Genomic DNA, 71,812 nt, shown 5'->3' on the forward strand with positions numbered 1-71,812 from the left:
CTGTTTCTCCTTGCCCATGTCTGTGGGAGCAAGGAAGGTGTCACCTATGGGATTTCAAGACTAAGTCAATACTGGTAAGAGACAGTTTGTCGGATAAACCGTGCTTTGGAAAGGCAGAATGTTGGGTCAGTTGGGTGCCGGATCAACAGGGATTGCCGGAGAGGCCAAGTTCCTACGAATCCCACCAGAACTAGCATTTGTTCTACTGAGGTTCACGTTTTCTGAGGAAAAAAAAACCCCAAAAACCCAGACTTCCAACCTTCCAGAAACAGATGTTTCTAAACTACTTATACATTAAATATGCACAATATACATTAAATATGCACAAGTCACTTTTCTTTGCCAGCTTTAATTCAATTCAATTAACTCTTGAATTACACGAAGGCCTCGCGCTCTTCGGGAAGGGACAAAGCGACCGCCGGGCACACGAGGTGCCCGCCTGGCGCCTCCGCGGCGGCGGCCCCGGCCCGTGTGAGGCCTGCGCGGACAGCGCGGCCCGCGGGCGGCCCCGCGGAGCCCCGCGCGGCCCCTTAGCAACAGGCCGCCCCCGGCCATGGCGGCGGCGCGCGGGGCGGGCCCTTCCGGTTCATGTCGGAGCGGGGCTCGGCGCGGAAGAAGCCGGGCGGCCATCTTGGCTCGTCCGGGAGCGGCGGGCGGGCGGGTTGCGGCGCCCCGCGGGCCGGCACCCTCCTTCCCCCCCCACGGAGGCACCGCGCAGTCCCTCGGGCCTGGCGGCTGCGGGCCGGGCCGCGCCGCGGCGGGGCGGCCGTTCCGGGAGCGCGCGCGGGCGGAGCAGGATGCGAGCGGCGGCCCCGTAAAGCGGCGCTGCAGGGGCGAGCAGAGGCGCGTCCGCCGCTCCATGCGCAGCGCCGCCGCCCACCGCGCTCCGGCCCTGGCATGAGCCCGGCGGGCGCCGGGGGCGAGACGCCGCTGCCGGCCCGCCGCGGCTTCTAGGCGGCCGCCGCAGGGGCGGCGCGGGGGGGCCCGGCGAGGCGGCRCCGCCGTCCTTCATGGTGGCGCTCTGCGAGCCCCAGCGCCCAGCAGCAGCAGCAGCAGCAGCAGCAGCAGCAGCAGCAGCCGCCCGAGCTCGCGGGGGGGCCGCGGCCGCGCCGGGGCTTTTGTGCGCGGGCGCGGGCAGCGCTGCCGCCCGCCTCGACTAAAATGTCCACTCGGACTCCATTGCCCACGGTGAACGAGCGCGACACGGAGAACGTAAGTGCCGCCGCGGGGGGAAGGAGGGAGCCCCCCCAGGCCCCGGGGACACGGCGGGGTCCGGCCGCAGCGCCCCCGCCCCGCGCGGGTTGACGTGGTGGCCGCGGCGGCCGGGCCCGGCCGGGCGCCCTCACCCGCGGCGGGGCCTCCCCCGGGCCGAAATCCCCTGGGTTGGGCTCGTAACGGCGCGGGGCCGCCCGTCACCTGCGCGGGGGTCGCTAAAAGGGCCTCTCCCAGCAACCGTCTTMACTGCAGCCTCTTCCTTTTCATTTAGCCCTCCCCTCCCTTCGCCTTCCCGGGAAGACAGGGCTTGAGGAACATAAATACCTCCATTAAAAGATAGCGTTTCATTCACAAGCTGAGGTCAGGCACTGGGTTAACAGTCAGACAGGTCGCATAGAGGAGGTAAAAAAACCCCAAAAACCCAAAGTATTGCCACATGAGCAGATAGCCAGAAGTGGAGCTAGTAGGAGACTCCCTTTTTGCAGAGAGRAGCTGCATTTCTTGTAAGTTGAAGCTCACTCGATACTGCTGCATCCTGCCTGCCCATTTTTTCTGTTTATCCTTTGGGCAAAATGCAAGCAGCTCTGCAGAAGGGAGGTGTCGCCCAGGATGCCTCTGAAACGAGTTGATCGGTGAAGTTTGTAGCTTCCTGGAAGGCTACCTGGTGTGCTCTGCTAGCCAGACGCCAGGCTTGCTAGAAGGGGATTTTGTTTTAAATTTATTTTTTTATTTGAAGGGTGCTTATATCTTTTGGCTTGTCACGGAAAGTGGAAGCTTTGGTTAGAGATGGGGAAAAGCTGCTGGATCGCTCGGTCCAAGAAAAGTRATGGGAGCCCCATTGTTTAAAACAAGACCAGACAAAGCGTTAGAAAACAGGCTGCATGGAACAATCGCTGCATTGCTAGGGATTGGGTTTTATTGACATAATAGGCACTTCTGACTTCTGTGATCTTTATTTGTTTTAGCACTTGATGCAACCTGCAGGCTAAGGGCTGTACTGAGCAAAACGCCGGCTAAGCGTATTTGTAAAAATCTCAATGAGCTTCCTGCCTCGTGGAAGAAAATAATTAAAATGCTCTGTGGCCCTTTCTGTGCCATGGGGAGAGGTGAAGTTGTCACAGACTCTACAGAGTCCTTCACAGAGTTTATTCAGATAATTATTTTAGTCTGTAAGTACCAGGCTGGCTGAGGATTTCAAGCTCATGTGTCAAGGCTGCCCATAAATCACTTTAGAAAATGTTCAAGTCAGGTTCCCATCATAATTCCTTCAAACTCTGCTCTAGATAACTTTATGGTGTAAGGGCTTAGTTTGTGCTTGAGGAAATGTTATTCACAGACTGTGTGCTCTAGCACTTAGAGCTGGGTTTTACATGTCTTCCACTTAAGGCACCGTGTTCTCACTTCAGAATATTGGACTAACACTTCTTTTTAGTAATCTTCATAATTTAGCATATGAGGATTGCCTTGCTTGCAGATGAGTTGCCTTGGGTTTTGATTAAGGCAAATCTTTTAACTGTTGCAATTTGGACTCCTGACCACAGAAATACCTGTAGGTATATATTGGTGATTACTCGGATTAATCCCTGCCTGTCAAATCCCTTGAAACAATCCCACAACACAGTGCTGGGCTCCTCAGAGAGGCTCTCTGGGCTTCTGACCATCAGCTATTAAGGCACTTAAATGCATGCTGTTAAGCRTTGCTAAAATGGAAATTTAATCTGAAATTTAGTTTGTCCAAATTACCTCCACTGTTGTAAATGTTGGAGATTTATTTATGGCTACAGAATACAGCGTTTTTGCAACTTAAGCTAACTGTTCTTCCACCCTAGAACCTGGTGTTTATTGGTAGCTGAATTGAGCCCTCGATTCTCTCTCACTTCAATGAGGTTTAATTAGTTAATATTCATAGCATTCTTTGAAGTTCAGGTGGGAAGATGCTTCAGAAGTGCCAAGCATTCAGACAGCCTTTGGGCCATAGCCATAGACCCCCTTAATGTCCTCTCCCTATTTGGAAGATTACCACTGCTGACAAAGGCTTGGCTGGTGTTTAATCTGGTTTAAGTGTGCTGATCATAGTTTATCCTGCCTATACTTGCATCTTTGAAAATGAAGTTAGCCTCCAGAATGATGGTGAACACAAATTATCATTGTCTCTGCTTGCAGCTAACCACCTTAAGCAGTTGGCAATTCCTGTGGAATAGAGGAGGCCTAGTTGTCAGTACTTGCTTTTCTTTTTTTAAGGTAGTGCATACCACTTCTTACGAGACACTTCAATGCACAACCTGCCAAAGTGGAAATACAGTCACAGTGACTTTCCCCCAAACCTACTCGCAGCTTTCAAACCTTTAAAGTCCAAGATTAAAGAATCAGTGGCTACAGGTCACCTGGTTTGGAGAGGGAAGGAATGCCAGATGATCTGTGATCACAGGAACTTCACACTCAGGCAGTTGGGAGCTGGCTATTTGCCCGCAGATCTGCTCCTCACTGCAAAGGTAGAGCAGTTCCTCACTGGTGGTGCCTTTTACAGCAGTTGTTGTCAGCTGCTTAGGGGACAGGAATGAAGGAGAAGGTCAGATCTTTTCTATTTCCCACAGAATTTTATGTCCTGCGTATGGGAGAAGAAGCAACAGAGGCAGAAGAGACCTCCTTCCCCCAAAACTGAGAGAGAAGGTAGACACGGGACCTTTAGATGACAGAAGATTGAGCAAACCTGTTTTGCTAGTGATGGAGAGGAAGAAACAAACTCCTTGGAGGAGAAAAGAGTGTGGACACACAGTGGAAAAGGAAAATAGGTGGTGGAAAAGAAGCTATAAAGAGGCACAGAGGAATGTGCATATGGCAGGATGGAGGACAGCCAGTGACAAAGAAACAGCAGCAGAAAGAACAGATTCTGGAGAGTAGAACAAATATTCAGGAAAAAAAAATCCCCAAAGAATGGCAAGGTGGTAGAGAATTGTGGATAGAAACAAGGAAATACAGGTGGTATAGATTTTTCTTTTTTTTTTTAAGAACATAAAATAGCAAGCAAAATAAACATTTTTGAATGTTTAATTTCAACCTCATTCTTCATTGCGCAGTTGTGTTTCTGTAAAAATAAAAAAGGTAACTGTTTTGAATGTGTTAGTATTGCAGACCATTCTGAATTTAAAATGCAAGTAATTTGAGGAAAAGCAAGACTAAAATATACTCTTATCTCCATGACTGTGGCTAATGTGAAAAATTTGTTGTTGAAAAATGCCAACATGATGGCAATTGTGCTGGCTCAAGCCTATATAAAAGGATTTTGTGCAGCAAAATGGTCTCATTTCCTTTATTTAAAAAGAGTTAGTAAGTTTAGGGTTAGACCCAAGAAATTATTCTCCACATACTGTGAGGGTGTGTGTGGTCGTTCATGATTTATTGCTGATTAGATCTGAAATGCATTAAAGCATTTGCAGACAGTATGCAAGCTCGCATTTTTCTATATATTATTTATCACACTTCTCCTCTTACAAGTGCTTCCCTAATCAGAATGCTTTCTTCTGTAGTGTGAAACCTTTTTTCTTTTTTAAGGGGCAGGCTGGGGAAGTGTGCCCATGGCCAAGAATTCTGTGTGATTTTCTTCTAGAAAAAATCGAGGTTCTCTTACATTTTTCACCAATTATAAGCATTTTGTTTTGAATTAGATTAAGTGAAGGTGGCGAAATAGCTAGGAGCAAAATATGTTTTRGAAATTAATCTGGGAGGTATATTTAATGCATTTTTTTTTTTTTTTTTTGCTGAGCAGGAATGCTTTTTAATGCATTTCAGTGTCCAGGATACGCAATAGGTATGGTACTGTGTTGCTTATACTCGAACAAAACCCCATATTGTATGCTCTTATGTTCCACTGGGTGTTAGTATTTTAACATTTCCAAGTGAAATGTCTTCAGCTCTGCTAAACAACTATCAGTTGCTCTATCAGTTAACAGTTGGTTTCACCGCAGGCCTGAACTGATGTCAGGCTGCTGCAGGAATCAGTCCTGACTGCCTCTTCCCACCTGTCATTTTTATTAGCACTAATTATCGTGTAGTTGTTTTACAAGTCTGGTCAGCTCTGTGATTCTGGCTGAAATGAATTCTTAGGACTTTTTTCTTCTTTTCTTTCTTTTTTTTTTTCTTCCTCCATTCTATGTAGCTGTTAATACTGATGAGGAGGAGAGGGTGGGAATACCCAGTTCAGGTGGGAAAAGGCTAGAAACTCTCCTTACTAATTTATTTTAGAATGGCTAATGCCAACCACAATATAGCACTGTAAGGCTAGGCTAGCTCGTGCCACAACCAAAACCAGAGGTACGTAACTGCAGTTACACACTTATTTTTGCTATTTTTGTGTTCCTGTGCTTCTGGTAACGATCTCTCTTCCTCTTCTTTACGTCATTTCAGTAACTCAGGAAAACTAAGCCACCGTGACCTTAGTCAGAGGTTGTTGACAAAGCAGGTGTTTGTGTGTTTTCTTTTGGCCATTGAATGTGCCTTAAATTGTGGTCTCAAAAGTAGCCCACTGCATAATGGAAGCCGGCTACAGAAATTGCTGAAAGACAGACAAGTAGAAATAGAGTTTTTGGTACCTGTAGACGACTTCCACAGSTTTCTTACCAGTTCACTCCATACACTTACCTGCCGGATTCTCTCTCTCAATTCTAGCTGAAAGGCACTGTCATGTTGATGTAAGCAGATGATTCCTGTTGACTAAACATCTCAGGTGACTCAAGTGTAAGGAATTCTAATAGTGGAGGCATTTGTCTCCCTGGATCTCCATTTCCTATGGTATATAAGTAGCCTGTGTCTGCAAGTTCCTCTGCAGTCCAATAATGCTGTCGTGTGGAGGTCAGCCAGCTCACAACTGGAGGTCACTTCTTCTAGGCTCATGGCCATTAATTTGGCCCTGCTTGGTTTGGAGAACATCTGCCCCTAAAAGTCTTAGAATATATATGGTGAATAGGTGCTTACTGCTCAGACTGCTCTTAAAATAAACTGGAGGTGCTGAGTAGGCCTGTGGTGACGCTCAAGACCGTCTCCCGGATGAAACCCTTGGGTTAATAATTCTTGGCCCGTAGAAGAGCAGCTTTTTGAGCACCGTGTGTGTGTGTATATACATATAAACAAAAATTAACTTTCAAATCAGATTTGTTCCTGCAGGGTTAAAGCCTAAACAAAGTATTCTATCTGCAAGCTCAATGTGGTCTTTGAAAACCAACTGCAGAGTTTTTTTGTTTAGCATGTAATTACTAACAATGATGATTCTGGAAACAACTTAGTTGGCAGTATTGTTGATGAAGAATAGAATATGGTTGGCTCTTCAGCTATTATTCCCCAGGCTAATGTCAATAAATATCAATTTTAATCAGCAGTAAAGAAACTTTGGCTTGAAAGATATGAATAGTGTCAGATCTTGATATGTAAAGTAACAAAAGACCTTTTAAAAGGCTTTTCTAAACAGCACCAGACTTATCTTTTTGATTATGTAAGCAGAATTTCTTCACTGTTCAGCGCTAATCACGGAATTACAAATTGCATCTCTTTCATACGCTGCTCTATAGGAAATGAGCCGCGCTGTAGCAGGCGCCCGTGCTGCCCTGGGCAAGGGGCTCTGGCGGCAGCGGCTGCCCGCGGAGCCCCTGTGCTCTGCCCTCCCCGGCGCCGCTGCCTCGCTGCTTCCCGCGGCTCCCTGCGAGCCTGCAGGTGCTAAACGCAGCCCCGTTGYGAGTTAGCCGTGTTCCCCGTGTCGAGGGGAAATCTCCTGGATGTCAGTCCGTGCTGTCAGCCTCCATGAGGCTGCGCCGTGCAGCGACTTGAGTTCTTTTGTATTGGCGCAGCCTTGTCCTGGCTGCTCTGTTTTTTCCTTTTTTCCTTTTCCTCCCCTTGTTGCTGAGGGCATGAGGGCAGGGAGAATGGGGAGGGGGCTTCGGCAGGTATAGCCTGTGTGTGCTGGAGATGGGATTTGCTCTTAAGATTCTCTTTTTAAACTGGTTGTTTGACAAATATGACCTAATTAAACCAGCCAGTCATTTTCATGGAGTGTCATACCAGTTAAATAAGCGGGTAGAATAATAGGTCAAGACTGTACAGTGAATTTTTCACCTTTTGAGACTGGAAACATCCAAATTAGTCTTTTCCCTCCTTTCCTGACTATAACGTGCTTTTCCCAATGTGTTTCCGTTTATTTCTTTTGCTGGATTCTAACCTAGCTGTTCCAGTTGATTGCAGCAACTGTAATGGTGGGGCTGCACAAAGCTTAAGTCAATAAATCTGCTTTCACGCATTGATTACTTTAATGCAACGTCGGAGAGAATTTGCCTTCATAAGGCAGCATTTGGAATTTCATGAGATGGAAGGGATGACTGTTCATCCTTCAGATGGGTTGTGTAGGAAGCTAGTTTAAGAACTACTTTTAATTAAATGTACCCAGACCAAAGCATTGGTTATTCGAATGGAAGCACAGTCATACCAGGCCTGATAAAATCTGTCTTGCCTAGTGTCCTGCTTCACGCACTGACCTCCAGTAGAAGGGAGATAAAAATGAGGACAAGGGAAGAAAATCCTCCCATGATCTTCCTGTTTTATAATAATTGCTGCTTCAGAGACTCCCTGAGCAGTATCTTGCATGTGGGCAACTGTGGTTAAATGTTTGCTTTGAAACCCTTTAGCGGTTATGGAAGATCCAAGTCAGTGTTTTGACTTTGCACTGGAATTCCTTCATAAGCAGCTGCAGGATGCTCTGCTGGCCTCATCCGTGCTGTTTTATGGGCATGTCTGTGCARTAAGACACGACCTCGGAGAATATCCTTAGGTCTGAGCTTTTCTTCCTGTTACGCTGAGTAGTACTCAGCACTCTGTGTGTTCTTAAATGTGTTGTGATAAATGTGAAGTAAAATGCAGCACATTGTTAGGAAGGGCTGCAGTCAAGTTGGTCTGAAAATGTTTAGTTTTAAATATTCTGGTATTTTTAAAATATGTCAAATTATTGATATGTTTTTCTATAAATAAGAGTGCTATGAAATAATRGGGGAGGGAAATGACTGTATTTCTATTTTGTGTCTGCAAATTAGGGTAATGAAAAGAATTGGATGTGCTTTTTTTTTCCCCAAATGCTCGTTATACACCCAGAATGTTTAGATTATTAGCATTATGAAGGATAGACTTGGAAACACATTTTTTTCTTATTTTAATAAAAAAAATGCTAAATGTAATGAAACTATCATTTTTTTACTGGTCTGACAGCTTTGCAAGACATCCTATAATATCACATTGTAATATTTTGCCTAAGGATATGGTAATAGCTCAGGTAATAGATATTCCGTAGAGATATTGGTGAGATGAAATTTTAATAGCTCATGTGATTGATCAGCAGGTTATTTTCACTATTGTGCAAAATAGAAGCTTTTTAAAAAATATTAATGCAGTTTATCCTGAAGCTTCCTCCTTAACATGCATAAACATGGATTTTCCTGTTCCTGACCATGCTAATTTCCTAACATTTTTCAGCTTTTGAATGGATTTCAAACTCTGTCTCTTTCAGGTTTCCAGCTGTTGGCCCCTTCTTAGGTATTATAAGAACTTTTGATACCAGTCACCCTCTGTCCCGTGTGTTTCTAATGCTGTGAATGTGAAGATATCTCTAATCCTACAGCTGTTGGATGGTGCTCATATTTACCAAAGAGATATCGGTTGTCGGCACCTTCATACTTCATTTGCTTTTTACTTTTTATCTTTTCTTTCTCTTCATGCTAATCATTATCTGGCTATGAAAGGATGTCGGCTCATCATTGGGGGAAGGCTTTGGCGAAAAGGTGGGTTTTGCCTTCTGCTCCAGATATAGTTGGTCTTGGCTTCAGTCCCTCCCTTGCCATAAGGGCTCTTGCCTCTGAAGATGTGCTGCATTGCCAGATTTTTCCATGTTCAGCAACATCAGTGGGATTTTTTTAGGGGGTGGGAGGAGTGGGTTTGGGGTGAGGGGTGGGCAAATTGAGTTATGTTATTGGGTTGAAAAAGGGTAGTTTTTTTTGGAAACCGCTTCCACCGTGTACAGAAAAAAATCCCTTCAAAGCTAAGCTTTTGAAATGGACCCTGGGGCATGCCAGGATCTGGAGGAAGGTGCTGCCTGGTCCTGACTGGAATGCGGGAGACCTTTCTGTCGAGAGGGAAGTGCCCTGGGCAGCCACAGGGCACGTGCAGCCTGYGGTTTCTCTGCCTCACTCCTTCCCTGCAGTGTAACAGTCTTGACCTGACCGTGGTGTGTCCTGGGGCTCGCTCAGGCCCCTGGGGAGCGTCACAAACGTTGTGCGTGTTCAGAGAGTGCTCACCCACCACGCTGTGTGAAGCAGCACTACAAATGCTTGTTTAAACATTGCATTTCTAAGGGAAAAAAATATGGAAGGCTTTMGCCTTATAAATGCGGGCTTGGAAGAAAAACCCTGAAGCTGAACACAGTCTTTGGGGACAGAAGGGGAGTATCTGCCAAGTGGGAGCTCTGTTGAGGGAACAGACAAATGACTTGCATCCCAGCACAGGGAGTGGAGGATCTTACTGATGTGTTGGCTGCATCCAAGTAGCTGCTGAGGAAGTTCCCCTGGGAAGTGGTGAGGCTCGGCCAGGTCCTGCCCCTGGTGCAAGCCCCTGCCTGACTGAAACCTTTTCTGGACCATCTATATTTGTCCTTTTTGCCTACAGCATTCAGTTTTCCTTCCCATCTACACCATCCCCCTTCCAGCTCCTTGAAAATGATTTGTTACACTTGATTTTTGAGTTTACAACTTTTGATGCTCTATGCTATCTAGCCCTCTTCTTTCATTTCCATAAGCAAAAGAAAATCCATGCTGAAGCTGGGAAATGGTTCTCTGCAGTTTGGGAAAGTTTCTGTTCTGCTCAACCTGAGGTTGTGTATTTGGCAGAGCAGGGAATTGCTGATTGATCTGCTTATTATGTGCAGTGACAGAAAGTCCAGTCTAGATGTGCCTGTAAATGAGCTGATTTATACGGAACTGAATGCAGCTCTGAGCAAGTCAGCTGGAGATAAGTGAACTGCCTGACTTCAAACACTGTGGCTGAAAAAGGTCATGATCCTACCAAAAAAAATATCTAGGTTACAGTGGAAAGGGGAACCTTCATGCCAGGAGTTTGTGCTTTTGAACACTAAGTACTAATAAAGTCACAACTGTTAGTTCCTACTTTAAGCGCGAATGTAATGTATGCAGAAATGATAGGACGTAAGAAGTCATCCCATAGTAGAAGTAAGGACAGGGGAGCTCTCCAGCTGTGTTACTACCTGAAGTAGAACTTGTTAATTCAGGAAAAGCTCCTTTTTTTTTTTCTTCCTTTTTTTTTTTTTTTTTAACCTTTTACTGCTTATGTAGAGTATAAAAATCAAAGCTCTGAATAACCTATACATGGATTTTTTTCTGGCAAGTTGTACCTGACATCCATGTCAGAGTTAGCTCAGTAGAGGCTAACTCCATTCTTAGGCAACTTATCGGTTCAAGCACCAGGCAGCACAAATGTAAATGGAGTTTCCAGAGACAACTTTGTGATTCAGAAACCTGCCTGCTTGGTGAATCCGCATGCAGGGGAGCCTGAGCTAATAAAACCTGCCTTGGGATGGGGTAAAGCCACCTTTTGGGCCTGTACCACGTGCTTGGGTCTGGAAGGGCTGTCTTCTAAATAGTTYTGCAATGAGCTGTAGTTTCCAAGGTAGATTATCGGCTCAGTGCAGTGCCATGTAAGTAGTATATACATATTTATATATGTGTGTGTGTATGTACATAAATATATATGTGCATAATTATGTACAAATGTACAAATATTTATGTACATAAATATATATATACGCGCATCTGTATCCTGGGATACTATCCTGGGATACTCCAAGTGAGTTCTGTTGGGCGGGGAGGGCCAGGGGAGCACAGAGCCTGGCTGTTGCTGGGCCAGGGCTGCGGAGGTAAATAAGGTGACCTGGATAAGCACTGTCAGCCTGGCGGTAGTGGCAGGCAAAACAGGGAAGTGACTAATAAAAGATTTCAGTTTCTTCAGGATATAGTGAAGGGTGCAGCTCCTTCAGCTGAGCTTTTAGGGGTAAATGGGTTCCTGTGCTCTTTATTAGCGCTTCAGAAGAAATATGTGGCATTGCTCCTGAAAGCCTTCGCGGAGGATAAAGATTCCTAGAAAACATAAGCAGGATGGGCCAATCATTCAGAGTGCATAATAAGCTGGATGGAAGGAGACTACAGCCATATGTGAGATCCTACATCTAAGGAACACGGATGAAGGTCACTGTGTATGTTAAGGGAGGTGGAAAGCAACAGTTCTTAAAACAGAGATGGGGTTGGTGTTGGGGGATCGGGTATATATGGTCTTCTGCCAAGAAGGGTTAGTTCTGTCCGTGTGTCATCAGCGGAGTGTCCAACAGAAGGCAGGATCTGTGTTTGGCCCTATTGCAAGTGGATTGGGGATGGCAYGTCCAGCTGTATAGCGTGAGTGCAACAAAAAGGTGTTGGGGGCGTGGGACAGGGTCCGAAAAGAGCTGCATAGGGTATTTTCTAATCTTTAAGCTTTCTTACAGCAATCTGCTCAGGGAGTTCAATATATATATAGTCTGTTAAACTGAAGGGATAATTTAACCATACTAATACCTGGGAAATAAAAATTTGGTAACGTTGCAGCCAGGCAATAGCAAAGCACTAAAGCAAAGCTGATACCAAAATATTATRTACACACCACAAAGGTGGTTTTTTTTATCGTAATTTTTGAAACAACTTCCCAAGAGTTACCATAGACTCATTTTCTCTAGTATTTCTCAAATGAAACAATTATCTTTTTTAAAAAATCATTTAAAGTAGTGTTGGACTCCGATTAACAAAACAAGCAACTTACAATGTCAGAATATATGTGGCAACAAGGCTACCTGAGGTTATGAAAGACAGTACAAGAGTTGCCAAGTGTTAGGCAGGATGTGTGTGCGCATTTGTGCCTATTCCGTGATGTAACCATCATGGTCTTCATCCTCATGTTGATGAGATTTCCAGACTCAGTTACTCTATGCCTTGCTTTCCTCCATTTCCTTCAGCAAGAGGAGGAGAAGAGCTGAAGCAAGTGTGTACACACACACAAAGAAAAGGAGTTGGAGGAACAGATAACTGAATAGGAAGCATCAGTGGCTGGAGAAAGGAACATGGAAAGTTAAGTAATGAAAGGAACAGAGGGAGTGTGGAGTGCAGGATGGATGCAGGTGAAATTTTGCTGCCGTGTATTATACAGACCTAGTGGAATGAAAGAAAGTGTTGGGGTAATCAGAGGAACTTTTGAAGCTCTCTTGCTAAACTTAGTTAGGATTTGAAGTGGAGTTCTTTGACATTTGARATAAACAAAGATTTAATTGAGGCARATACTTCTAGAAGAGTGCARTTGCTTCAGAGATGTATACAATCAGCAATGCAAAAAGTCAGCAGGGATAGCTGGAAAATTTAGTGCTCTAAGAAGGGTGAGGAGTTAAATAGAAATATAGTCCGTTTTCTCTCTTAAGTCTGCTCTAGATGTCTTTAGGCAGACAACAAGATCTTGGAACTCTGGGATGTCAGTAAATTTAGCCTGTAATCTTCTGTGTAGCCATACGTTTGCTCCAGCTGATTACTGAGCATTTCTAACTAATACTTTAATTAGTGAAGGTAGTGTATTGACCTCAGGCATGAGTTGAGACCTAAGGGAGATGAGGGAGACCTGCTGTTTGAGAAACTGCTGCTCTTATCAGTACATGAAAAAGAGTTTTGCTGTTATCTTAGTCATATAGTCTAACGAGTCAATAATAACGTAGCTGTAATATGTACCTGTTCGTTTGTACAATTAATATATATATTTAGAGAAACTAAATGAAAGGAAATCATCATGCACCTTGGAGCTCACTAACAGGTGGTCAGCAATTAGTATCTGGGGTTTTAATATGATCAAGATCTTTCTTTTCTAGAGCAGCTTGGCTATTTTCAGACAATAACTTATTTAGGAGCAAGAGTCCAATACAAGAGGAAAATTCTCTCTAAGATAAATTCTTATTATTTTACTGGTAATACTAAATTGCATAAGGGTGAATATTTTATTGTCTTTTGGAAAAATCTTTGTTCATGTCTCTYTTCAAAAGTCTTTTCCATTCTGGTTAGGAAAAGGTAATGCAACCAGCAAGTAGCATCAAACACCTCCTTATTTTATAATTATAATTTTGCAGTTGGTGCAAGTTATTGAAAATGCTTAATTGTTCTTGTGCTTGAGCTGTAGTTCTGAGTGGTCTGTACCAGATGATGTGTTATGAAACAGATACTGACTTATAATCCAGGAACCTCTTTAGAGCCTGTTTAAGTTCAACGAGAATATGAAATTTGAATTGGATCCTTTGAAGGTTTCTTCAAAGGAGCTGTTAATGTTTTTGAATGTTGTATTCTTCTTATCATTGATGTGTTTTGTCTTCATTGCTCAATCTTATCTGTGTGTGTTTTTGTTGTAGCACACGTCCCATGGAGACGGACGCCAGGAAGTTTCCTCTCGAACTGGGCGCTCTGGAGCTCGTTGCAGGAATTCTATAGCTTCCTGTGCAGATGAACAGCCACATATTGGAAATTATAGACTTCTTAAAACGATTGGAAAGGGAAATTTTGCAAAAGTGAAACTGGCAAGACACATCCTTACTGGCAGAGAGGTAAAGTGATATAGATGTAAACAAGAGAGAATTGCAGTAGGTCTGAATGTTCTCTTGGACTAGTATCATCAAAGTCTGTGAATATTGTGCTCTTTTTTTTAACTGGACAGCACTGCCACTGCTGTAGAAAAAAAAGAAAAAACTGAATGTTCKTTTTAGCACTTATTACAAAACAATTTTTCTTTTGATGGTCTCTTAATGTTGCATTTTTCTTAAGTCTCTACCTGAACTGTGTTTAAGTTTGCTCCTAGAACTTCCTCCTAAATTCTCCATTTCCCCCAGAGGGCAAAGAGTGCAGCAGTTAAATAGATACACGAAGAAACAGCCTTTCCAGAAGGCCTATGTTCCACATTTCGAGTCTGTACCAGTGGTGAAATCAGGAATGGGAATTAATACACTTTCTTGAYTGTGGTGCTCTGCTTATTTTTGTGAAGAAAATACCGTGCTTGGGCTAGTCAAAATATCATCCCAGGGTGGCCCAGCTCCTATCTGTGCTGCTGGGCTGCCTTGGGACATTTCAGTCTGTCGAGCCCTGGTTTTCRTGTCTGTCACTCTCTGGAGCTTGGTGCAGACAAGCCTGCTCATTTATCTCTTCATAGTGTCTAACACAGCTCCATAATTAGCTTCTGCATGCCACCGCAGTGTAATTAATAACATTCATCTAACGATGGTTCTGATTTGGTGAGCTTTRCTTGTTACAAAAGGTGTTTTTTGTTGCTATTCTCACTAATAGCAATTCTGCTCCCTGCGAGATTGGAGAAGCAGGGTATAGACCCAGTGCTTGCTAAATCTGTCTAATGAAATAAATGCTTGCTGACATCAGCCAGGGCTTTTAAAGAAAGCTAAGTGGCTGGCTGCAGCATTTACATGAGTTTCTTTTCCTGAGTTAATATGGAATCAGTAGCACTAGGAGCAGCTGAGGGATCATAATTCTGGCAGTCGTTAGAAAAGATTTAGAGTAGTTTTGGTGATGACTTGTCTTCAATATTAAAATTACTGCTTTCTAATTAAAAAGAAAAAGTGATTTCTAGACCAAGTTTCTCTTTATTTGCTTTCCACTTTGGTTCCCTACTTTTTTTTTAACTGATATCTAACACAGGAAGTGCAAGCACTTGGGTAGTACTTACTTGCTGCTATTATAGGCATGGGTGGTGAAGATAAGTATCATGTGGCCTATTTGGGGCTTTTGTCATCGTGCATTTGCTTTGCAAAAGTTGAAGCACAGTTTTCCTTTTTCCTTTAATGCACATAATTGTGTTTAACCTTAGATTCAGTACTTTTGATTGAAACTTCAGGAAATAATGCCAGAGAAGAAAATTTTTGGCCAAAGTYATAAGGATTTAAGTATTAACTTGCTATAACTCTCATGGAATAAATTTCATGTAATCAAGTTAGAGCATAAATACTTTCCAGGATCTAGTCATTTGTCCTGGCTATCTGGAATGAAGGCATCTCTTTGAAGGGAGCACTTAAGTAGATTCCTGTAAAACCAGCTCAAGGTCATTTAAACTTGTTTCCCTTTTGTGCGAGATTTCTGAAATATTCTCTTCCTGCTAGGTGAACTGTACTGCATTGATGATGATAATTGCATATTATGGATAGGTATGACCAGAAATGTTCACAGCATGCTGGGTAAAAGTTTCCAGTACCACTGATTTTTTCCTTAAAGAAGTACTTATCTATCTTAAGACTCTCTCTCTTTCATGGTAGTCACATTATTTTTTTTTCGTTTTTTTTTTTCTTCCCCTTGTGATCTGTGGCTGTACTTTGCAGTGTTAATTCTCACTTCCTTTGTGAACTGTAGTCTCCAAGGTTGTTTGTATCAATTTTCTATTACATTTCATGATGCCTCTTACAGACTTATTATTGACTTCCTATGCCTTGGTCCTTGACATAGATATTATTAAAATTGGTCCCAAGTCTGATCCTTGAGAAGCTCCATTACATGTTTACTTCTAACCTGAAATATCTTTATTCAGTTTCCTTAAATTAAAAATCTTTATCTACATTTCACCTTGCTGACTTTAGTAGTTTCCCTGCATCTTCACAGATGAGGCTTTACTCCGGTCAGAACAGTTGTAGCTGTGGTGTTCTCAACTTTATTCCGAGACTGGACACAGTTAACAGCAAGAAAATGTGTTGCATTTTATCCATTCTCTCCATTTCTCTAATTTTCCCCTTCAAATCCTAAGCTGAAGAATTCTATGGTAGTTGGTGAGTTACTTAGTTACTTGCAAAAGTTAGTTAGTTACTTGGAAAACTTTGTTAGTTAGTTACTTGCAAAGTAAGTTAACTAAGTTAACTTAGTTGCTTGCAAAAAGTTACTTAGTCTTAGTTACTTGCAAAACCCTTCTTCACATCCCCCTTTTAAGAAATAAGTGTGCAATCACTGTTCAGAAGTCTGGGATATATATATATATATTTCTTTTTTTTTTTTCCCTTGGTCTTACTTGTAAGTACACTCATCCCTGAATTTCTTTTACCCTGCATTATTTTGTTTTTATATACTCATTCCTGCTTACCGCCCTGGTTATGTCCTCCTTTTTTTCCCAACACGTATACTAATAGTCTATTTTAGATTTCTGGTTTTGGGAGTCAGATTAACTTTCATTTTTACCATATCCCTGCTATGTTTTGACCCTGCTTATCTCGTCCTTGTTATCTGTGTGGCTATTCTTAATGTCTTTTCAGAGGTCTAGTTCAGTGTCATGTTATGGGAATTCCCTCCGTATACCTAATTCTGAAGCAGATCTTTGCCGTTCCACGCAGACTTTATGCATTAGGTAAAAGGCTCTTTTGGGTTAGTTCCTACCCCTTCAGTATCAGGAATATTTCTAAGGAAGGGCTTCAGATATAGCTCTCATGCTTCCAACTGGAGTAAGTTCCAGGACACTTTTATGCTTCCATCTCTAGGATGCACCTACAAAGATGCATGGTGAGAGTCTGCCCTCAAATTACAGAAAGGGAGAAATGTGCAATCTGTTAGGGGAGGATAAGAAAACAAGCCTAACTTGGGTATTTTGAGTCACCTAAGGAGACACCCTGCCAAGGAGCCTATGTCCTTCTGTTCCCTGAGGAGTATCGAGGGTCAGCTTCACCATACTTAATCTGGCACTTGGAAATATTCTCCTTTAAGCTTCTCTATCTAGTACACTAATTTCTGCAGTCTGTTCACCCTCGCAGAATCACGAATCTTCTTTGTAAATGTGCTTTTGTTAAAGTTCAAATAATGCATTTTCTGTTGTGACTTATCAGAAGTTATTTCCTATGACAAATTTTGCATATTTGTCAAAATTAATCTAAAAGATGGAACTATATTTTGCTGTTTCTAGTGTGGTTGGAATCCCAGTCAAAAATAAGTATATGAACCCTCCTGTTCGTTAGAGGCATTTGTTAGTCAATATCCAGGAAATTGAGGTTTCCTGCTAAGACAAAATTTGCTCAGAATCCTTTCAGGATCCAAGTCCGACTTGAAGAAATCTATTCTCTTTTTGTCCTCCTTTTTTATWTTCTTTCCTTTCATTGAAGAAGAAGTCAAATTTAAGAGGGAGAAAAGAATCYGAACAGAAGCAATTTGGCCAACTTTCCCACACTGTCTTAACTTTTCTTTCTGTTTTTTTTTTTTTTGGACTGCTTTAATAACTCCTGCATTCCAGCCCAGTAGGAGGAATGGCTCAAGTGTTGTTACTGTGAATGATGAAAGCAAAGTTGATTTTAATTCTATTCTCACATAGAATATCACAGCTGATGTTGCACAGTGCTGGTGTAGGTGGACTTGCATTCTTCCACTGTTGGCCACAGCACTCCATGSTTGAAACTTTTGCAGATTTTTGTACAGAGAGCAGAAGGCAATTTGATGCTTCAGTAATTATGCTTAGTAAATCAGGATTTTCTTTCTCAAGCTTATTAGYAATATTCTCAGGGGCAGGCTCCTGTAGCTTGGGGTTTGGAGACCTTTTCCTGGTGCCTGAATTTGTTCCCTGTTCTCATCACTTCAAGCCCTCAAAGTCAGTGTTAGCACATTGTACTTTCAGTGTTCATACAGATAGGAATTCTCCAAATTCATTCTGCCTTTAATGTTATGTTTAGTGCACTGAACTATCATGCAAGTCTGTCTTTCAGAAAATTGAGGTATGTACCACGGCTTTGTCTCCAGGGCTGAAATTGTTTGCCAGTGTGGGAGCCTTCTCTGTTCTTCTCTGCGCCAGTGCACAGAGGTAACAGGGGACTTGTGTCAAACCCAATGCCTTAAGAACTCATGGGCCAAAGAAATATTTAAATATTTCAAAATTTGTCAGACTTAGTAAAGCTCATGCACAAAAGTAACTTGCTCTCTGAGTAGGATGCATTTGACAGGCAAAAACAGCTGTGTTCTGTGCATAGTTAGTCTTGAGACACTAGATCATTTTGCAATAATATTATTTATTCTTTATTGAAAAGGGCAGAGGTCGCTCTACATCCAGTTTTAAAAGATTACAGAAAGTAAATAACTTTGTTACCTAGGCGAGAACAGTTCAACAGGCATAAAGGTAGAGATAAAATCTTTCGTGGTTTCATACACAGCTGCAAATATAAAAATGCCGATTGCTTAATGTTTTGTTTTGAAGCGATTTCTCAAGATTTTGTAGTGGAATTTCGCCTGAGGAAATGCGGTGATCTTTAATTTCAATAGCATGTATTAGAAGAAAATATTCCCCAAACAAAAAATGTTCTTAGCCTCTTGGTGCCCTCTCTSCATATACTGCATCTCAAATGGCTCAAAATGCACCTTGAATTTCCGTTTCAGAAAGCCCCATACCCATTATAAAATTCCCCCAGGTACCCGAACGTGGAACGCTGCTTTGCTTTCCCCTCTCCATCATGACATTCCCTCCATCTGTGCATTTCTGCACTTGAATGGAGGGCAATAAGTTTAATTTGGTTTTGAGTATCCTTTTTTCCGTCTATTTCCAACCCCGAGTTCGATGAGAAGACAGAGATGGCAGTGAGTGATGCAGGGAGCTGGGACCCAGCGAGGAGCAGTGTTTATGCTCGAGCCAAAAGTCCCAGGGCAGTTGAGAGCCTTTGCCTTGTGCCAGGGAGGTGTTTGAATGAGCTGTGTAGCAGCATCTTGCTGCTGTGGGAGCACTGTTCCCCTGGCTCCTGCCGGATTTCTTCTGGTGAGTTTAGCCCCTAATTTAGGAAGGAAAAATACCAACTGGCACATAATTTTCAGAAGAGTTCTCCTTCCTGTTGTAATCCAACTTGTATTGTATCCAAACTGCATTGCACAGTATTGAGGTTCATCTCTGCTGCCCATTCATCGTTTTAAATCTTCAGGTTCTAACTAGACACTGTGGTACCAAATTTCTGGTTATTTTGTTACGCTTTTATTTTGTTCTTTAGCATTTCTGTGCAGGACTGGCTGAGAACATGAAAATCAGTAAAGGAATATTTTTTTCCAAGTCACTGCAGTACAGTTCACGTGTCTTTGTTAACATGCAAAAGAAGCGATACTTTCTTCTCATATCTAACAAAGCAATGATACAAATGGTGCAAATATTAAGTGAATTTCCAAAGCCAAGCTTAGTTCTTGAAAATTTTGTATGGCACTACTTTCGATTTACCATGAAATTTATGCTTTTAAAAGCATCTTCACAAATTGTCAGTCACAGTCACTGTTGCATATTCTGTGTGTAATTATATTCTGCAAATACATGTTCTGTAGGTGAGGTGCTCTCTATTATTATAGGTTCTCTAATATTATAGGTTCTATTATAATCTGTTATCTACTATCATATAGTGTAGTATGCAACATGTGTGTATATATAATATCTGTTACAGTCTTAGGTCAAAAGAGTAAACGAACTTCTCTTTTTGTAGTCTTAAMATACTATGTTTCYACTTTCCTGTTTAACRTGTTGCTGTAGAACTAAATTATCCTTCAAATGTTAACTSCAAATGTTTGCAGATTAAAACAGAATACAAGTACACAACTTTCCAAAGAAACTTTCTTTGTGCTGTTTCTGTTTTCCACCTCTGCTACTAGATCCGTCCACCTTGTTACGTGGCTACAGTTGTTCATACTGAAAATACTGATTATTAATTTTTCCTCTAGGTTGCCATAAAAATAATTGACAAAACACAGCTGAATCCAACTAGTCTACAAAAGGTAGGTTTTTACACTTAGTCTTTCAACTGTTTTGCAAGTTGTCTGTTTTCTCAACCTCCTTCTGTTAGCCCTGAATGCCTGTGATGGAGAATGTGAAGCACTGCATGCCTTGCACATATCTGACTATTTAATAACTGGGTTTGTAATGCACATTTTTGACAGCCCAGAAGTTGTTCATGATGAATATGTGGTTTTATAGATGAGATCCTACAGAGCTATAGACTGAGGAAAGGACTTCTAGCTCCTCTCATTTTAAGCTAATGAAATACCCTGAGAAGTAAACTGAGCAAGATGTTGTCTGGCTTCCTTTGTCACAGCCTAGCCCTGTAGAAAGGATGTTTGTGGTTTAGTGTTATGCTCCCATGTCTCCCTCATGCTGGGCATTTTGTTAAATTTATAAATACGAAGCTTGTTCTGTGCTTTTTCAGTGGCCCTGAAAATCCTGCCTCTGGACTGAAGGCCAAACACTATCTGTGCCTTTCACACAGTTTCCAGCAGAAAAGGTGCTGCAGTTTTCAGGAACATTTTTGAGCGTGGCTGTTCTGGTTTCTTTTCTCCAGCATCARTTGTTTTGCACGCTGTTACAATTGAACTGCCTTATCTATTTTAGTAAGTGGCGATAAATGCTGCTCTTTGATCAAGCAAGCCAATCTGCTTTGGAGTGCCTGCAGGAAGTACATTTAAATGTCACTTCTACCTAGGACTTTTCTAACTCTGTCGATTCTTTTTAAGTGCGGCAGTCAAAGGCTTTCTATTTACTTTCATATACTTTGATTTAAAAAAAAAAAAAAAAGCTCAAGGATCAGTGTTTCTGTTTGAGAGAATACCCAGAACTTAGCTGCAAACAAAATTAAATCGTCCAGCCAGAGTAAACTGAATAATTTACACATTTGGATTTTATGCAAATACTGAAAAGATCRTGCGGTTAGGTGCTTTTATCAAAATTATGGCTGAAAGGAAATTGGAAAAATACACAAGTTCTTACATTGCATGACTTGATTGAGGGATGAAAAACAACTTATAGAAGAAAGATTGTGTTGTCAAAGCAGGAGTACCTTCAGTACTTCCTAGTGACTGTTTAGGTCATGTAAAAGGAAACAATGTGGTTTCAGTTTTCTCACAAGTTTTTTCAAGTTAATCTGACTGTTTTTTTTTGTAATTTCTGGGAAAACATGAGGAAATAAAATGTAAAGTAGGTGATGCTAAGTTAAAGTTGATTTATGTAGCAAATACGTGTAAATTGAAATGCCTGCTAATTGTGCTAACTGCTTGGTCTACTTTGAAGGGAAACAGAAGCTATGGTAAGGACTAGAGCAATCAGATCATAGGAAAAATGGTCAAGGAAAAAGTAAAGACATGGTGTTTTCAGGAAAAAAATGCTTTTTTTTTTTTTTTTTTTTTTTTGAGGTGGCGCTATGTGAATATTGTGCCTTAATGTTATCTTGAAATGAGAGGCACAAAGCAAACCTCTTACAAGTTAGGGGAGGTCAGTTGGCAAAACCACTAGTTGGAAGTGTGCTTGTGGAGTCAACCTCTGGTTCCTGGTTTTCAGCCTGATCAGTTTGCGGTTGGATCTCTGAGTTGTCCTTTTTAAAAAAAAAAAAATAGAGTTTTGTATTTTTTTATATGTATGTACACATATATATATATATAAAAAATAAATGTATAGCAAGAAAAAGAGACTTAATGTGGTGTGTGGGTTGGGTCTGTCCATCACTAGGTACTGAGCATCACTTTTTTTCCTCCTAAAATGGAAGCACGGTGGCTTGGTACAAAATGGCGAGGTAGAAATCAGATCAACGTTGAGGAGTGAAATTGCTTATTTGCTCATTTCTATAAGATCATTTGACATATGAACACAGATGAAGGTCCAACAAGGTGTAATGTTAGTGTTCTCAATTCAGAAAATGTGATGTTGTTTTTTAGTGCCTGCTTGTTGTGATAGAGAGTAAAAGCAGACTTTAATACACAACACACTGCTGATCAGTTTTGCTTCACCTGAGCTTTTGGAAACCTTTTCCCCCGGTGTTTCCCCCAAGAAGCATCAGCRGTGTCACAGTCTCAATGTGCTGGGAGCAGATTATTCGTTTGTAGGACCAGGGGAGATGAGAATGCAAGTGCTGCTGGCCTTGTCCTTCTCGGGGGGAGCTGTGAAATAGCTGCAGTGTGGTGAGGAGGGCAGTGCTAGAAGGGGTATGGGGTATAGTGACTCAGTGGTGATCGTATGGGGCATAGTGTCTCAGTGGTGCTGGCCTGTGGGGCCTCGGCGGTGCCCGCTGTGGCCTGTGGGGCCTCGGCGGTGCCCGCTGTGGCCTGTGGGGCCTCGGCGGTGCTCTTGCTGCCTATCATGTTCATCCTTGGACGCTGGAATGAACGTGCTCGAGTTAGGCTGCTGAGCCCCGTCCTTGTCTCGCCTGCTCCACGCTCCTGCTCCCAGCAAGGCCCGGCCTGGTGCCGCGGCCGCGGCGCAGGAGGCGCTGCCGGCTGCAGCTCCCGCAGCCGCCGTGTCCCGCACGGCAGCGCCCGGCGCGGGGCGGCCCRTGCCAGCCCCCTGCAGCTCCTCCTAACCGCTGCTCCGCTGCTYGTGCTTAACGAAGAGCAAACTGTAATGGGTATTTTAAGTGGAAAGGGAATTCTTAGAGCTTTCTTTCCCATGGGAGGGCTGTTAGTCATATTTATTATTCTCCCAAAATGTCCTTGTGTACCCAGCCCCACAAATACCAGCCTCACTGGAAGCCRGTGTTGATGCTACAGCAGTGCACTTCCCCCTAGATCCAAACAAAAGATTGTTTTTTATTTCCTTTTGCATAAGTAATTCCATGATATGCAAGGCTCTGTAACAGCACTAAATCACTTCTAGTTTTCCTTTTTAAGACCTTGCCTCCTCACCCAGTTATTTTGATTGTAATGAACAGATGTTTTTGCCACTTGCTTGGCACCTTGCTTTGTATAGAGCTTTGTAGTTCATAAGCCCTCAATTTGAATAGGAAGTGTGTGTTTTCTCACTCTTGGTCAATCAGTATTTTAAAAGATGCAAGGAAAAGATAAGAACATAAAATACATAGACTTTTCTGTTCATAATGTACTTTGTRTGTTTGAGCTGTGATCTATTTGAGGCAGACTTATTCCTGCATTTGGTAAAGGCCTCCTGACTAAGGCTTCGGGTATCTGCAGGGCATATCCAGGGAGAGGTTAGCAGCAGAAGCCTCAGACACAGCTAAAGCTTGAGCTGGCTTAGGACTGTGTCTTGTGACGATCTGACTGGGATATGGTCGAGCGCTGGCATCTGGCTAGTGTACCAGCTTGCCCTTTAGCAAATGTTTATCTCYTTCTGTGTTTTTTTTATAGTCCCTTGTGATGCAGACTCTTGCAATACCTAATGCAGGAGCTCTTCTGTTTTGTCTCTCTGTGTGTACAAAGAGAGCTTAAAAATGGTACCGTCTTCCCACCTCCTTTTACTTTAAGGAGTATATTGACACAGGAAAACTTAGGTAAAATTGATATAGGGTTATTACTCAGCATGCATCTGTGCTTCCACTGCTTATTTTCTATGTGTTCAGTTTGCCCACTAGCAGCATTAATTAAATGCAGCTCTTTCCATACATGTAACGTGACTTACAACAGCAAAACTGGAAGCCGTTTATATTGCAGGCTGAGGATGTTTGTCTTTGCAGAGAACTGTTTGTAGAGCTCCTGGTCACTGCGAATGAGCTGCTCAACAAGTCGGAATAGTTGTCGTTTTTTGTGTTAGAAATTGATCTGTTAAGTATGGGTTTAAGTTGATAGTCTGCCCTTATAGTCTTATTAAGACAATTCTTGCAATTAAGAAAGATATTTTTCAAGCTCAGAATTGAGAACCTATGTGACATGTCTTGCTGCACCTTATTATGTGTCTTTATGCCAAAAGACCTCAGGTTCAGTGGTGCTTTTTGTTTGCTTTCCCTGTGATATCTGATTCTTCACTAAACTGTAATGTGGTCTTTAGAAACTGTGGAAATGGGGAGTACTTCATTTATTGAAAGCCGATTCATATAGTYTTGTGGGGGAATGAAATGTGGATAAACCTTTTTCTGTATACTCTCTGCAAGTGTCATATTCCTCCTTTAGATATAGAATGTAATGTCAGATAGATAATATAATGTCAGATATTTTATATTGTTGCTGTTAAAGTTGTTCTCTTTGTTAAAATACTAAACATAACACACTGTACAAATGCCTTCAGATTGTCCTCCCRTAGTTGGTTTGTATAACTAAAATTATGGTTTCTAACAGCGGGTTTTCTATTGTATTTTGAAGTATTTGTCTTAGGGGAAATTCAAAATATAAATTCCACTTTTGAAAAACGCTTGTGTCTAGTCTCCCACTTCAGCAAAAGGTTGATGTAGAAGCTCCTTATTGATGTACTGCATTAGGGTTTATTGACGTACTTGGGTTAGTATTGCAGAGTAGTGGCTTGGGGGCAAATTAGATATTTAAATTAGCCCAAAATATGGTAGGAGCTTGGTTACATTGTACCATCAAACTATACTGTGTATGATAAAGAAATTGGCTAGCTCCAGGAAAGAAGAAAACATTTTTTATAATAGAGCTTACTGAAGATATGTGAATTCTGCTGCAAATTTTAGCCTGATTCTTAATGTCTAATTTGGTCGATTGGTTGCCTTTTTGATTGATTTTGATTCTGATTGATTTGATTTTATTGATTGCCTTTGGTCGATTCTTCTTGGTTGGTTGTACCTTATTCCAGTTAGGACTTTGTGTCTCAATACTTGTGTTCCCATCATTAAACTTGTATAAAATACTTTTGTAGGTGGGAGAGGTGATGGTGAACAGGCTAATGGCTGAACARCAGCCAGTTTTGCGTCCGTGCAGAAATTTAGTCGTATTTGGTACAAACAGGCTTGATTTGTCTATAAGCGGCTCCTCATCTAGCAAAGGGTCAGCCGTAGAATGGGATAACGACTATAAAATAATTAAAAGTATGAGGGGAACTGTTGTGTTCTTCACTACTCCAGATAGTGTGCCATTCGTAGCTGTAGTTATTGCAGAGGCAGGGATAACCTGTCTCCTGGACAGGTTACAGGTTGCTTACCAACATTAGCCTTGTGGAGACACTGGGAAGGAAGGGAGAATAGGTAGAAATGGTCTCTAAATTATGATTATTCTGCAGGATTTTTTTTTCTTTTTCTTTTTTTTTTTTTTTTGGATTAAGAGATACAGTCAGAAGAAATCTATTTTGTTGGCTCATGGTGGTTGTTTTTGTTTCCTATGTTTCACTTTTTTTTGCACATATATATATATATATGAGAGAGAGAGTAGCTACACCTTCAGATTTTCAGTTCAGCAGTAATAAAAAAAAGACAAATATGATTACATTTATGTGAAATGTGACCTGAGAGGAATCTTACAGYACCATTTTTTGCTTTCTTACTGTTAATAACAACAATTTTTATCTGTTATTTTGCAAAATCCTTTTTTTCTTCTTATCTGCATTCCAGGGAAATTGTTGACCATTGTTTTTGTGCTTCAGTCTTTCTGTAATAAGTTCAGTATTAGCTGTTTACTGCTATTTCTGTAGAAGTTCTTGTTAGATTTATAGTAAAGCCACTTGATTGYTCCTTCTTTTTGAGGCATGCTCTCAGAAAATAATCTAGAGCTGAGAAAGCTGATGTTTTTTTGTATAAACCATGGCGCACTCACCCACAAAATATATTTGTGTGTGTGGGTATAYATGTATATATACACACACATGTGTATTTATGATAGGTATTGGGCAGGAAGAAGATCTGTAGTATCTTAATGAACTTTTGACTTTGAAAGAAGCAAGTGCTTAACTCCTTTCAGTAATTTCTTGAACTTCACTGAAATGCTAATTTACCCTTTACATTTAAAATTAAATAAGTAAATCAAAATGATCAGTCTTTGGGAAGAATGGGTGTTACCTATTACTTTCATTAATTTATTTTATGTTTTATGTTTATTTCAGCTCTTTAGAGAAGTAAGAATAATGAAGATCTTAAATCATCCAAATATAGGTACCTTGTTTCTTTCACATAATTTCCAGCTCTGGAGAAGTGCTAGCTTTTTCTTTGTTAAAACTGCTCTGGTATTAGTGTAATAGAAAATTTTGCACCACAGCTTAACTTATTGTAAAGTAGTAATAAGTATGTTGTCAAGAGTTGTGTGTCCTGGAAAAGAAATTAAAAAAAAAGAAAAGAAACAGGGGAAATTCATATGGACATTTGTACAAAATAGTTTAGATAGCTTTTTAATTGCTACCTAAACATGACATCTTTTGAATGTCATGTTCACTTTGCTCCTGAAGTTCGCATTAAAAATAAGTGTATATGTTAGAAGCAAGGAGTGCTCATGATTTTGTTCAAAAATTTCGGCTGATGTGCTGTGCTAACTGTGAGCAGGCTGTTTGGTGACTTATTGCTGTCTACATCAGTACAGTGCATTAAAARGGCTATAGCTGATGCTTGGAGTGGTGGAAGTTATACTTAATTGATTTTTCCACAAAACTTGAAGTATAATACTGTTTCACAATAAAAACTGTTCTTTGTGAGTTGAGAAAATGTGATACAATATTTTCCATTTTGGAACATCAGATAGAAGAGGCTTCTGCTGAGAAATACTCTAATATTGTCAAGCAGCAATTCTGAAAGAATCCTTCATTGAGTTACCTTAAAATAATACTTCTGTAACTAAACAATTGATTAATAAATGGCTTTCTCTTCTAGTGAAATTATTTGAAGTCATTGAAACTGAAAAAACTCTCTATTTAATAATGGAATATGCAAGTGGGGGTAAGTATTTCTGCAGTGGTTAAAGATGTAAACAAGTTGCCAAGTAATAGAAAATAGCTGTTTTCTTTGAAGTTTGACTTTATTGGAAAAAATGAATGACATGGTGGGGAAACATTTTAGGCAAAATGTTTTATATTCTCTGGGACTTTTTAAGACTATATATAAAATAYAGCTTGTAAAAGTACRCTCAYGAATTGTTGCAGCTTAAAAGCAGTTGCTCTGTAATTCACTTTTTGAGTWGAATCACAATCTATATTGAGCCCAAGGTTGCTTCTGTCTACTGCAAGCGTTAACTTTTAAAATTTATTATGTTTGGCACCCTTCCTGTCTGGATATTTGGTAAAAGCATGCTCAGATGCAACATTTTCTGTGTTTTTTGACTGCTGCTTACTAAAGCACCAGTGCTTCTGTTTTTAAGCAGTTGCTGGCATTAGACCTGTCTTAGTCACAGACTTTCTCCCATCTATTTGTTTGTTTTATGAAGAAAGTTGTACAGGAACATAAAGACCTATTCTTGATTACTGAGGGGGGGGGAAAAAATGTGCATCATGCAAAGTCATGCTCTTTAGCCACAGCTAGAATCAAAGTATAGAGGCTTAAATTACTCCTTGCAGGCTAAAACCTAATAGCTGTCTTTCAAAGTGACCCTTTAGAAGCAGCTGCTGGGAATTTAAAAGCTTGAAGGCTTCAGCTTTGGGAGGGAGATGTAAATATTTCTGAGGGGAGAAAAAAATCAGCACTGAATTTGACCCTGATATATATATATTATGTGAACTTTATCTAATTATCATCTATCAGRTAGTGATTTTTCTGCCTGCATATATCGTTTTCCAATGATGCTGCCTAAGTGCTCAGCAAAGCTTTGCCTGACCACAAACTAGGATGGTAGAATCCTCCTCTAACATTTGCTAGTATTCCCATGTGTTGTTTTTGATGCTGCTTCACTAAAATGAAGTCCTGTTGCCATCTAGTGATTGTTTTCCGCAAGATAGAAGGGCCTACAATCTCTAAGGTAATAAGGATCTTATGTAAAGTAATGGAGAAATATGGGTTGGCCTGTGAGTCTGTGAGCAATAGTACTGCTCGGTAGAGAATATGTAGCTATTTAATCCACTTCTAAATCCTTTATCAGTTTTGCATGTAGCTGATAAGCTCTTAAAGTTATATATTAATCTGTGTTTGCAGGAATTCTCTTGTTATTCTAGCTACTGATTCTTAGTAGAGAAAATCTCCATGCTGACACAAATAAGTCAGTGTTTTATGGACCGGTTGACTAAACCTAAAGCTTGAATGTTGTGATCTCAATTGATGTGCTACAAAACAATTGATTTGATTAAAAAGTACAGATCTYTATCAGTGATAAAGACCATCTTTGGTCACCTTTACGCATCTACAGCCATGCAGCATTGGACTTGTTCAGGAATGTTTCTCCATGTCCAGGAATGTTTCTCCATTCTCCAGGAATGTTTCTACAGGTCTGATGCTGGTGTGTGGATTAGCTCAGTGTATCCTACTACATTCATTAGCATGCACTTTATTCTGGATACCTCTTCTAGGTTTAGGATAAACCTGTATTTCTGCCTTTATTAGGACACTTCTATACATACATAGAAAACTTATAGTACTGGTACTACAGCATTTACAGAAATCATTGGATTTTTTTATGAGGGTTAGTTTGTGGTGCATAAAATACTTCCGAGAAAGTCTGTGAAGGAGTGCAAGTCATCTTAACAAAAAYTATGCAGCTCAGTTTCTGCTATAAATAATTGGAAGCAAATGTTTTTGGCTATATGCATTCTTTCATTAATTCTTAATGTTTTCTCATCTTGGAGAATTTGGTCTAGTAAATTGCTATTGGCATTTGTTGCCTTTGTATCTTGTTTTGTCTTTACAATTGTAATTGTAAACTTAGGTTTAATTAAATCATTCTAGTGAAATTGTGGGTAAYTACTAGAATGGAAAGTTTAGACTCTGAAATTGGCATTAATGTACCTCATTATTTAATTGTAGGGGAGGTGTTTGACTATCTGGTTGCACATGGAAGAATGAAGGAAAAGGAAGCTAGAGCTAAATTTAGACAGGTATGTATAATACTCTTATACACCAGCTCTTTTTCTGTTTTATTGCAAAAATTAGTAAAACTGCTCTCCTTTGTGGGTTTTTTATTATTATTTTTTATTTCTTTGATGCATTAGTTGTAGCACTTGAAAGAATCTTGGGTTCAAGCAGTTAGTAGTATGTTCATAGGTGCTGGTTTTCTTTGAGCCGGKTGCTCAAGAGTGCCAAAATTCAGCAACTGCCTCACTTGGGTGGGTGCTGCACACCAAGATTCAGTTCCTCTGTGTTCATTTCATGTATCCGTAGCCCAGCTGGGCTATAACCTCTTGGAGGTTGTTCAAATGTGACAAACAGCTACAAACTAGGTCAGTTACCAAATGAAGGTGACCCGTGTAGCATCATCCAGTGCTTTACGGGGGGAGGGAGGGCAACACAGTATTTAACAGTCTAAAAAGTCCTGGAAAAAGTAATTTCCAGCTTATTAGTTTATAATTTTCTGTGATGAATAAACTTGCTTTGCARAGATGTGTGGGAATTTCATCCATCTCTGAGAAGTTTTTTCTGGTCTGCAATTAAGCAATTCTAAACACAATATCCTATTAATTAGTTAACATCCAAATTTCTGTGCTCTTCAAGCTTTTCATCTGCAGGTGTGAATGTTTTATCTGATGTATTCCATTTTGTTCTCTGCTCTTGAGAAGAAATTCATAAARGTTTATATTATTTCCATCTCTTTGGTCAGTTTAGTCATCTGGTTAATCCTGTGCAAAGTGATAAATATCAAAATTGTACCCCTGTTTAGCGACACTTTAATGAACAGAGGAAAGAGAAAAATGGACCAATACAAGAAGGCAACAAAAACGTTTTATGTAGAAACCTTTTTTGTCTGTAAATAGTGAATTTATCCTCTTCAGCCTTTTGTAATATATTAAAAAAAAAAAAAAAAACTTTTTTTTGATTGTGTGGTAGTGTTTAACTGCAAATTTCTTATGCCTAGTTGAAGTTATTAGATAATTATGTATGTAATATGCACTTTGATAGTAAGGAAAATGTGTCTTCTTGCATAATAAGCATTTTATACACTTTTTAAGACTGCTTCCCTCCCTTTCATGTTCTTGTAGGTAGAGAACCTTCCCTTTTGATTAAGGTTGTCTTGTCTTGTGCTTCTGTATATTGGATTAGATGTGATGAAATCTATTGAGTTTTGGAACAGATGGTTCCATCTCRGTTGTCTTTTCTAAATTCCAGACTGTTACCCTGCATTTGTAATGACACTTGAAAATCACAGAATAATATGATTTACAGGATTTCCTGTTCTTATTCATATGACTATTGAAAATAATTACTAGAAGTCTCCACTCTTCGTACTTACTATMTATTATCAGGAATTGTGTGAAATGGATCTTGCAGTAACTCCATGAAATATCCCTTGTTCARCAGTTGTCAGGTTCTCCAGCTATTTGACTCTATTTTAAATTAAATTTTGTGCAGACAGGCCTATCCTGTTTTACAGACACACTTAATTTTATGAGCTAATATGGGTGATAACAAAGATATGTCACTTTCCTTTTTCTTAAAAATAAATAAAAGGTGGCGACATCAAAGGTCTTTTTATACAGAAAGTTTCTTTTATACAGCTTTTCTTTTCCTTTCAGAAGGCTGAGGTAGGCAGCTGTGCTCTATTGTCCCTGAATAGCTGACAATCCTTACGAGCTGCAAGTGATTTTAGAGGATCCCAGTCTCTCAGAGGATCTTGATGGGAGGCTCATGAAAGCTTCATGAGGACGAGTGAAACAGAGAAGCACAGTAATGCCTCAGTGAAGGAAACTACAGCATGTGAGCTTAGGCTTTATTAGAGAAGAGAGGATGTGTGCAGGAGAGATATCAGAAACTTTGATCAGAATTTGACAGCTTTTTGGACACTGGGACCTAGACTGTGGGGCATCATCAAAGGAAAGTAGACCTTACTGGGCTTTACAGGTAATAAAACTATTCGTTTTACCTTACAGTAGTCCCAGAATAACTTCACATAGATCTTGGGCATTGTTGGAGAGAGAATGCTCTGTGTGGACCCTTTATCTGATCCAGTGCAGCTGTTCTTGTCTTGGATAGAGACTTATGACATAATAGGGATTTTTGTTTTTAATTCACTAACTGGCTTAACAGATGGTGACCCTCTTTAAACTGGAGAAACAGTTGTGCCATGATACTGAGCTTAGTTCTGACAATAGGTTATTTTATCTCTTATTTTCAGATCCTGTTTCTTTTGATAGCTGTGATTTCTGCATCAAACACTCATGTTTTATCTGAGGAGGCATTTCAGCTTTTCTGTCTAGCAGGCAAAGAGCAGGAATTGAGAAGTCTCCCTGCTTGCTTTTTTTTTTTTTTTTTTTTACAAGAAAGTCCATTTTGTCATACATACTTAGGATTTTATTGGGGAGGGAGGAATTAGAAAAGAGTAATCATCTTGTTCCAGTCATGTATGACAAGGAAAACATGAAGGGATGCAAATAGGGGAAAAAAAAAGTGTGTGTGTATGTGTGTATACACATATATATATATATATATATAGCTATTCTGTGCAGTTTTCCATATTGAGATGCTTTTGTGTAGTTGTGTGTGTGAAATTTAAATCCAGAATGTTCTGCATTCTTAATATCTCCTAGTTTTTCCCATGCTATTGCCTTCTGAGCACTTCTGTTTCAGTGTAACAATTCCGTTCCACTGAAGAATCAGCCTGTCTGGATAAGAATTGACGCAAAATTAGGAAATCCAATCTCGAAGGGGGAGAGAGATTCTTTCAAAAAATAAAATTAGAAACTAGTATGTATCTATTTTTTCCTTTCTTTTACCACAACCAGTTAGAACCGATCTCCTTCAGTCTCACTGCTTCTTCCCTAGGTAGCTGGAAAAGCAGTTTATAGAGTTTCTAGTACTAGCAGATTTTAGGGTAGATCTTGAAAACTAAAAATTCACAGTGTATCATGTTGTATATACCAGTTAAACCCAAATACTTGTTAGTGTGGAAAGAACCTTGGAAGGTCATTTATCCTTTTGTCACTTTTATTCATCAGATTATCTTTACACAGAATGGCTTGGCTATCTCTAACTTATTCTTAAAAATCTCAAATTACGYAGGTTTTAAAAACTGTCTTAAGAAATCTATTCTAATGCTTATTGTTACTTCTAGAAGAACGAGCCTCTTTTCTCCACCTGCCATGGGTCAGCAATTTTGTGGCTTCCAAGTCATTTGAGGCCTGCAGGGCCTGACAATGGAATAAATGATGGAAGGTGGAAGACAAGAGACCCAATGAAGCACACATTGTACTATATCTTATTTGGTTTTTATTGCTGTTCTTCAATTATAAATCTTTCTTGCATGTACTGTATCATTTCCCTTCTAGCTAGGGTTGATACTCTGCAGTCCCTGTGCTGTCCTGTTGCAATGTAGGATAGTTTAAAAGCATCTGCAAAGGGAACTAACTCACTCATTGATAATCCAGTAGATTTTAGCTGTCAGAGAGCAGAAGTAGTGTAGAAATAGACAGAGTAGTGCTGTATGTCATGCTTTGCTCAGGAATGAAGAGGGGTTTGGCACGCTGGCAGCCTTGGATCTGCCTGGAAAAGTGAACCTGTGACTGGTGCTGAAGTAGTGGAAGCAGGGAGGAGCGGAAGGAAAACCAAAGGATGGGAAAAGTGATGGCATAGAAAGAGACTGCAACAGCATCAGCAAACTGAAAAACAAACAAGCAAAACCAGAATGCAGTGTGAAAGAGAAAGAGGAGGAGGAAGCTAGTACAGGAAGGAATAAGTAAAGGCAGAATAAAAATGTAGGGAGTTGAAACAGCTTTTTATACAATACATAGTTTCTAAGGTGGTATTTTGCACATGTACACAATTCATTGTTGTACACAACAATCAAAATGACATGGATTGCTTGAGTTTCAAACAAAATGATAGGTAGGTGAGTTTCTTGACCTACCAAGAACCTTACTTGCACCTATTCTAAATATTGATAATGGKAAACATTGCTTTCTTCCTGTAGAAGTGGATCCTCGTTAGATGGCCAGATGGGCACTCTAATCATGAGTTACTTCCTGCAACAGTAACAATGTCTCATCTTCCTATATTTGAAATCTTGTTAGATTGTGGGACAAAAATTGCAAATGCATTTATTTAAACCTACCTATTAAATATTTCTGTATGCAATTTCACTCATTTTAAGAAGGCATAATATCCACTGCCTTAGTTCTGAGAGTGTTTGTGTTACAATGAAGTGTTGCATATTCAAGGTCAGGCTGTATTTGACAGACTTTGTATCTTTTACATAGGTAAAAATTTGGTATACTTGTGTAATTGAAGATTGAAAAACAAGCTGTTTCCAAGTAGTTCCTCCAGTAGTTGATCCTTTTCTTACACTTTTCTTTCCATCTTGTGGCGTGGAAACAAGCCACATTGGATTGAGATTGGAAAACTTCACGCTAGAGGGAACACTTTTATAGCTGCCTGCTGTACTGGAATAGAAAGACTTCTATAACCTTTCTGAAAGTCATTGCTTCCCCTGGTCTATAATTAGTCACACAGGAAAAAACAAAATCCTCTTTCAAGTGTAGTAGAAACCAGATAGATTGAATAACAAACACCTAAGTAGCTATGTGTTTAGCAGCTTCACCTCAGATATGCTGGTCACTGTAGCAGCTGGTTGTATAGCTCTGAATGCATGAATACATGTCAATTCTATGCAGTAAATGGGATCTTACTGATTAAAAGTCTGTTTCTTTGAGATGTCACTTATATAATTGGGCTTGTTTTTTATCCAGATAGTATCTGCAGTGCAGTATTGCCATCAAAAGCATATTGTTCATAGAGACCTCAAGGTAAGTAGGAAAAACTGCTTAGGAAGAAGTGAATGTGTCGTTTTCTGTCCCTCCAGATGGGAAACTTGTTATGCTTGTATTGCATACTGCGTGTTGGGTTTTCTTACTCTTTGGGTTGTAGCAAATTTTGGGGAATGCTTAAAATAGTGAAGTAAAAGGAGAARCATTCCAAAGACCTCTCAGAGTAGATATTTAATGACTGGTGAAAGAAGGCCTCTCACCTTCTGGCCACCTCAGGCTCGGATCAGTGTTCACTGAGAGGACTTTTAAATAGATTTTGTAGTTTGGTAGTGGAGTGACAGGCTTTGGTCTTATGAAGAATCAATGCTCTGTCTGTTGTGGTGATGAAATTAAACTATGAAAACTGTGAAGCTTGGTGTGAATTAATGTATCACTTCTTTAAAACCTGCTTTTTGTATTAAAGTTGTCACGTAATGTGTACGTAGCCTAGCTTTGTAATTTAAAAACAAAGAGAACAACCTGAAAAGAACTTAAAGGCTCTGTGTGTGATCAAACTTCTGCAGAGATCAGTTTTCAGTTAGCATAACACTTGCCATAGTCTAAGTGATTGTACAGAGATTTTAAAATAAAGGATATATGAATRATAAGCTAAAATACAAAGGTTTTGCAAGGAAGGAGATATTAATAGTTTAATTTTCTGCATCTGAAAAATGAGTAAGCATGGGCCACAGGGTTTTTGTTTGTTTTTCTTTTTAAACAAGTATTTTAAATAGTTTCTACAAAGCATTCTTTCTTTCTCCTCCAGGCTGAAAATCTATTGCTAGATGCAGATATGAACATTAAAATAGCAGACTTTGGTTTTAGCAATGAATTTACAGTTGGAAATAAACTGGACACCTTTTGTGGCAGCCCACCATATGCTGCTCCAGAGCTCTTTCAAGGAAAGAAATACGATGGACCTGAAGTAGATGTTTGGAGTTTAGGTGTTATTCTCTATACCCTTGTGAGTGGATCTCTTCCTTTTGATGGACAGAACTTAAAGGTGAGTTTGTGCAAAACACGTGCTTGGGAGGGCTTGTTTAGGTAGTGGCTTAGTTGAGCTATTTGCTCCTTGCTTACGCTATTTTTGTTGTTGTTTAATCTAGGAACTCAGAGAGAGAGTACTAAGGGGAAAATACAGGATTCCTTTCTACATGTCCACAGACTGTGAAAACCTCCTCAAACGCTTCCTGGTGCTAAACCCAACRAAAAGAGGCACTCTAGAGGTAATAGAACAAATATGCAACCTCATTTTATTTTGCAGACATTTTTGAACKGATTAATGACCTCTTATTGTCATGATATTCCTGAATAGTTTTTTGGAGTGGGTTCTGTCAGGGGATTGAATAAAGGGTGTTACTTTTTCAAGGCTTGTTTGCTAGGATGGCAGGATACCAGACTCCACAGTTGCTTCCAGAATTAATGTGAGATTTTCTTATTGCACTGTGTAATACACTTCATATAATCTTTTCATAACAGTTAGTGAGTAGATTCTTGCATTAATAGGCGGTAGTTTCCGAGACATTATATTTAGTTCCTTGACACTATGATGCTTTCATCATGGTTCTTGTGGATGAAGGTAGAACTGCCCAGAAAGGCTTCAGTAGTCTATTTGGGACCTAGTACCTCTATACTAGACATGTCAAAGTTGTCATGTTGCTCTTGGTCTTTGTTAAGGACTTTTATTTTCAGCTGTGTGCTAAAATATAGCTGATTAGGAAGCASACTGTCTCAACATGTGCAGTGCTCCTCACTGGGACAAAAGAAAAATTAAGTTGCTGCTTGAGACTACTTTAGAAAAGAAAAATGGAAAAAGAGATACTAGTGTTTGTTAGATGCAGAAGTTGTTCTTTCAGTAGCTTCTCTTCTTTTGCTAATGAGTATTTTCTATTAACAAGAAGCCTTTCTTTACAGCAAATTATGAAGGACAGGTGGATCAATGCAGGGCATGAGGAGGATGAACTTAAACCTTTTGTTGAACCAGAACTAGACATCTCGGACCAGAAAAGAATAGGTAAACCAGTGTTTTTCAGAATATGATACAATTTGCATTATGCATATTTCTTCATATTTCTGCATATACTTGCTGTAAATATGTGTTTGAAAAGTGTAACTAGTCTGTTAATGTTGGTATTGCATTAGCCTAATGTTCTTGCACCTAAGTTTTTGCTTCATTCGTTATATGCTCATTTCTTGCTTTTGAGTTTAGCACTCAGCTAGCGTAACCATCAGAATATTTAAATACTTACAGAGTGTTTGTTCATTTGTAGATATTATGGTAGGAATGGGGTATTCTCAAGAAGAAATTCAAGAATCCCTTAGTAAAATGAAGTATGATGAAATCACAGCTACATACTTATTGCTAGGAAGGAAATCATCAGAGGTAAGTATCACTCTTACAAATGCAAAGAAACAAAACAATCAAAAAGTGTCTTTCAGCAAAATTCAAAGCAAAAAATAATGCAGTAAACATAGGAATTCAATTTCTGCACACATGYCCAGTACAAATAAAAGGTTCTCTTATTAGCAACATGCCAACTGAGGAGTCCTCATGTTCAAAAGATGCTGTATCTGTTCTCACCATGGTGTAAGTTGTTACCGGTAAACARCTGTTTTTAGGCTCCCAAGAATTGCCTTGCTTGGCCAGGAATTTTTCATTGTAAGAATTTTATACATCGTTTATTGTCCCATCTATTTACTGTCCTATTCAGAATGAAGTATTTCAAAATATTCATAAATATTTTAAAAGAGCTTAAGTGTAGGATCAAGCAACCTAAAGATGTTTGCATTTTCTCAGTTTTTCATATGATGCCGAGAGGGTTTGCCTTCAGGAAGCTGCTTTTGGTTCCTCTGCTGGTGGAGTTGGTGTTGTGACTCCTCAGGATGTATCCCCTCTTCACATTACTTTAAAAATTCTGCAGAGGGAGAATTGAAAGAAGCAAGTTTTCTTTTTCTGATCTTCCTTTGGGGAGCCGCAGGTTCCTTTCAGCTTCCCTTAGGACAATTCTTAAACAATTAGAGTCTTAGAAAAATCATTCCTGATGTTGTGAGATGTACTGAGGCTTGGACCTCTAAATACCAGAGCCGTTTTCCCTCTACCTCCCAGTTACTGCTCCTCTTCATATAATAGATGTTTAGTTCACTTTGTCTGAACTTCTTGTTTTAATACTCTTTTATTTGTATTGTAGCTGGATGCAAGTGATTCAAGCTCCAGCAGCAATCTTTCACTTGCTAAAGTTAGGCCAAGTAGTGATCTTAATAATAGCACTGGACAATCTCCTCACCACAAAGTTCAGAGAAGCATATCTTCCAGCCAGAAACAGCGGCGGTACAGTGATCATGGTGAGTAATTCTCATTTTCAGTGTTACAGCATCTGTTTTTGTCTCTCAAGGTAAGGAGGAAGATGACAGGGTAGTTCATGCATGTTGATTCACTAATGAAAAAAAAAATCCTTTAAATACCTTTTAGGGGAATTAAATTAATTCAGTTGGTCTACCTCATGTTTTTCCTTGCATTTCTGACAGTTCTAGGGAAATTGAACAGAATCTTGCAACCCACTTTTCAGTGAAAAGCCTAGTCCTTCTGTCTCATAATCCCAGGCTGTCTGTTCAGCGTTTGTTTTCTTCTGACACTAATAGGTCAGCTTGTGTCTAAACTTGAAGTACTGTCAGTTTGCCAATATTTCCTCTTTCCTGAGGGCATTTTCATTTGATTGTCCTGCAAAAATTAGATTTGTAAAGACTAGTGACTCAGTTAAGCTTAGAACTCYTTTTGCTTATTGAGTATGAGAAACAGCTGCTTTTGAGCTTTGTGAATATCTTTAAAATCTTCCTTCCTAGACCCTGCCTCAYAAAAGGAGTCTTTGTTCAGTCTACATGTAAATAACTGTGTGCATTCATACAGAGGTTGTTTGCCTCTGGAAGTCTCCTGTGATGATGATGGTTGTGAAAACTTTGTGATGCTTTCTCATATATGTATTTTTATTCTTTACTAATTCCAAAAAAAAAAAAAAAAGGAACTTTCTTCTGAAGAAAAAATTACAACACAAAAACAGAGTCATAACATCAACACAAGTGTTATGATTTGGTTGGTTGGGTTGGTTTGTTTTTTGTGGGGCTGGTTTTTTCTTGTTTGTTTATTTATTAGTTGTTTTTAAGATGACTCTTCAGATTTTTCATGCCAAGCCAAACCAGTGTTAAGTATTCAAACAGCTAAAGATTTTATTAAATTCATAGTATTTTCATTGAAATCAAACAGTATCATGGAAAAAAAATAAATGTAGTCTTATCCTTAGCAAAGTGAATAGAAGAGAGTTATTTATCTTTGAATCATGATATCAACAGCAGCCTTGAGAGTTGACCTGAATTTCAAATACCTTGCTTTTTTTTTTTTTTTTTCCCTCTCATTATAAAGGAGCAAACATGAAGAAATATTGTGAAAGTTTCTGCTTTTCACGATAGTTTTGCTGGCCTCCAAAATACACTTATTTTGATAGATACAAATAACCTTTTACTTCTGTGATCTCTAATGTTCACTATTTTGACTTTCATATATGTGAATACTTTTCCATTATAGGCAAATGTAACAACAGGACTTTCAGGAAGAAAAAAAATACATATTTTTTTTCATTTATTTGCTTTTCAGCTGGACCATCTATCCCCTCAGTAGTGGCATATCCCAAAAGAAGCCAGACTAGTACTACAGACAGTGACCTCAAAGAAGAAGCAATTCAGACAAGAAAATCTAGCAGTAGTGCTGTTGCAGGAAGAGGAATTCCACCAGCTAGCCCAATGCTTGGAAATGCCAGTAATCCAAATAAGGCTGATATTCCTGAGCRTAAGAAAAGTTCAGCTGTTCCTAGTGTAAGTAGAAATGATTTTTTTTTTATTGAAACCAAAAAACATATGTGGGTGGGGAGGAAGATGCTAAACCTGTGGCTTTTCAGTAGTTTTAGTTTTACTTTTCCTTTTGTTCATGAAGAGTAATCTTCTACTGTTACTGTTTTTTTCCTGTTTTTAGTCAACSACTCCACTTCTCTGCTGTAACTCATGATGTAGTTAATAGGTATTGGTAGGTATTTTAACAGCAATATTAGCTGTTAGTGAACAGACATCATTTGGATATAAAAATGCATTAAAAAACAAATAATGAAACTCAACTCAAAGGCCATCTCCTGAAACTCCATATGTATTATATATTTTCTCTGATACACCAACCCTTCTTCTGAGGCATTTTGTACAAAAGAATGAAATCCCCGTTCATATTATCCTGTCTTATAGATGTCTATGTCTGAGATGGTTCTGAATGTTGTTTAACACAGCTGTAAATGTCAAATAGTTTATTCCATGTTGTGGTTATCTAAAAAGTTTAGTTCTAAAAGCTATTAAAAGATATATCTTGATCTCTACTTAAAAGCACAGTGCTCAGCTTTTCTTGGTATGCCCACATTCCCCCTCCATCCGAGGCAGCGGCGGAGGGGGAAAGATCTATAACTAGTAAATTTACAGGATTAAGCAGTAAGCAATGTACTGAAASGGGGGAGGAAAACAAAAACCTTAAGTCTGGCTCTCACATATATTCTGCAGTCTCTTCCTCTGAGGCAAACATGGAAATCTGTTTTCCATTACAACTCTTTGAGCTCTTGTAACTTAACTTCTAAGACATTGAGATTTTGGACTGAAAGATTTCCTCCTTTTGAGAAGGAATTTCCTTGTCCCTTATTCCACGTCCAGGGGTCTTAGCTGGAGAATTTCATTGAAAGTGGGGAGAATTGAAAGCTGGAGAATTTCAGTCAAAATGGAATGCCTTGAGAACACAGCTCTAGTCAGCTGTCATTCCTGAATGTGAGCAGTAGCTCAACTTTGTAGAGGGTCCTTTTCTGGTTACCTGTTCCTTGCCCTTTCCTTCTTTTTCATCAGTCCTGATTGTTGTATTTTGTTCTTGTTTKGGTTTTCTTGCACATCAGTTTCTAGCTATCAAGTCCCCAAATGGTAGGCTAGTCGAATCRGTTTTGTAGGACAGTTTTGTAGGGTTTCACTCAATAATATCTAAAGCCTTTTCTAAGAACTTTGCATCCGAGGTGCAATGAGCTTTTTTTGTTGGTCTGTCCTACATCAGTGCCTTAAACTTTCTGATTCAGGGTGCTCATCTTTTTACAGAGCAGTGGCACAAGACAGTCAAAATGTAATCGGAAAGAGGCTTGTGATGCCGCTCAATTAATGAGTGATTAAAATAGTCTTCGTAATTATAGCTCTTCACGTCAGATTGCGCAGACTGTTTCCTGCTACAAATTAGCCTTTAACTTGCTGAGTGCTGGGGTGGGGAAGAGCATTGGCTTCTGACAGGATTCCTGGGCTTCTCCTGCCCTGGACTTGATTGGAGAATCTTGTTTCCTGTCTGGCATGCATCTAAAGAGAAAGGGTGTTGAAGTTACTGTGTTGTCCTGAAGCTCGAAAAAGCTCGAGGTGGGGAGATTTTTATCTTCTTTGAGCACTTAAGTCCCAAAATCAACAATAGCATGAGAAAATCACYGAGGAGACAGTGAAATATTATATTTGAACAATATATTAATTTGACAGATGAAGAAACAGTAGTAATTCGGGTCTTCATTGGAGATTGGTGTTTGCTTTTGAATTGTTAGGTCATTTAGCCAATTATATGCTACTTATGTAATTTAAAAAAAAATTACATTTACTGATATGCACATAAGGATAAGAGTTGTGCAGTTAGCCAGTCTGGTGTTGGTGTAGGGCTTACAAGTTGTATTTCTGAAGTTGATAGAGCTTTTAAAATCTTGCAGGCTAAATAGTTCTGTAAGCTGAACAAAATGTACATCAAAAGCCTCAGATTCATTAGGGAAATAGCAAATTAATAATGCAGGCCTGCTAGGGAGGATGCAGCATTAGCAGTAAYGAATAACTCCTCGTTTACTACGCACAGGCTTGGCGTTTTTCTTAATGTTTGTAATAAGGGCACCCCAGGGCCTTTAGTTACAGCTTTCAGAAAACTGGAAGGAGAGAGTAGGTAAGCTTGGAAAACCACTTAGCACCAAAAGGCATGCTATCGTTTTTAACTAAATATTTATTATTATAAAACAGAAGATGATTCCTTGATAGTTGTTCATCAGCCCTGGCCTCGGTGGAGTCTTATAGTGCAAAAACTCGTGTAAAGATTCACTGTTGGGTAGAGGAGGGCTCTGTATGACAGACTTTATACTGCAACTGGACATAGGCTCAAGTCTCAACCTTTGCACGTCCAATGTCAGCACTTCCCAAAAGGAAGAAGGCAGCTGATGCCACAAGGAGCTGCTGCTTGTCATCACCTCAGSGGGTAATTGTACCCTGTGATGCTCTTGACACTGGTCTTGGGCTTTCTGTGCTGTGCACATCTGCAGTCTAGTCCTCTCCAAATACTATTAGTCTGTACATTGGGGGAACAAAAATGTTGTAGCTGGAAAGCCTCCTAGATCAGTCATTAAAGGTTACACTGATACTGTAAAGGCCATAATTCCTCGGRATCTAGGAAGTATTATTGCTGAAGATGCCCTGTGAAAGCTTGAAATGCTTAGATCTCCTCTTGCAACCTCTGAAATCTGAGCCAAGCAAAAATAATGTATGCTGATCTTTCTTTGGATTGTTAAACAAGAGCCCCAAAAGAGCAAACTTTAGAATCCTTTGATTTCATATATGAATAACAAAAGTTAAAATGTCCACCTATGAACCTGAAAATACATTGTATATGAAGTTTGATCCAGGATGGGGAATAGTTTCTATCTTACATTTCCAGATGTGCAGCGTTACAGCACATTTCAATGCTTAGTAATGTAGACTATCACAAGAAGATATGTTCTAAGAGGGCAGGTGAAGAGAAAGAAACCATCCGTTATTGTCCATGTTTTTACCCMAAAAAAAAGAGTTTTCTGATAACTGGAGTGCTTAACTTGATAATCTCTTTGCTGTTGAGGAACATACAAAACAAAAACATACTGCATATAGCAATATGCGATACAAATAACGTACAAGGGAAGGAGCAGTGGTAAAGGAGGACTTCTGCTGATGCTTGGCCCATCCTAGCTCTCTAAGGAAGAACCAGTGAAGAATACTTGGCAACTGTTTGGACAATCACATATGTCTTATGATTTAATAGCTCTGCTAATCTAAAGTACTTTTCTGTACATTTTTTGTACAGAGGTTGCATGGTTTACTTTTTATGTTGTAGAAACAAGGTGGCTCCCTTATTAAACGTGCAGCTGGGGGTTTGCACTACCTGAGACTTGCTCGTGTTGCTTTATAGCCAATATTTTGCCCTAAGGCAGCAAGAGCTGTATGTGTATGAGAAGCAGCAGAGGGTTTTTGCTGGTTATTGAGAATACCCCACTTAACAGTTTTATTTCAGGTTCAGAATCAGAAAAAAAAAAGGTTTGGCTACTCTCTTTTTATGCTTGAACTACTTTTTCCTTGGTATCTTTTTTTATCCTTCTTCCCGTGATGCTCTGCTGTGACCAGTTAATGTGAAACTTCTTAATGCTTTTTTTGGTTAAAAACAAATCCGCTGAATTTCCCTTGTCTATCATAGCAGTAACTCTTCAAAGAGCTCCAAAAGGTTAGTTGAGCATGAAGTCCCCTGCCTGAATTTAGTGGCCATCCTACTCAACATGTGCTTATCCAGGTGCTGACCAATCTTTCCCTTGAGCTGGCCTCCAAGATTTCCCCAGCAGTGATGTTTAAAGTTAACAGCCTTCTTTGCTTCCTGCTTTGCCCCGTGATCCTTTTATTATTTTTTAAAGAAAAATCAAATGATTATTCCACTTTGTAGTCATATGCAATTTATTATGTTGTTTTCTTGGGGTGGGGAAAAGATATATGAAAGGCTTGCCAGCTTTTACTTCCTCTACAACCTGGGGGTGCATGTTTATCTGGACCACCGTGCTTTTTTCCTACAGTAAATTGCATCTAACAYTGTATAACTCTGTTATCTGTGAATTACCCAGCTTCTCAGTCGTTCCTGGAAAATTGACCGCCAACTTGGGCATATCTCCACCCTCTTTCTCTGTAAAGACAGAGGCAAAGTAATTCTATTTCTTTTCTCCCCTCTAAAGTTAAAGTAAGGTCTGTAGTTTAAGATCCCCTGGTTCTCTTGCCCTCAGTGTATTATGCTTGTATTTACATGTATATTTTAAAAAWTGTCTTATTAAGATTTTCTGCAGTTTGTCTTTTTAATTTGACTTATTCTTCCTTGTTTTTTAAAAATGTCTAGTCTTTTATAGYGTTTTAATACTAAGTCTGTTTCACCTCCCTACTGAATTTTACCACCTGTTTCTTAAGTATTTGCTTTTCCTATCTCATTTAAGGATATGATTTTATCTTAAAGGAAAATTCCACAATGTACAAATGGTGAAGTATTTCAGAAATAGGCTATAAAGAAATGTGGATGAATTATATAGATGCTTAGAATTTATAATCCAGAACATCAGTAATGAAAAAGTTTAAATCAGTTAGGGTTTTTAGGGTTTTGGGGGTTTTTTTTGAGCAATTGACAGAAAATATCCAGAGAACTTGTTTAAAGTTTTTTTTTTGTTTGTTTGTTTTGTTTTTTTTGTTTTTTCCTGGTTGCATAATTATTTAAAATACTGGAAGATGTTTATACATTGACTATATAACCTATTTAATTTCTGTAAGCTATAACTATGTAGAGCTAGCATGAAGTAAAACAAATTCTTCACCCTCTGTAGACTTTACCACAGTAAGGCCTTTTTTGTGCGGAGTAACATGCTTATGTCTTTTAATTGTAGAATAATACTGCCCCAGGAGCAATGACACGGCGCAACACATACGTTTGCAGTGAAAGAACCACCGCTGACAGGCATTCAGTGATACAAAATGGCAAGGAGAACAGGTAGATGAAATGTCTTAAGTTTTACGTTGCTTGTCTTCACATTTCCAAAAAGTTGTAACATCTAACTTTAAAAAGTATTATTCTAAAGCAGTTCCTTACGGAAGGTGAGTAAAAATCTCCAGGTCTTGAACACATGTAAGTATGTTTATTTTATATACTTAATTCACATAGTCTTTGTACTTAGATTCTAAAAGAAAGATCCTGATACTTGGTTAAGTATATTTCATACTTACACAGCTTCTATTTTTATCAGTGGCTAATGTCTTTGACCAAACAACATGTGCTTGCAGAAGAGAGGGTTTTTTTCACATCAAACTACAAAGTCCATCTCTCTTTGGCCAGTGTGTGTTTATATTTTAGTCTAAATTGTGCTTGCAGCTGTGATTACTTGGAATAGCTCTTTTCTACAAAATCTCAGAAATTCAGAAGGCYGTTACCTTCAATACTGATATCCTTGTAGTCTCATTGCTTCCCARTATTTGCAGAATTTGTCTTGGAAGGGGAAAGTATTGATACCTATTCCCTCCATATTCTGAGGGGAAAAATGGAGTAAAAGAAATAAACTGTGGGTTTCCTCTTACTTTACTGGAAGGCTGGAGCATGCCGTGGGAAAGGAGGTGTCTAGTTCATATATTGGTACTGCAGCCATGACGCTAATGCCATCCTTTCCTGTGTACTGAGGCTGTAAGAGAGCTGTAGAAAATAAATATATTGGTAAATGTAGTCATTAGCTGTAGAGTGACACTTACRAAGAATGCCATCAAATGTCCTGGCTGGCTGAAGAGATAGAAGTTCTAGACAAGGTACCCTTTACTGTTCTCCACACAATTTTACTAGCCTCCAAAATTATTTGTAGATATTCTTTGGATGCCAGTCAAAAGCCTTTAATAAAAAAAAGTTGTTGCTTATTGCTTGGAGAGAGCCCGGAAACATCGTACTTGCAATAAAAATGCTTAAACTGACAGTAATGTGCAGTTTTRCTTTTATTCTTCCCAGTTTTTCCATATGCCTTCCCAGTTTAGGATTTGCAGTAGAAGTTGGAAAGATGATACTTTATTCGTGTAGTCCCCCCAAAAAAGCTCCTTGTAGCTTTATTTCTTCCTAAAAATCCCTCCTCAGCTCTGAAGCTTATAGAGAGGAGAAATTAAGTCATGATGCCGAATGGAAAACCTGTTCGGCCCTTGTCTGGYCCTTGAAACCTAAGGTAAAGGACATGATTTTGACCCTATCTCTTCCTCCTAGCTTTTTACAAACTGAAAGTGATTAAGGAAACAGTGCAGTGTAAGTTTGGAGAGTGCCCAAAGCCTAGCTAGCCTGGGGGACCTGCAGTCGACTGTCTTGTGAAGTGCAGCACAGCTCCTTGGTACTGTGTCTTGCTGCGTCTGTCTCTGATTAGTCCTCGTTAATGTTACCAGGTTGCTTTGGGTTGAAGTTCGCCGTTGTTTCTTTGTGTTGATGTGTTAATGGCTTTTATTCTGTCCAAACTCACTTTGAATCTTTTTGTCCTAAATAGTTTTGATCACATTTAACTACCTAATTCCTTGTTTTGCTACTAGTRTTCTGTTTTGTCCTTAAACTAATGTCTTTGCAATGTTGTCCGCTGTTTCTATGTTATGTTTTGTGAGTTATTAAATATTAATTATATGAATCTCAAGGTTTCCTAGTATCCTCTTAATTCAGGAGTAACTTCATGCTAAGCAGTTCTCTTTGGAGTTTTTTTTCCCCTCAGCCTTGACTTTCTYAACAAACTGCCATCTTTCCAGTTCATCATGAATCATTTTTACGATTAAAGCTGATGTTCTTTAGTACTTGGTAACTATACTAATTGTACTTTATTTACAAAGGTGGTTATTCCTATGTAATTTATCGTTAATTGTCAGTAATGCTGACCTGTTTTGTGTGTTCCCATTTTCCTCTCCCCTCGTTCAATGCACACCCTCCCCTGCAAAGAAGAGTGGTATCAAAATATCATCCTGCACCAAACTGTTTATCAGGCAAACTTTAGCCCTGCTTGCCCTTTGAAATGTCTGAATATTTATATTTTGCATTTAGAAGAAAATTGTTGTAGCTTTTATCATGTGTTTTTTGCTTACTGCTTTCTTTGCCGTAGAGGATTAAAACAGGGTAAGAGGAGACCCCGTTGCTAATAGTTGGTTTTATAGTAGGAGGCTTCTCATTTTCAAAAATGAATCAACCCTAAACTGCACGTTCATTTTGGTACAGTTTCAGAATTACTGTAGAGGTTAACAGAGCCAAATCTGAATATCCTTTTTTTTTGCTGTAACTGGGCCAAAATCTATTCTTTCTATAAAGGAATCTTCTTGTTTTTGTTTTTATCTTCCACACTTAATTATGGGAAGACCATATTCCTGAAGGTATGGAAACTTTTATAAGTTGAGTATTCTGTCAGTAGAGTTGGTGTTCAAGAAAAGACCCCATGACAGAATGGTAGAAGCAGAGGGATTTTACAGCTATTTTTGCACATTGTGTGACTGACACGGGCGTTGTGCTGGGGATGACTCTGGCTTTCCKCCAAAGCCTTAGCATTAATTAATGCACTTGGGAACTTGTGAAGCACTCTTCATAATGATAGGCAATTGCATTAAATCATTTGCAACATAAGTGATGTACAGCCGCCTCAGATTTTAATAAGCCTCAGCAGTGATTGAATTTTARCTCACTGTGTGTCCCAAGGCTAGTAATCCAAAGCTCGTTTCTAGCTAAAATGGTTCAGTATGTGCTATGGTACCCTGTTGATAACTTTTCATTATCACGTATTTGGAGGTAGATGATTAAGGTACCTGGAATAAGGCTAAATAAAACTTGGGGCTAACAAATTGTTAGCTAGAGCTATAAAGTGCTCGAGTGGCCAGTGACTAGTTACTTTGAGATCACRTTAGAGGTAGTACCTTGAGTCAAATTTGAATTTTCATTTCCTTACAATTTCTTAATACCCTGATATAATTCAAAAACTGGGCCATACTGCGGACTCGGTCTACTAAAACAGCAGCAACAGTAGTTGGCTTTCTACTAGATTCACCAGTGCTGAAGAGATGACTGCATGACTCCGATGAAGCATTTTTCCATTTAAAGTTYTCAGAATCTACAGCAGTTAGATTTTCTTCGCTCTTCTAGCTGGAAGTTTTGGTGTCTGAGCTCCGAAGTGTTTTCCATTAGTGCTTAAAAAACTGAGCCCAAGGCCCCAGCAGGCTGGTACTTGTAGCTGGACTGTCAGTCTCCACTTTTTGAGGTCTTCCCGGAATGAAATGAGGCTTGAGGTCCAGTTTGAGCAGCCCCAGACAGAGTAACTTGGAAATGAACACGCAGTGTCATGATGCTGTCGCTGACCACCTAACCTTGAGCAATATTTCTGAATTACTACTGACTTACTTTTACAGTAGGCATAAGAGATATGGATGTATGGCCCTAAGGGCCAGGTGTATCTGATCACTAGATAATGTGATAATGTGGCAAAGTGTATTTTGATTCTTAGAAGAAATGCTTTTCATGCTCCTGTTTTAGTGTGTTACAGAGCTGGCAGCCTGCTAGCCATTCTGCTAGACAGGGCTGTAGAGCTTATTTCAAAGCCTGCAAGTCAGCTTGGAGAATTCATTGCCAAAAGTATAAGATACTCATCAACACTTGCATCTTGTCCTTTGAAGGTCACCAAACATTGCTTGCTGCCTTCTATATCCACTTGCTTTCCTCAGCCCTTGTAGCATTTAGGCTGACTAGTGACAGGAGGGAGAGTTTGGTTTTTTTCTTTCTTTTTGTTTTTTTCCCCTCTTTTTTTTTTTTCCTTTTGGTACCTCTCTGAATATTATGACGCCTTTGGGCTCTGTTGTGCCTGTAAAGTCCCCGAGTAATTAGAGGTAGATCAAGATTTAAACGCTTGTCCAGCTTGCATTGATTTCTTTAAACGTCRATAGTTTCTGGCAGGAAACAGCAGTAATGGAGCCATCATCAGTCTTTTGGAAAGTGCACTTGGTGTTTAGGATTTTGCTTGTTTTTTTTGTACTAAGACCAATACAAATTGCATCAGTGCTCTAAATTAATGCTTTGGCACCGATCACGAAGAATTCGGTTCCGAGTTTCTTGTACAGGAGGGAATTGCCCCGAGCTACGAATTAGCCTTCATAGCGGGCGAGGGCTGTAATGAGGATGCCTTTTTCAGGACAGCTCCCACCACGTACACAAGAGAGCTGTGAGAGTTCATGTGCTCTTTGACAACAACAGAAGGAAAACTTTGCTTCTTTGCCACGCAGTAGTTTCTTGCTGCTCCATCACGCTCTTCTTTCTGCCTCTGCCTGAACCCACCCCCGCAGCCTGACAGAAATGCTGGCTAACGCAGCCAGCCCCGCTGCCTCCTCCGCTSTTCGGCTGCGGCATCGCAAGTCCATGTCCATGTCGGCCTCTGTGCACACGAAGATCACCTTGCCTCCAGTAGACAATGATGCAGATAACGTCAGGCCTATGTAAGAACTGAAATCCTCGTGGCACTAACTTCCCCCCGCCGCCGCTTTACTTCGTGCTGTGGCATCTCTAGGCCTAGGCCCTTCTAGTGCATATTGCCCACAAGGTCTGTGTTTCCTCATTGCTGGTCTTGTTTCTGTGTCTTGTGGCATGTCAGGCTGTCTGTGAGCTAATCCTGCAAGAAGGAACATTATTATTATTGTTATTGTTATTATTATTATTAGGCTAGTAGTATTGGACATTCCCTGTTGTCAAAGTGAGACTTTAATCTGTGCATCCCAAAGGACTTGACTTGTTGAAATGGTTTGCCTGCAGAGTGTTTTGTGTAGGATATTTTCAAATTATCAAGGTTTCCAAAGATCCATGGAGTGAGGAATGGGGAGGGATGTTAAAGTTGCTTCTCTTTTTGTGAAAGAAAATTGCAGTCAATCCTCCTTGCTTCCCAGGGAAACTTGCATATACGTAGTTTGTCTGGTATTTCCAGGATGCTCATGTTGTATTTTCCTGCCTGCATAGGTTTCTGTTTAGGCAGCTATTTAATCCTAACCTCTTAGGAACTTGTATCCCATATGATGTTGTAATAATGTTGATATTTCCTAGCCTGGCCTGTATCCAGGTCTCCGCTTACGCCTTACTGTAGCGCGTAGTGTTTTGTGCTTCCTGCAGCGCCCTCGTGCCTCGTGTCAAGCCGTTCTAGCGTTGTTCTCTGTTTTCTGCTCTAGCACTATTCCCGATCAGAGAACTCCTGTTGCTTCAACTCACAGCATTAGCAGCGCAACCACACCTGACCGTATTCGTTTCCCCAGAGGAACGGCTAGTCGGAGCACTTTCCACGGGCAGCTCCGGGAGCGACGCACCGCTACCTACAACGGGCCGCCTGCCTCCCCGAGCCTGTCCCACGAGGCAACGCCGCTCTCGCAGACCCGCACCAGGGGCTCCACTAATCTCTTTAGCAAACTGACGTCCAAGCTAACGAGAAGGTAAGCCTCCCAGAACGGCCACGTGTGTACTGCAGCGCAGCGTTTGCTTTTTGTCGGGTGGTGGAAGTGCCTAGTGGTTTGTTGCTTGGGTTTTGTCCGTGTTCGCTGCTCTGTCTTAACCATTTCTGCGTCTTAGTGTGTTGAAATGTTGTGTGAAATGGGTTTTTCGTGGATCTTTTTCATTAGAGAAAGCCCTTTGTTTTTAGCAGTTGAGTCAAATGGGATTCAATTGGACACAGAGCAGCTTGGTCTGGGCTGCTCCTTCCAGGATCATAATCCTCATGCCTGGAGCCCTCATGCTGCAGATAAAACCTGGCTCCAGTGGAGCTGTGCAGTCTTGACTGCCCCCTTGGAGGATACAGAGACTGGGACCCCTGCCTTGATGTTTAATGCCGTGTCAAAAGCTCAGGCTGTGGTTCCACAGACACTTCAGATTATTGATGTTTCTAAAATACTTCTTTCTTCCCCTCTTCCAGGCAGCACACAAATAGAAATACCACAGGATGGAAGGGTAGGGGCAGAAAACTGCCATTCCTTTTGGTAGGAGAACAAGCATAGAGCAAACAAGTCTTAAACCAGTGGCAGTTTCAGGACTAACCTTTCAGTCTAGGCAGCAGTTTGCTTGAGCCCCGAAAAACTTGCTTCTGTTTTGGTACTGAGCTCATGCACAGATTGTATTTTTGGTGTGAAGTATGGCTTAACCAAAGTCCACCTTAAGCAGGAACTTGTCCCAGCACTGATGTTTGGGTGTTTTTTGTTTTGTTCTTATGCGGATGGGACTCAAATTATACACAGATTCAAAATTAAAACAGTTTCTGCAGACCCTAAATTTAACAAGCATGCTTTCCCTATATATTTAAAACTTGTGCAGCCATATACCACATACACCAGATGACTCTACCTGCAACTTTTGTTTGCAGACGTGAAGGGTTTTTTTTCCTTTTATGTCTGTGGCTTGTGATAATTTTTACGCTTTTGTACCCTTATCATAAGAAATTTTTTGAATTAAGGTCTCTGCCTGCTTGTATTTGTTTTGGGCTCATATCATATGCACATCAAGCCACTTTCTTCTGTCCTTTCAATGACTGTACGTGTGTGCACGTGCTCACTCTCTCAGCACCATCTTTATAGTGTGCCCTTTCTACAAAATAATATTAAGCCAAACTCGATTCCTTTACAACTGGCTGACTTCACTATAAGAAACGAATTTCCTTTAAAATGTAAAGCTTGTTTCTCTGAAAAATTGAAACATGACAGTCTTGTCTTTGGTAAATATTTTACCCTGCCAGCTAACCTCTTCTCTGGGAAATACTGTGCAACACCAAGTTCCAAGTCTTTTTTAAGAGAGAAAAGATTAATTTTGTGAATAATTAGGGCATCTGCCTTTTGTTAAATGAAAAGTCTTAATCATACACATCCTTTTGGCACATGATTCTGTACTCTTGTTTGTAGAACCCTTAATTTTCCATCTGACATGCCAAACGTGGACACTCACATTATGAACACGCAGGCTCATTAGGAGCACTCAGACTCCTGTCACTGGCTTTGAGCCTCAACTTTTTCAGCATGGTGTGGTTTTCCTTAAACTCTTCCCTATAGTTTTAACAATAGTTTAAATTCTCTCTGAACTCGATTAAGTAACACACACTTTTGTAGCAAAGTAGCAGCTACAGATGACTAAGTTTAAGTTTGGAAGACCCCTTGGGCCTGGGGCTTTGTTTTATGCTAGATGTCATATATCCTCCTAGAAGGCAGGCAGATCCATCCTAGGGCACATTCTCTTTTTAAGGAACAAATCAAAAACCTCCCAATTTATTCAAGCTTTCTCTAAAGAGGAGCAGCATTGTTTCGATTTTTAACCATAGTTTGGTGGTTACAGCTTCAGCCACTGAATTAATTTAGGTATTTAAGGGTATTATAAGATGTTATAAAAGGAAATAACATAACTCAGAAAATATATAAGATCTTATAGTAGTAGGACTACTTATTATTGCTTTCTATTTGAACTACATGCAGAAAATCCAAACRTTTAGGTGACCTTACACATGATAGGTTTTAAAGGATTTTGAAACCAGTAAGTGTTTTAATCCATAATAACTACTGGTGGCTCATTTCCCAGAAGAAAGGTAACAGTGACATTAAAAGAGTTTGGCTCTTCAGACCTTAAATCATCTGCCTAATTTCAGAATGTATTGAAGTGTCATTTCTTTGTGCATTTTAAATGAGATCCTTTTGCATGTTTCACTCTTAATGGATTTTTCAAATTATTTTGTACGAATTTTTTTGTTAATTATTATTTTGGCTTAATTTCTTTTAGAAACATGTCATTCAGGTTTATCAAAAGGTAGGATTTTTTTATATTTAAAAAACAAAAAAGTGGCTCCTGCAATTAACAACAGATTTGGCTTTCTAGCCTTGTTTTCTAAAAACTAAACTTTCTGCTGACAACTAAATACTTCCTTTTGTGAAAGGAAAGCATAGCAATAAATCCATTAACTTTTGATTATACTTAAGAATCTGTGGCACCTGTATAACAAGATGCTAAGCATGCCTTGTGAATTCTTCTTTCTTTGATAGAGTTGGTAGTACCAAAGTAATTCTGCTCTTTTGTACTAATACACTTAGCATGCTTATGTTTGAAGAATGAGGTGTTTGATAACAATGATGAAAAATATAACATAAGGTTACAAGCAAATGAAGGTAAGTGATGCTAAGTTTACATTTTTTTCCCTCTTCTGTTTTATGAAGCTTTATAACAAAACATTTTGAAGTGGTGTCTACAGTTGGATACAGTAGACAGCGCTTTTATGCCTAACAGCTCGTTTGGATTTGGAAGTTTGAATGAGGGTCACATGACAGTGTATCTATGTTTAAAAAACAAACAAAAAAGCAAGTATTTGTTGAAGTGAATGCAACTGAAGTGCAAACAGAGCACTTCCATTCCCCAAATGTGTAATATTTATGGAAATATACTAATGGGAAGAAAACTGATCCAAGTCTGATTCACATTTCAAGCCCAGAAGATCAAACTTACTCTGCCTATTGAGGAGTGAATCAAACTGCCATTTATCTTGTTAGTCCATGATTAATTATAAAAGGTCGTTACACAATTTTTATCCACGAGTAAATTTTTCCATAACATCTTGTAATATTCTTTCAAATTGTCATATCGTGGAGCTTCCTGAATGATGGTACTTTCAGTTTTCAGCTACGGATCAAAAATGATGAGACGAGACCAAAAAGCATATACATCAGATTTAGCTTTCAAAGCCCAAGGCTACGTGTGTGACTATAGTACAAACTTTCTCAGATAATTCCAAGGCAATATATAGGTTAGGGGGACCTGAGATGTGTGAACAGACCGTTAAACGTGGGTTTATTCTGAAAACCCAGTCGTTAGGYTTCTTCTCCTTATTAAATTGGAGTGCCCTTTTAAACTGAAAGGTTGTTGTTCAGCTTTGAGATTTAGCAAGAGGTAATTTATATGCCTTTCTGAATAAGGGATTTGCATAGTGTTATGTTACTACACAGGACCAGACCATGCCTTTTGGTTTCTACTTCAAGTGTGCATGGTATCCCCCCCCTTACCTGACCCTCTACATAGGTATAAAATTAAATTRAAGATGTTTTTTTCTGACAGTTTCTTCTCACTTTGTACACTGGATTTTAAACTCTTTTGATCCTGTAAGAACAGCTCTTGCTCAATACCATGAATGTATAATATTGCAAGGTCATTTTGGGGAGCTGAGCAAAAAGAGATGATCGGTCACTCCTTTTTAAACTACTTAATCCTAATACTGTGCCTGGTACCCGAAGGTATGAGATCTGTCTTGTGTACCTTGCGCTGTCCTTTCCAACTTGCATATTGTGGAACACTAATTTCATTTCATGTTTTGGTTAGCGAGTATAACTTTTGATGTTCTGGGTTTTATTGCATCACCTTTTTCATTTCAGTAAATTAATCTTATTTTAGTGTCTTGCCGATCCCTTTTTTTGTTTCTATTCCAGTCCTGGAATATTTTTTCAGATAGTTTTCTTTGTGTTACACTGTTTTTGYTTTTAACACTGAGTGTACAAAGATGTAAAGAACAGGAAACAGAAAATAACTTAGGACACATATATAGAAACATTGCTTATACTTTTGAAAGCTATTCAGAAATCATGTGGCAAAAAATTAAAGGGGATACTGAATAGATATTGCATGACAAATAAGAACTTTTCTATCTGTTTGTTTCGTTCTTAAGACTGAGCAGTGTCTTGTCCATTTAATTTATGCAAGAAAAGGCATAAAATTCAGAACATAARCCAGTAACTTGCAGTTCCTGCAGAAGTGGAGACTCTCAGAATTTAAGAGGCCGAAGGGCTATATGTGACTTGCAGACYTACCAGAACAATACTGGCAGTGGAGTGAGTTGCTGTTCTGAGAGTGCTCATGCTGTTTTGCAGAACAAACCATAGCTAGTCCTTTCATGAAGAAAGGAATATCTAGAGAGACCAGGACAGCTCTCCAGCCCTTGGTTTGATGCCTTATATTTGAGGCTGCATGTTTCCCAACAGACTTTCAGTGTTAGATGAATGGCACGCTGACTAATGTAAAACGTTTTCAGAGAGACTTGCATGAAACCATGTTTATTATTTCAAGATAGCAGGTATCTTATAAACAATGAACTTTCTCAGATTTACACTATGATTTTCTAAGAAATTGAGCAGTGCCATTAAATTTCTGCATCATTAGAGAGGTTTTTATTCCAGTATTTTCTGGACAGTAACACTAACACTATTTCCTGGGAAGAGTTGTTGCACTCTAGTTTCCAGGACCTTTGGCAAGTTAAAAGAAAGTGGAAGTTATCTGTAAATGCTCTTAAAGATGCCTTCTTCCACTTTGTAGGAACACAGTAAACTCTTTAAACCTCAAGTGCTTTAATTTGAAGCAGTATCTTCAAGCTTGATTGCATGCCTTGCCTGATAAAATAATGGATCATTTGGATGGATTTTTTGGAAGGTGTGGATTTGCTCAACTACTTCTAGTAATGGTTCATTCCCCTTCAATTCACTCTTCCAGAATTGTCCTAAGGGGCAARCTCATGAATTGTGTGCTCAGTCCTTAAGTCTTTTTCACTCTTTCCTGATGCACAGTCCAGTGGAATAGCATGTGGTCTTCCTGTGCCTCCTAAAACGATCTTCAGGGCTGTCAGTATTTTAAACTCTTGACACTGACACTATAAATCTGAGGTAAACTATTAGTTGAAGTAAGTTACTTAGGAATGGTTACAGTCTTAAGTAAGTTCTCCTGCATTACTCATGGAAAAAGTTGGAATTTTCCAATATTGATGGTTTTGTTTTAAGAAGATCACATGTTAAACTTGTGTGTAAAATACTGGTCTGATGAAAATGACTAATCTTAAAAACACACTTGGAAGTGCTAGAATTAGTTAAGGATTTGTCAATATTTTTTTACTACTTCTAATTAATAGAGTTTGGGCCAAACTCTTCTTGGTGGTGGCCAGTGACAAGAGGTAATAGGTACAAAAGCACAGGCAATAGGTATTAAAGCACAGGCAATTCCATCTCCATGTGAGRAAGAGCTTCTTTCCTGTGAGGGTGACAGAGGCTCCTTCCTTCCAGTATTCTTTAAATATCTGTTCCATTGTGACCATGACTATACAAACACAGTGAGAATAAAAACTCTTTAGATTGATTTTATAAGCATGTTTCCTCGCTGTAGCCCATCAAAGGGAAGATAATGAGAAAACAAARTCATGTAACACGACACAATGCACTGAGGAATAACCTTGCTGTCTTACATTATTACTAGATGGATGATGAGCAAATTGTTTTATTTTAGTGTGTTTGATTTGCATTCTATTTCATTTTATATAGTGAAGCCATATACTAACTTGCGGTAGTACTAGCTTGCAGACAGCTAAGTCTTGGAAAACTGTCTACTCTACAAGCAGAATTAACACAGATGTAGAAGATTTCCTGTGTAATTACAGGAAAGTAAAGGGAGATGATCTCCCCCCACCCATATTTTTACAGATTCTTGGGCATTTCACATATGGTAGAAATCAGCAGTATAAGGCTGTGCAAGAAGATAGAAAGTTAAGCTTACTCTTGGATGTGGAAGATGCATCAATGTTGGATCTAACAGGATGGAGTAGCTGCTGTTTAAGAAATCTTGAATTTGCCTATACACTCTGTTAAAATGTTTGTGTCTTTTTTTTTAAGTAGTTTGGTATCATTTAAATATTTCCTATTTCAGTTTTGACATGTGTGAACACACACCAGGTGCCCAGATCTGCTCAGAAATATTTTTTTTCAAATGTCCTTATTCTGAAATAAAGCTTTTTATTACAATTAGTCTAAATATTGTTAGGAGATATTTAGTAGATTTTGCTATTTTAATTTAACATGTCTCTTTTACGAATTCAGCTTAATGCGGTAGTATAGATAAACATACAAAATAAAAAAAACAAGTCTTTCAAAAATCTGTACTTCATAGACCCGCTGGGCTTGGCAAGTTGCTATATTCTGAATTTGTTATCAGCTAGAAAGTTCATTACATCTTTGTGGCTTTGTGTTCTAACACAACTTTGGTAGGATTGCAATAGCTTTTGGCAACGATTTGGCTATTTTATATTGTAGTGTAAGATTTGTCTTCTCTTTCCTGCTTCCTTTTGCTTCTGCTTTCTTTTCAATGAGGCTCCCGACTGAATATGAGAGGAACGGGAGATATGAGGGCTCAAGGTGAGGGTAAAATTTTTGTTTAAAATGTTGTGTAGGTGAGTTTGATCCTTTCTTCTCTTGATCATGTGGCAGAGTGGCTTCAGGCGGCAGCTTTTGTTTCCTTTAAAGCTTTGAAACTAAACAAAGAAGCATTTCTGTCTGCAAAACAGCTATTGAAGTCTTGACTGACTTGGTTCTAAACTTTTGTCTTTCCTGTTACCTTTTCCCTTGTGTGTTTTTTTGCGTTTTCGTAGTGATAACTTGCTGTTGTCGTGTAGCCCTGCAGGCAAGCAGTCCCTAGAGACACTGCATATCTGTGGGATAACCCCCGAAGGCCGTTAAGATATAATCTCACCTCCAAAATTTTGCATAATTAAGTGGTATTATTTATATTGAATTTCAAAAATCTGCATACCAAAAAAGAAAACTTCTCAAATTTTACTGACTTTCCAAGTGTTTTCAAGCAGATGAAGCTTTCTAAACTAAAACATGCATTGAATAAAAGCAGTTGCTCTCCCCTCAACCTGTCAGTTCTTACAGTCTTCTTTAATTCAAATCTTGAAGTTTAAAAACAAAAAAACCCACCTTTTTGTGTGCAGGTATTTTTAACTTCTGGCAAACTGTATAGCTGGAGTTGAACACACAATCCTATGACTTAGTCATAGGATTTCATACCAAAGGTCTTCTCTAATAGCATATAGATTTATGCAATAGATTGTCTTTGAGATGAATTTACTTAGCTTTCTAACCTTACTATCACTTTCAATGTATTTTTTACTGTAATTGCTTCCTTAATGGGGGTAGAAGGAAAGTGTTGTGTAATGAGAAATTGATTGTCACATGGTTTAAAGGGAAGTTTAATATCTCTAGATTAAGTTATGAACTTTAACATGAGATTTATGTAACCTGACTGCAGCCATATAATGTAGGTTCCAAAAAAAAAAATTAAAGTGCAGTGGTTACTATGCCTGCTGACCTTGGGACAAGTAAATTTGAAGAGGCATCTGTGTCTGGCCAGTGTTCAGATATGTCCCTAAAAACACGTCAGATTGTTTTCTTTACCTGAGGTCCAAATGTAGCTCTTCACTCCTTAGTTATGTGACCACTAATTGAAGTGGAAGAATTATGRTTCTACCAGAATTCTGGATATTTCCTGCTAGAAATGTCTGGAGATTTCTTTCCACTTTCATATATAACCTTAGTTTTCCCTACAGAAGGAAAAGATCTACAATTGAAGTGTTGTAGAAGACTGCGAGCTTGGGGAATGCAACCTCATCATTCTGTGCTTCTGTCTCTGCAAGCTGCAGCAGTAAATGTTAACCCTCCTAGATTCTTTGCTCGTGACTTTGTTGAGAWGCCTGATGATGACCATCAGCTCTGGATTTTGACCTGCAGGGCACTTAGTGTAACTCGTAAGAGCAAAAAACGTCACTGCTTTCCCTGCATCACCCCAGTCTGCCTGGCCCCACAGAGGCCCTGGAGCAGAACTTGGCTTCAAGTTGCACCATAGATGATAGGCCTTTTTTTATTAGTATTTTAACCTCAGCGAGGTAGTTTCTSTCACGCTCCTCCTTCCAGTGGTTCTGCCCCTCACCCTGCCCTCTGTTTCAGCCCAAAAGCTTCTGCTGTGTCTCTGCCCCGCGCCCGCGCAGCACCTGGGCGCGGGGCCCTGCTCGCGGCCGAGCCTCCGGCTGCCGCCGCAGGGCGAGCAGCGCGCCCCGAACCCTCGTGGGCTTCACTAACCCGGCCCTCGGAGCCGCTGCCCGCCCTGCTCACTGATCAATTGCTCTCTTTCAGCCGCAACGTAGCTGTGGATCAGAAGGACGAGAACAAGGAAGCCAAGCCCCGTTCGCTGCGCTTTACCTGGAGCATGAAAACCACCAGCTCCATGGATCCCAACGACATGATGAGGGAAATACGGAAGGTCCTGGATGCCAATAACTGTGACTATGAACAAAGAGAGCGTTTCTTGCTTTTCTGTGTCCATGGAGATGGGCACGCGGAAAACCTTGTACAGTGGGAGATGGAGGTGTGTAAACTGCCAAGACTGTCCCTGAACGGCGTCCGCTTTAAGCGGATATCGGGAACATCCATAGCTTTTAAAAACATTGCTTCCAAAATTGCCAATGAGTTAAAGCTGTAACAAGAGAAATAGTTAAGTTGTAAATTAGTTAGCAATTTCAAGTGTTTTTGAGAATTCCAATGGAAATGTATAGAATAACATTTAGGCAATAACTTCTGCATCCTTCTGAATAGTGATATTAAAAAAAAAAAAAAAGATAAAAAGCTGCTGAGCTGGGAGGGAGAGTTGGACTTTTTTTTATAAGTGCACTACAGCATTAAAGTTGCCTACTATGTAAAATATTACCCCTTCTGCTTTATTTCCATTGCTCCTAAGTCTTTGACAACAAATTGAAACACAGAATATATTCATTTAAATATGCCTCCTGTTTGTGTGGACGTGTGAATGTACAGTATGTGTGTATAATATATAAAGAATTATATGTAAACAATTCATTTACAACATCGAGCTGTACCAGTACCTCTTTTTGGGCTAATTTTGGTGCTAAAAATTGAAGTGGCCAAGGAGGAAACACTTGAGTTAATATTTAAAATAACTGAAGAGATAGCAAGTAAATGCAGGTTTACAGTTCACTGCTGTGTTAAGAGAAAAGAAAAAAAAAAAGTGTGTGAAGGGTTTGGATTTACGGTTGTGAACATTATTAGTCCTGTTTTCTAAGTAGATCTCATGAGATTATTAAAAATTCACTTTTACTGAGTAAGTCTTGCATTATATTTTGCCCACCTATTTATTATCTAAATCTGAATCACATTTTTAAAATGTAGTTGATTTGTGCATTAAAATTTGGGTAAATGCTTCCATTCTTTTGCTTCTGCTAAACTACCAAGATTGCATCTTGTCCTTTTGGCTTACGAGTAGTGATTGCAGCTGAGGACACTTTTGTGTTTCCCCACGATTCCTCCCCACGTTAGTGCAGTCTGACAGCATGTGCTGACTGCTGTGACCAGTGGCTTTTCCTCTCGGACCAAATTCTCCGTGATAGGCTAGGTTGAAGTGATACAAAGGACAAAAGGACTCTCAAATACTGACCGTTCGTTGTGACTCAGTGTCCAAGGTGATGCTCTTCCAGAGTATTGCCGGGAGCACGGCTCTGCTTCCCCTTGGATGCTGGGTGTGTGCACTGCTGAAACCCTAGAGTGGGGATTAAATTGGCTACTGATCACTTCTGGTATAACATCCAACTTRTTAAACTACCACTGTGGGCGGCAGCAGCAGTTAGAACTTTCCTTGCAGCTCTCTTTCAGCTTGGCTTTGGATATTTTGCTTTTGGTGGCTTTATGCCAGTTGTGTCTCTAGCTCCTGCTGAGGAGGGAGTCCGTCGTGGCTCGTAGCTCACGGTGTGGAAACCTGTCCCTGCTGAACGCCCTGGTGGCCAACTAGACTTCTCCAGGACACCAAGCTACCGCCAGGTAGTTCCCATTTTCTAACCATCACTGTGCTCAGCTGGGTTTGGTCCTGCAAACTAGAATCAAGAGGTTTCTTCATGTGTTGTTTCCTACTGATACTCACTTTATTTCGGCAAGGACTTTTGTAGATAATACCTGCATTATCTACTTGACTTTCTGTATTAATCAGTGTCTTATGGCTATATTTCAGTGAAGCACTTAAGCATGTAGTGAACATGTGCTTTAAACTGGAGCCTAAATTTGCATTTAAAATTTGCAGTGAGTTGATAGTTCTTCATAGCACACAGTTCTGGTTTGACCCGAGGTGCAGATGCAAAATCCTTAGCATTTTGCAAGTTACTTTTTTTGTGATCTGTAGCCTGTGAAGACAGCAGACTTTCCCCTCTTTCCCTAAGCATTGATATTGATTATGGTAGTTAAAGGGTAATAGTCATAGTTGTTAAATGTAGTAGATATTCCTGAATTTGCATTTTATTCTCTGTATATTCTGTATCATGCCATGGCTTCAGGAGCTGCTGGGGTTTGGTTGGCTTTCGGTGCTCTGCCTGTGCCTGTGCCGCTCAGCATTTTTATTTTTCCATGAAAAATCCATTTTGTAAAAGCAATAAGACATTTCAGGGCAGTCATTGCACTTCTCAGGTGGATAGTCACCTATCCTTTCACTTCCTGACATTTTAAGCACTCCTCCAGATGTATTTTTTTCACCCAGCAGTGCACTTCGTTGTCTGAACTGAAAGTGTTCTGATAAATGATGTAAATCTGTATTCAATGGAAGTTCCGAAAGGTTTCATATTAAATGTTTTCTGAAATAACTCTATTCCTACTTCACCTGTTAAGTATGTAATTGTTTCCAAAAAGTGCAGCAGTATCATRCTTTGGATATTTAAAGTTTGTACGTAAGTATTTTTCTTAAAGTGTTTTCAAAAAGGTTCTTTTTAGAGTAAATCTGTATTTGAGGTATTAAAAAGAATGACTTACTGCAATCAGAAACAGATATTTCAACAGCTTCCTTCCCAAATGCCATACAAAACTACCAAGGGGCAAGAATATGCCCATGTTTCTTTATCATAATACACACTAATTGTGCAAGCTTCTTGGAATTCTCTGGAAGGAAAATATTTCCTTCACATCTCTAAGCCAAAGAGCTACAGGACTTGGAGTGTAGGCTTTTTCATTTGTTGCTATTCCTTGGGGATCKGTGGGGGCTTTCCAGCCTTACTGCTACTGTGATTTTACAGAACTGCTGCTGTTTCTCTCTGCTTCAGAGACAAGTTTTAAAAATAACCAGAGGCCAATGTTGAATTGAGAAAGGAGCAGCAGAATTTTTTTGAGATATGTGTCTTAGCAGCCAGGAACTACTTTTTCTAGCGGTGTGATTGGGGTGTGGATTGCATGGTCTGAGTGTTAAGTGTTGAGGGTATTTTGGAGGGATGGGAATACAGAATTGGCTCCTACCTAAAGTTTTGTGTTGTTAAAACCCATGTCGTGCAGCTGTGAAGATGTGTCTTGTTTTGCCAGGTCTGGCAGAGAAAAATGTTCAGTGTTTTTGGGGGGTTATGTGATGACTGCTTAAGTCAAAGTTAAGCTCAGGTAAGTATTTCTCACACTGCCTTACCTGTCCTTAGACTTCAAAAGAGCCTCACTTGATTTCATCGGCTGTGGATTAGACCTAAGACAAAATCTAAAGCCTTAGACCACCCTGTAAAGAAGGGGAAGCAGGTAGGTAAGAGAACCACCAAGTACTGCTGTTGTGCTTCATACACTGCTGTCATTCACACTACAGGATCTTTGYCAGTCTTTGTAAAACCAAAGATTTTAGTACAGATTTTGGCCAAGTTCACCTTTTTCATTTGTGTTATGGTGCATTTTCAAGAGCATGTATTGTAGGATACTGAACTTAAAATGTGTTTTCTTTTTGTCGTAAAACTCACCATGAAGATAAACCATTAGGAGGAAAGAAAGAGGAGATGAAGTTAGTATCAGCATGTTTACGTTAAGGACAAGAAGTCAGAGGTTCCAGGCATAAGCAAAAATTGTAGCAGCTATAATTTAATTTTAAAGATGTAAATTTGCAATTTCCTATACTTCCAACTATCAGTGTAATCTCATTATATCAATCTTCATAGAAAGGCCTTAGAAATTTCCTGTAAAGAGAGGTTTGGGTTACTAGAAATCACTAATGCTGCCAGTTAAACTCCCGTCTAAAATTACAATAATGCTTAGCTGGGGAAATCCCCGGAGTAGAATTTTTCTCCTGAGTGGCAGTAAATTGACTTTTAACACTTTCGCTGCTGGGTCCTGCTTTGAAGCCTCCCTTGCTTCAGTGAGCAAACTACACCTGGAAAATGCTTAAGTTTTGGATTAAAAACTCAGCCTGGTGACTGTAGGAGTTTTTGTTTTGTTTTTTAAGGTCCATCAGTGTCCTGCATTAATAGTAGTAGTAGTAGTAGGTATTTAGAAAGGAAAAGCGTAAGAGGAGGAATGTAATCAGTATTGCTGATCGTTACGCTCCTAGCTAACAAATTCATTCAGATAACAAGAGAATCACAGAGTCTTCCTATTTCTTTCCTTAATGTGCTACCAGGTATTGCCTGCAAGCCAGAGGGCTAGTTAAAATAAGGAAGGACATGGGAAGGTGTCTTGGCCTGGCTCTGCGCTCCATCGGGGACTGTTTCACCTCAGCAGTACTTGGAAGCCAAGGGATTTGAATGACTCCTGGTTTTTGCTAGCCTTGTTCTGATTTGAGAGCATCTGAAGCTCTCCTGAGAACAGTGGGCTCTTCTTTGCAGCAGGAACTGAAAACACAAGATGGGTCAGCACGAAGAATGTGAGTGCTGTCAATATTGGTGTTCAGAAGCCCTTTTCAGGGTGGCACTTGCCAGCTGTGGGAGCTTGTGTTCACCTACCAGTGCCACTGCCACCTGGYAGCACTTAGCAGGGAAGGGGAGAATTGGGTGGGAAAGTCTGTTTGTCTGCGTTTGTGCTGGTCTCCRGAGTGTTCAGAGCTGTGTGTTCTGGGCCTAGGATTCGGGCGGAGCGACGGCRGCTGCTGTGGAACCCACGCGTTGAATTTCAAGGCATAGAAACATTGCAGATCTCAGCCATTGCGCTGATACCTGTAGTTATCACTTAGCAATACCCCAAGTTACAGAATTTGGAGCCTAAAGACACACACAATCTTGCCTTTCACATCTGCTTGTAGTTCCTGATCATACAGAGCATATTAGGTGAATGAGTTAAATGTACAAATATCTCAGCATTTTGAAATTATGCTGTTTAAATCAGCAAGTAAAATACTATTGGTGGTACAGTCGTGCTGCCCTCTGTCATTTGCCTACTGCAAGGCAAAGTATTATTTGGTTAATGGCATTCTGCAAATGTTTCCTTGCAGGAAAAAAGCACCAGCCTGGTGGGTGACGGCTTTGGAAAGCAGCAGATGGGCTTTCTGTATTGTGTGCATGTGGAGCCAACCTGAGCTGTAGCTGGGAGGGGAAGCTGCAATGTCCATAGTGGCCACAGGATGTCTCTCAAGTGCAGAAACAGCCGCCTGCCTCTGTTCTCATCTCTAATAATTTCAGGAAGAAAAGAAAAAGGAAAGGAAAGCTTCAGGAATCATTTAGTCCGTGTTTTACAGCAGTTTCACCCAGGTCCTCATGAATTAGATTCTCCTCAAGGTGCAGCGCTGCCAGTTAATTTCAACTTACTGTGGAAAAGTAATAGGGGGAAAAAATCAGCATAAAATATCTTCAGAAGTTGCATACTTCATCTGATTGAAAAATACCCTAATCTCACATTTAATTTTCAATTGTATCTCATTGTTTGGAGAGCTGGTGTTTTCAAATGGTCTTTAACATTGTTATGGGAAGCCTGTAGGGCTGCAAAACCCTTTCCACTTTCCTTATTTAAGTACAGTTCAATCTCCCTTCCCAGGGAACAGGCATGTGAGGCGGCATGTTTTTTCTACTTAGAAGGGCAAAGGTTCTATTTAATATTTAAATTAATTTCTGATTTTAATGATGCTATTTTGCTGTTCATCCCTYGATAATCATTCTAATCAGGGCTCTGGATTGAAGCTAGGCTTTTCTAAAATAATCTGGTATCACTTGCCACTTATATTTCAATGTATTAGGTAACTCTCCAGGGCTTTATCCCTGGCATTTTCCATGCCTGCAGTCTGTTTTAATCTTCAAACAGATCTGGTCATTTGTGCTTTGAGTAAGCAAGAAATGAAACTTCCTTATTTGCTGAGGCTTTTTCCAAATTGGATATCTTGCTGCAGCTTTTACTCTTATCATAATCAAAGCTTGAATTGAGGGCATTAGTAGTGTCTAGAGCTAATATTTATTGCTGCAATGTTTGGATTCAGTGAGTGGAAACCTAGAAGCTGTTTATTTGAGCTGATCTCAAGTTTCTTTATGTTTTGCCTGTAAAATAACCGTGTTACTCTTCCCCCTCCTTTCTGTGGCTGTAGCCAGCACCAGCTGCTGAGCCCTTGGGCAGTTACTTGTTTCCCTAGCAAGGCAAATTCATCTACTTGCAGCGGGGGTCACGGCGTCCGAGCATCGTGAGCAGAGCTCGACACTCCGTGCCGTTCCCTTTAGACGTGCAACGGGAGCAGAAAGCAGAATTTTGCTCTTGGAAAGTCCTGCTCTTCATCACACTCCAGTAAGATACTTGGAAACAGCCACTTGCACAAGTTTGTTTGGTCAAACATACATATAATTTTAGTAGTTTTATCTAATTGACCCTTTTACGAACCTGCCGTGGCATCTGAAACTTTTTGCTGTCTGATTCTCATTCTCAAGAGATCAGCAAGAGCTGCCTGCTTCTGCTGGCTTAAGCCTAGATTCAGCTGATGATCCCTTTTTGAGGTTTCCTGCGGTGTCAGCGCAAATCTATGCTGTGGAGCAGCTGCCATCTCTTCTAGATCCCTTACTTTTCCAGATGCTTTCCAAGCTTCTCATTGTGGAATAAAATGCCTCCCCAGGATGCATGCGTACTCGGGTGCTTTGTAATGCATGTAGCACCTGTGCAGTGATGAGCACCGTGCACAACACAGCGCCCCAAGGAGATGGGACATGGACTGAACTTAGACATGAGACAAGGCCCAGACTGGCCCTGGCTGCTCTTTGAGTGAACGAGGGCAGCCAACTCCTTCCTGAAGAGTGACCTACATAAGCAGGAGAGAAGAACTGGTACCGGTTGTGCTGGTGCAAGGGGCAGTTTGCATTTTTCTCCTCTGTGGGGATGTGGTTCTGTGTGAGTGAGAGATCAAAAGCAGTATTTGGGAGAAGAAGGATTTGGTGAGCCGTGCTGTCTTGTACTGCGCTTGTTGGTCCTGATAGCCCTTGGGCTGAAACCAAGCTTATGAGGGCCGTGTAAAGGCCCACCCTTCCTCTGAGCTGTCCCTATGGGACTTGCAATAAGTTCTCTATCTGCTATTGCTCTGGCAAATCTGGTTGAAATCGGCCTGCAGGTTCAAAAGGAAGGGAGCACTGGTCCAAATGACCTAGAGCCGCTGCCTGCTTGCATAAGGCCTGTTTTCTAGGAAGCTGGGCTAAGAACCCGATTCCCAGTTCACGGCAGGAATTAGATGAAGGGCTCCTCAAGAGGCCACTGTCCTTCAAAGTTCACTTTCCAGGTTAGACCTGCACTTGGGGTGGATGTGGATGACACCGACCTCAGTGATCCGGTAACTTAAAAGCTTAAAGATACCTTAAATACTGAAAGCAAAGTATCCCAGTTGGTTAAATGCTGAAGGCTGTGGTTCTCTTCCTCCTTGGCACCAGCTTGGTCTGCCAGGATGAGTGTTGCGTTGTGCAAGACATTCTTTTCTGTCTGATTTTACATGGGGGAAATTCTGCTGCTCTGAAGAAATCTGGAGCTGTGGAACCACCTTGAAAAGCAGCAGGAGCRAAGGGAGTGACAAAAGCATTGCCAAGGTTTACAGGGAGCTGCACTGTTTAATAAACCAGCTAATCTGCCCAGCATCTCCCACCGCATCACTATTAACGCTGCACTACTCTGCCCTCCAGTCCTGTGACAACATCTGAGAATAAAAAAGTGTTTCATCTTGTTCTCTTTTGTCATTCAAATAATGACTTTTCCCAGTTTGCTGTGTGTGTCTTTGGACCACAAACATAAGAATGTCTTTGATTTAGGGGCCGGGCTGGGGACAAGTGCCCCTGCATGGCAGCCTGCCTGTGCCCGCTCCCCTCCGTGCTCRAGCAGCCTCCTCTAGGCCAACGTGGCCCTGAGGAAGCCCCAGAGCTTGAGACGTGGGAGGTTCTTGATTCATTTTTAGAGTGGGTTCCCCCAGAATCTTGTAAATCTCCTGCTCTTAGTTAAGTAYTCCTTAGTTAAGCCTCGCTTCTGATGCAGTGGAAAGCAGCTCGGAGGGACTTTGCCTCTCCCGGCGTACGCAYGGAGAGGACGTGGTCAGCAGCAAGCCGGACCCCCAAACCAGGTCCTYGACCCTGGTTGGTGTGAGCTGTCCRCGCCTGCACCTTGCTGTACAATTTGCTGCCGAGTCTAAAGGGGCCTGGCCTCCTTCACCTACGTTTCTGGGGCAGGCAGCAGAGGAAACTAGGCGTCAAACTAAGGAGGAGCAGCGCTGCAGCCTCGATGCCATCGGGGACACGAGGGCCTSTCGCCGTCCTACTCACCAGCTGAGGTGTGGAAGATCCCTGAGTGGGCTGAGATTCAGGAAAAAGTACTAAAATCTGCACTGTGGAGTGACAGGGTCTCTAACTAGGCCACTCCTAGAAGTAGGAGACTGAAGAAAGATGAGCAAAGTCCAGAACAAAGACTGAAGGGATCTGATTTCACTGATCCAGGCCTCGCTTAATGCGTGTGAGAAGGCTGCTGAGYGAGGGGGCTACTGTTTTTTTCTATTTTATTTTCTATTTTTCCTAGACCRAAGGGCCCCTATATGTCTTCTCAGTGTGACCCACGTGTCTTATGTTGCTTTTGTGTCCCTGCTGAGGAATTAAATGGAGGCCCCGAGGGGAGTACTGGGAATTCCAGTGCTAGGAATTTCAAGACAATTGCAGTGCAGGAGCCTGGCTCAGTTTTGTGTGTGCCAGGGCCCTGCTCAGGATTAGCAGGTGAGGACATACCTGAGGATACCAGGGTTGCCTCCAGCATGAGAATCTGGATATAACCTGTCCAAGGCAGCTCTTGCTTGATGAAAGGAAAAACATGGTGCAGCCAAGCTGTTTCCTACATAAAATGGTCGAAACCCTGGTGTTTATCAGTGTATGAGGCTGTTGTGGTCTGGGGTAGATGCCAGCACAGGGCTGGGTTGCAGACCTGCCTAACTTGCAATGTTCATRTCAACACATGGAGCCTGGCCGGTACATCTCTTGACAAGGGCATCTCTCCCCTTCTGGCATCCCAAGAGTGTTTTTCAGGCTCTTTTTCCCCCTGTAAAACTTCTCTTACCATCAATTCCTCCTCTGCAGCAGCAGGGTCATGGAGCAGAGTGTGACCTGCAGCCATGCAAAGCTGGGTAACATCAGGCCAACCTCATTTCACGCTACGTGTTGCCACAGGCAGCTCCCCACTTACGTGTTTATTTCCCAATATCACCAGTTTCTCAATGCACATAATTTTTCAGACCAGTTACATGTTATTCCATGTCTCTGTCTGTCTAGTGCTTATAACAGAGGCCCTGCAACTGATGCAATGCATGGTCAGCACCGAGTTTGCTATTACCAGGTGCCTGCAGCAAGGATCTGACCTGGCAGGTTCAGGAGAGGAGAGTCCTGCCAGCCTCAGGCCAGAGGTAACTTTGGCTGCTTGCTGCTCGTTATGAGCTTGTTCACACTCTAGGTGGATTGCAGGACCTCTTTAGGTTGGCTTTGGGCTTGCAGGGACATATTTCTGTTAATGGAAGATGAAACATTAGCAAGGGCCTGAGGAGATGACCGATGGGTGGATGTGGTGGTAGCACTGAGGCTAGTAGGAGAATGTGCAGGGACAGTGTTTGCATTGCAAGGATCAAGCAGGATGTGGAAATAAAATCTCATTTGGTACACGCAGCTCTAGTTAGATCTTTCCACATATCACAAGCTGTTCTCTTGTCGTCTTACTCCAGATCACAGCAGTCATGGCCRGTAGTGATGGGTGCTGCCTACACATGAAGGCGGAGGAGGGTGAAGGACAAACCTCTGCCTAACAAGAGCAAAGACTCTTCCTGTCTTGGCTGGTTTCATTTCTCTGTCCTGGCCTGAATCCACATGGCACTGGGGCCTTGATTTATTGCTGGGTTGCTAGGCTGACTTCTCCTTTTGCTGGAGTTAGGCTCTCCTGCTGGCCACTGCTTCTGCTCCCTTTGCAAGGGGCTTCCGCACCGGCCAGCCTGGAGAACACGCAGAAGAGGAAGGGAGAGGGCTCTGCTCTGCAAACGGGGATCGTGCTGCTTGTGCAAGCTCCTGTCACACGGCAGGAAGGGTAGGAGGTGATATTCCTATGTGCTGATATTGCTCTGTGTCTTGGACTTCGCAGCGAGCGCAGACAGGCTGAACTGCAAGACACACAAGGTCTCTCTTGGGAGATGCAGGCAAAGAAATCTGAGAGGGTCTCGGGTTTCCTTCCCAGCAAAKTGATAGCTTTCTGCACCATTATGAGAACTTGAAATTGTTTCTCTCTTGGGGAAGCGAAGTGAAAAACAGCTCAGAGCACCAAAGGACCCTGGTGAGAGGATCTTCAGGCTCGTGTAAGAGTTGTACARCCTCAGTAAAGATCAAGAAGGAAGCATATTTTTTTTTGTTCATCCATGAGAGTGATTCACAACCGCTTGGTCATCTGTCCTGTGGAAAAGTCTCTGCGTCCTTTGGGGAGGTCATGCATATTGACAGTCAGCTCACACCCAAGGCTGGTCAGCCACGTCTCGGGGGAGCTGGGAGCTCCCTCAGATTCTCAACTGGAAGGAGTTGAAAGAGGTGCTGAWGTGGGACGTTCTCCCCATTGACATTAAGGCCAAAGGCTGTAGCTGAAGCCTGTCCAGCTGGACCAGAGATGTCCTGTGAGCATCCTAGGGAGGAAAGAAAGCCACGGAAACTTGGGATTATTGTCTGTAGCTGAGGGATATGCCTTGAAGTCTCCTTGGACAGATGAGTGACTGTGACCATTTCACCACCACTGCTGAGGGGGACAGCAAGCGTCTCTATGAACCTCTCAGTCTGTGGCAAAGCAGAACACCTAAAGCTCCGGCTCTCGCTTCAGCTTTCAAATGCTTGATCTCAAGTACAAGGTTTTTTTCCTCCCTCTATAGAGYGGGAGAGAACCCTCCTTGAGCTCTGGAGCTGGCACAGATCATTGCCACTTGCTCCCGTGGTGCCCGGTGGGCACACAGTTCCCAATTCCCATCTCACTTGCTGGGTGCCCACGAGGCACCGAGAGGCTCCCTGGCACCTGCTGGCAGCAGCTGAACCTTGTGCCGTGGTCCTTGGCCACGTCCCTGCCTCTTGGGCAGCTCTCCGTCCCAGAGACACCTCATGGGGAGCATCACGAGGCAGTGTGAGGGAAGGAGCACTTGCTACCAGGAAAGACGGGTCTCAAAGGCTGTTGGAAGCTCTGAGCTGCRGAGCCCTGGGAATGGGCAGGGCTCAAGTGGTGTGTTCCTGGCCAGGAAAGCACCGGAAGCCCAGAGGAAAAGCAGCTATGGGAATAATAACAACAGTGACAATCGGAGTAGGTGGGATTGAGCCTGAAACAAAGATGAACCGCCAACCAGAGCGGACATCTGTTTCCGTGGGAAGAGTCACCTGTTCCTGTGATGAGTTTGTTGCCCTTCCATGTCTTTGAGCTGCAAGGAGGAGAAGGAAGCAGGGACAGAGGTGGCCACAGCATGTTGGTAGTTAGAYCAAGTCTGTGCCTGGGATTAAAGGCAAAGCTCAGTGCCATAGTCCGCATATAGGAAGAGAGCAAAGTCTGGATCAATGAGGAGGAGCCTCCTGCTCCCATGGCAGTGTTTTGCATAGAGCTTAGGCAGGATTGTGGTTATGCTGAGAAGAGGTGTCTGATGCCAGGGGACGAAGAACAAAACAGGTCAGCCCAGGCTGCAGTAGCTTGTGGTCGCCCTGCATTTGTGACCTGCAGATGGATGATCTTGAAATACAGGTCCAAAGCAGAGCAGAGCTCCCCCAGAACCTGTCACTGAGGAGTCACCCTGGCTTAGGGCAGTGATATGGTCTGGGGTGACAAAATCTTGGTCTGGGAAGTCTGAGTCTTTGCCCTGGTCTGTTGTCATTATTCATCCTATCAGCTGCGAGAGCAGCAGCCCACAGAGGGACATCTCCCTGCACCCAGAGCCAGGTCCAGCTGGATTTCCCAGCTCCAGGGACTGAATATCCCATGCAATGTGCTCTAGGTGACCCTGCTTGGGTAGGGGACTGCACTAGATGATCTCCAAAGGTCCCTCCCAACCGAGATGATCCTGTGATAGAAGCAGGACCCAGCGCCCTGTTGACTCTTCATGTCTGGCAGGTGGTGACATTAAACACTGAGCAGCGGCGCCGGGCAGAGCTGCCCGTGGCACCTTGGGCTCCGTTGCAGGAGCTGCCAGCGCCGCTGCTGCTGGCACCGGAGCGAGCGGAACCGGCCCGGAGCGAGCCTGCCACGGCACCAGGGGCTGCACTGCGGGCTGGCCCGTCGCTAGCACACGAGCATCCCCAGAGCCAGGGCCTGAGCCCGCTGCCAACGATCCCGGCTGCTCCGTCGCCTCCGCGAGCCTGCAGATTAAACAATATCCTTTAATAGGAACAAGCGGGCGGCAGGTTCTGGACCGGGGAGCGGAGAGCGTTCCCCATTCAGCGCTYGCACGTGGGCAGTGCCAGGGGAGGACACGCTGAGATGCCCAGATTTGGAAGTCTCTTGCTTGGGCTCGCTACTTGAAACGCAGCCATTTCCTCTGCTCGAGCCAAGGGGCCTTTTTTTTTTTTTCCTTTTATTTTTTTTTTAATTCAGATGGAAAAGATTCCAGGCCCGCTAGACGCAGACGGAAAGCGGAACGCCGCCAGCTCCGGCGCAGCCGCCCACGGCCTGCAGGAGCCCCGGTGCGTGGGGCCGGCGCTGCGGCCGCTTCCTCTTGTGGGGCTCCAGCCCCGGCCCTGATCAGACACCGGTGCAGCCGGAATGCGGGCCGAGCCCTGCGGAGCCCCCAGAGCCCCCTGGTGCTGCTGGCGGCAGGAGCCGGGCACGGGGGACAAAGGCTGCCTAAGTGAGGTGCTGCAGGCATTACAGGCACTGCAGGGAACCGCAGGCACTGCAGGCACTCCAGGTCCTGCAGGTGTTGCAGGCGTTGCAGGCACTGCAGGCACTGCAGGCATTGCGCTTGCCTGCAAGCTGCGGAAGGGAGCAGCAGGCTGCAGGGCTTTGCTCCGGTTTCCATGGGAATGTGGAGCAAAGCCCGCCAGGAAGGTGCCTCCGGCTCCCTCTGCGCTGTCAGGCTCGTCCCTGTCCTTATTAGGGCTCCTTCCCGCGGTGCCTGACGTGATTCCAGACCCTTCCCGACCTGCGCAGCGCTGGGCACAGCTGGYCCTGCGCCCGAACCTGGGGGTCCCAGTGCAGCTCCCCGATGCCACTGAGCATCCCCGAGCGGACCCAGCCTCTGCCCTGGGTCYGTCCCAGCTGCTCTCTGTGTCCCTGCACAGTGCCTGTGTCCCTGCACACTGTCTGTGTCCCTGCACGCCTTCTGCAGCCCTGCTCTCTCCAAGAGAAATCCTTACCAAAATGTCTGTTTATTTCAGAAAGGACAGGGGGAGGAGCAGGGAGAAGAAAGTTTGGGCTCTCTTGAGACCTTCTGCTTTATTTTTACTTCTGCTTTCTGTTTAAATCTCAAAGAAGGAACAAACTAAAAGGACCATAATAAAAATGCCAAGTATTTGGGGTGAAAATATGCCATAGAAACCCTTGCCAGGGCTGCAAGTGAGTTTTTGCCTGACAGACATACTCAGCTAAGGGAAATATTCTGTACTTCAAGATGGGATTTGGGAATTTTCTGTTTTCCCTGTATGGAAGAAAATGAGTGACCAGATTATTCCCACCTCCAAGGGCAGGGAGACAGAGGGGTACCCCAAGAGCCGGCKGCTGCCAGGGCCCTTGCTGCACATGGTCCCTGTATCGCTCTTTTGCCAGCCCGTAAAATGAGGGTAACAACACGCCACAAGGGCTGCTTAAATCCACACAATTCTTTGCAAAAACGTGCTATTACACAAATGCAAAAGACCGCTCACACTAAGCCCAGCACGAGTTTAAGGAGCAATCCCTATCTAGCAAACTAGAGTTGGGGCTTCAGGAGCAGTTGGTGCCCCTAAACCGCAGTCCAGGAGTCTCCCTTCTCCTGAGACAGCGTCATGTCCCAGCGCAAATGGGAATGGGTCGTCCTTGGGGTCCGTTTCAATATGACCAAACACCAGTTCTTTCCAGTGCGAAATCA

General features: G+C 41.2%; 1 protein-coding gene across 6 annotated transcripts; it reads left to right on the plus strand.

Moving 5' to 3' along the window:
• Positions 1-1,116: 1,116 nt before the first annotated feature.
• MARK3 (microtubule affinity regulating kinase 3) lies at positions 1,117-59,847 on the plus strand. 6 transcript variants are annotated; one of them, XM_026048663.1, is made up of 18 exons: positions 1,117-1,212; positions 8,988-9,026; positions 13,721-13,912; positions 20,010-20,063; positions 26,050-26,098; positions 26,807-26,872; positions 28,883-28,953; positions 33,751-33,807; positions 34,574-34,810; positions 34,914-35,033; positions 35,722-35,821; positions 36,078-36,190; positions 36,996-37,149; positions 38,453-38,670; positions 43,599-43,702; positions 48,898-49,155; positions 51,473-51,499; positions 57,679-59,847. In XM_026048663.1, the coding sequence occupies exons 1-18, from the start codon at positions 1,162-1,164 to the stop codon at positions 58,022-58,024; spliced, it is 2,256 nt and encodes a 751-aa protein (XP_025904448.1). In that variant the 5' UTR covers positions 1,117-1,161; the 3' UTR covers positions 58,025-59,847. The 6 variants fall into 6 exon arrangements, with proteins under 6 accessions (XP_025904448.1, XP_025904447.1, XP_025904450.1 ...); XM_026048662.1 differs by lacking the exon at positions 51,473-51,499 and adding an exon at positions 55,858-55,902; XM_026048665.1 differs by lacking the exon at positions 51,473-51,499.
• Positions 59,848-71,812: the final 11,965 nt, after the last annotated feature.

The sequence above is a fragment of the Nothoprocta perdicaria genome, unplaced genomic scaffold (assembly GCF_003342845.1).
Source record: "Nothoprocta perdicaria isolate Ctin4 unplaced genomic scaffold, notPer1 scaffold_56, whole genome shotgun sequence".
Lineage (NCBI taxonomy): Eukaryota > Metazoa > Chordata > Aves > Tinamiformes > Tinamidae > Nothoprocta > Nothoprocta perdicaria.